The sequence below is a fragment of the Ammospiza nelsoni genome, chromosome W, assembly GCF_027579445.1.
Source record: "Ammospiza nelsoni isolate bAmmNel1 chromosome W, bAmmNel1.pri, whole genome shotgun sequence".
Taxonomy (NCBI): domain Eukaryota; kingdom Metazoa; phylum Chordata; class Aves; order Passeriformes; family Passerellidae; genus Ammospiza; species Ammospiza nelsoni.
Window position 1 is genome coordinate 4,422,075 of NC_080668.1, and position 71,922 is coordinate 4,493,996.

Here is a 71,922-nt window from a genome sequence, read left to right on the forward strand (position 1 = left end):
CTTGATCAGCAGGACCCTGACCAAAGGTCTTTGGAGTCTGGGGAGGTCTCTGCTGACTAGAAGCTAGCCAGCATTATTCCAATTTACAAAAAGGGCTTGAGGGAAGACCCAGGAAACTACAGACCTATTAAGCTAACCCCAGTACCTGGAAAAATGATGGAAAATATCATACTGGGTGCTATTGAAAGACATGTAAAGGACAATGCAGTGATCAGGCACAGTTAACATGGGTTCACAAAAGGAAAACCCTGTCTATCTAATATCCTTCTACAATAAAGTCACCTGCCTAGTAGAATGAAGGGAAGGTGGTAGATGCAGTTTTTCTGACTTTTGGAAGGATTTGGATACTGACCCTTGCAGCATCTTTCTGGAGAAGTTGTCCAACTGTGGTATGAGCAGGTACACACAGCACTGAGTGAACAACTGACTGAAGGGCGGGGCTCAAATGGCTGTAATGAATGGGGCTACATATGGCTGGTGACTGGCCACCAGCAGCATTCCTCAGAGCTCAATTCTAAGCTCAGTTCTGTTCAATATATTTATCAATTATCTGGATGCAGGAGTTAGTTGAATGCACCATTATCAAGTGTACTAGTGCCTCTTACCAGGGATCAGAGGCCTTGCAGGGGGATCTAGATAGACTGGAGCATTGGGCAATCATCAGTGGCATGAAATTTAACGAGAACAAATGCCGGCTTCTGCACCTGGGACAGAGAAACACCAGGCACAAGTATAGATTGGGAGACGAATGGCTGGAGAGCAGCCCTGCAGAAAGGGATCTGGGAGTGCTGATTGACAGCAGGCCCAGTTGGAGTCAGCAGTGAGCCCTGGTAGCCAAGTGGGTAAACCATGTTCTGTGGTGCATTAAATGCAGTATAACCAGCTGGTCAAATGAGGTGATTATTGCCTCTGTAACTAGCAGTGCTTTGGCCCATCCTTGAGTACTGTGTGCAGTTCTGGGATGTATAATTTTAAAAGGATGTGAAGGTGCTTGAATACATCCAGAGGAGGGCAACAAAGCTGGTGAAAGGGCTGAAAGGAATGTCCTATGAAGAGGTGCTGAGGGCTCTGGGTTTGTCTAGTTTTGAGAAAAGGAGGCTGAGGGATGACCTCACGGCTCTCTGCAGCTTCCTGAAGAGAAGCAGAGACAGGTGCTGAGCTCTGCTGTCCAGTATCCAGTGACAAAGATGTGTATGAATGGTTCAAACTGCACCTGGTTCAGATGACATTAAAAAGCCTTTATTTGCCAAGAGGGTTGTCAAGCACCAGAACAGGCTTCCCAGAGAGGTGGTCAATGCCCCATGTGTGTCAGTGTTTAAGAGGCATTTGGACAAAGCCCTTAAGAACATGCTTTAACTTTTTGACAGTCCTGAAGTGGTCAGGCAGTTGGACTCGAGGACTGTTGTAGGTTCCTTCTAACTGAACTATTCTACTCTATAGCTAATAACTGAAGAATAATAAACCTTGCTGGATGTCCAGCCAAATGGAAGCAAGTCTAAGGAAATGAAACCTCTCACCAGACAAAAGAGTTTTCTGTTACAGTTCTAAATCATGCACAGATTAACACCCTCTGTGGTGGGTTGGCCTTCACTGACAGCCAGGTGCTCACCAAGCTACTCTCTCACTTTCCTTCCTCTGCTGGATGGGGAGAAAATAAGATGGTGAAACCTCTGGGTTGAGATAAAGGCAGTTTAATGAAGATAAACAAAGGCTGCATGCCAAAGTAAAGGAAACAAAAGGATTTATTCTCTACTTCCCATGAGCAGGTGATGTCCAGCCACTTCCTTGGAAGTAGGGTTTTACTATGCATAGCGAAATAAACAGAGCCAGGAGACTTCTTCTCCTTTTTAATGCTTTTATTAAAAGTGATCAGCTCAGGATTGGGTAGCTCGGCAGGTCTGCAGCTTCCCGTCGTCTCTCTCAAGGCGACTCAGAGGAGGAGGATATGCACAGCTTTGTCCACAAGGGGCAGAGCTGGGGAATCAAGTCCTCGTGGGAGCCTTTAGGGCCTGCTGATCCCTTTCCTGTTGTTAGTTTGGTCTGAGTCTCGCTCCCCTTCCAGACCTGGCCCGGGGGATCTCGAAGACAGGGTGAGGAACGATGAAGGTTTCTAGCATCTCTTGCAGACCCAGCACTCTGCTCCTCACATCCAGACATCAGTCTCTCAACTCTCACTTGGCTCATTGTTTTTGGGGTCTTCTCATTACAGTGGGGGACCCATGCTGCATTGTGGTCTTGGAGTCACTTTGCATAACCCCCCCCACCTTCTCAGGTGTCTTCACTATGAGAAAGGTACAACTTAGCCTCGGGCAAGGCTCTGCTGATACAAAAGGAGCGATTAGCCTCAACGACCCGTGATTACAATAACAAAACACACAGAACTTGGGCAGGGCCAGTGATCTGGCTGCCTTTTTGAAACTTTTTCTCATAAAAAAAACATTAACCAAATTTTTGTTCATAACACATAGCAGTTACTTCAGAAGACAAACACCTTAAAAATGCCCCTCTCCCTTCCTTTTAACTTTTAATTCTGGTCAATACATCATCTGGTATGGAAGATCCCTTTGGTCTTTCTGGGTCAGCTGGCCTGACTCTGTCCCCTCCTAATCTCTTCCCCAGCCTATCAGCCTTTGGGGGCAGGGCAAGGTTGGAGAGACAGCCCTGATGGTGTGTGAGCACTGCTTAGCAGTAGCCAAAACATGCCTGAGTCATGGATACCATTCTCCCTACAAACAGAAAGCACAGCATCCTGAGGAAAGTTAACTCCATCCCAGCCAGACCCAATACAGCCTCTCAGAAAATAATCCAAAGATGCCTTGCACAGTTGTGGAGAGCCTGGTTCAGTTCCCAGGCTTGATTTTGTAAATAACTAGGTTCTCAAAAACCTTTTCTATAAACAGCAGGATTCTCAGACAGTCTTCTCATAACAGTCCTTGGCTGCTCTGGGAACAGATATGAAGGTTTTGAGAACTTTTCATATCACAGTGAGAACACTAATCTTGGTTTCAATAAACAACCACGGGTATTGTAAACAAAAGGAGGGGTTAGAGTTTTCTCTGTAACCTATTGTGAGCTCGGATTTTGCAATATGCATGAAGTTAATTAACACTTTTATATAAAGTGTTATGAACAAAAATTCGGTTAATATTTTTTTTGTGAGAAAAACTTACCACTACTGCTGGGCTGCTGCCTGTGTTATGGTAATTACGGGTCGTTGTCGTTAATGGTTGTTTTTGTATTAGTAAAAGCCCTGGCTGGGGTGAGTTAATGGCCCTTCTCCTGAGACTGTAACGGGTGGGGACCTTCCCGAGGCTAAGTTGTACCTTTCCCAGAATAGTGAAGACACCTGAGAGGGTGGGGGGGGGGTTATGCAAAGTGACTCCCAAGACCAAAATGCTTTGTGGGACCCCCGACTCCATACCCACGGAGAAACCCCAAAAACAACGAGCCACCTAAGAGTTGAGAGACTGGAGTGATGTCTGGACGTGAGGAGCCGAGTGCTGAGCCTGCAGAGATGCGGAACACCTTCAGACCCTCTCGCCCTGGCCATGGGAGTTGACCCCGGCGGTGAGACCAGGCCGACTGAGTGGGAGGGGCACCATCTGACGGGGACAACACGCCCTAAAGGCTCCCACGAGGACCGGATTCCCCCAGCTCTGCCCCTGGTGGACAGAGCTGTGCATATCCTCCTCCTCTGAGTCGCCCTGGGAGAGACGACGGACGCTGCAGACCCGTCGAGCCGCCCAATCCTGAGCTGATCACTTTTAATAAAGGCATTAAAAAGGAGAAGAAGTCTCCTGGCCTTGTTTATTTCAGCTGGGGCCTCGTCCGGGATAGCCACGCCGCAAGAGGACTCAGGACTGGCCATCTTGGATCTTCAGAGGACAGCTGGCTACCAGGACCAAGAGGGACCGGCTCAGGACAGCGACGCAGAGGAGCACCGGAGCACTGGACTGGTGAGAAATCCGGTGGCGGGAGTGGGAGACGTGCGCATGTGTGTGTGAGTGACACGAGGGCCGGCAGCCGGACCTTCGAAGTGAGAGGGACCCCTCAGTACTGCGGTTCCGGCTTTTCGCGAGAAAACTGGCCAGGAAAAGGGGGAAGCAAGTGGAATTAGCGTGAGTGAAGTCTTCTCCCAAGGGGGAATAAAGGGCCCCCCCACTCCGGGCGTGCGGAGTGAATTACTGTGTATGAATGGCACGCACCTAAAGTAAGTCCTGACAGAGGGAGGTCAGGCACTTTTTAAGTCTCGAGAAGGATTCGAGTAAGATTTGTCAGTCCCGAGAAGGATTCGGGTGTTTCACAAGCCCTGCAGGCAAAGTAAGTCCTGAGGAGGGAGTCAGGCACAAACCTCAGCGAAGGAGGCTGTGGTTTGCTTTTAAGTCCTGACACGGTGAAGCCTAAAAATTGGCAGGTTAGGCAAACTAAAAATCAGGCAGTTGTTTTTCCTGACTGACGGAGTCAGGCACGACCCGGATTCTTGGCCGAGGCTTCGTGTGTTCAAGTCCCGATAGATGTAAGACCTGACGTTTGGAAGTTGGGCAATCAAGACATTGGGCAGTTGTTTCAGTATAAAGTCCTGAGCATCAGGCAGAAATTTGAAGTTCAGTGGAGGAGGCTGAAGCTCCTCAAACAAGGTTTTTTCTGAAACTCCCGGTCAGTAGAGGCACCTTTGGGACTTTTTTATTGAAACCTGAAAAATGGGATGTTGTAGTAGTAAAAAGACTGGCAAGAGACTGAGGTATATACATCCCAATAGTCCCTTAGGAGAACTGTTAGAAAAATGGGATTCTATAGAGGCCACAGAGGGATTAGATAAAGTGAAAATGATCCATTATTGTATGGAAGTGTGGCCAGAATTAGAGTTGCAAGGAGGATGGCCTTGGTGTGGGACAAAGGATAAGTGGATGTGCCAACAATTAAATAATTATCTGACAGCTCGAGGCGATACTGATCCTGAGCAATTACTGTATGTATCTTGCTGGGTAAAGAGTGCTGTTGAGGATGAAGGGGTGCGAATTTGTAAGGTACAGAGGAAGAAAGAGGGGAATGAAGGAGGGGATGATAGGACTAGTAAAAGATGGGACCCCCTGGATTATTTGCCTCCTTCTGCCCCTCCACCTTATAATCCTCTTCTTCAAGCACCTCAAATGGCAGGTCCGGTTCCTCCCCCGGCTGCCATCTCATTAACACCTGCTCAGACTCCTCCTTCTACCTCTTCAGTTTCCGCTATGATGAACCCAGTATCTCCTCCAGTTCCTTCTGCATCACCACAAGTGCCTACTCCACCTGCTGCATTCTCCACCCTTTCTCCAGCTCCGCTTAATATTTACTCAGGCCCTTCTCCCCCTCCTATTGCTGTCCCTTTACCTCCTCCTAGTTGGGACACAAATGCCTCCTCGCCCGATAAACAGCTATCAGCACATACACCTGCTGATGGGCGGAACATTCAGGGTAACCCAGATATCCCTCAAAGTAGTTTGGCACCTGAAGATGGGCCATACTGTAGCACCAGATCCAAGACCTCCAAGGAAGAGAGACTCTTTCCCCTCAGAGAGGTTCCTATGGGAGGAGTGGCGGGAGGTGTTGGCTTTGTGAATGCTCCCCTAACTGCTTCTGAGGTGAGAGGATTCAAGAAAGAGTTTGGGCATTTGGTTGAGGACCCAGTGGACATAGCCAACCAAGTGGATCAATTTCTAGGTCCAAATATCTACACTTGGGGGGAGATGAATTCCATCCTGAGTATATTATTTTCCCCAGAGGAGGTTCAGATGATAAGGGCGGCTGGCATAAAAATTTGGGAGAAAGATAACAGTCCAGGACCCCAGGTGCCAACAGGTGAACAGAAGTTGCCACTAACAGAGCCCAACTGGAACCCTAATCAGGAGGAGGGGAGGAAGGCCATGAGGGAATATAGGTCTTTGATAATACGGGGGATCAAAGAGTCAGTTCCCAAAGGAACTAATACCCAATTGGCATTTGAGGGTACAAAGGAGAAAGATGAAGCTTCTGCTGCCTGGCTTAATCGCCTAAGGCGGAATTTCCAGTTGTACTCTAGAATAGACCCAGACACCTCAGAAGGTCAAATGCTGCTAAAAGTCCAATTTGTTACCAAATCTTGGCCTGATATAAGGAGAAAACTGGAAAAGATGGAAGACTGGCAAGAGAAGGACATTAATGAGTTATTAAAGGAGGCATTGAAGGTGTATTTAAGGAGGGAGGAAGAAAAAGTAAAGGCCAAGGCTAAGATCATGGTTGCTGTAGCTAGAGAAAGTGCAGGGTGGGCGGGTCCACCACCAGGAGGAGGCAGAGGAAGGCCAGTACTGACCGGTGCACGAAGGACGGAGAGACCTCAAGAAGTTCCTTTGAGAGGACGACAGTGTTATTACTGTGGGGAGGCAGGACACATCAGGAGGTTTTGTAAAAAGCTCAGTCTCGATGAGGCAATAGCCAAGGAACAGGACAATTTAGGAAGGATTCTTAAGGGGGAGGACTAGGGGTGTCAAGGGCTTTTTACTATAGGGGACCCGATGAAACATCTAGAAGAGCCCTTGGTAAACTTTGAAGTGGGACCCCTAAATGAGGAATTTGAATTTTTGGTTGATACAGGGGCAGATAAGTCCTGTCTCAACAAAATACCACAAGGTATGGAAATTGGGAGACAATTTTGTGAAGTATTGGGTGCAGAGGGGAGACCATTTAGAGCATCGGTGATTGAAGAAGTGAAAATAATTGGAAACTCAAGGCAATGTAAAGCTAATTTTCTTTATCTGCCTAACTTAGAAAAAAGTTTCTTAGGAAGGGATCTGCAAGTCCATTTGGGGGTTGGGATTGTTCCAAGGGAAGGGAAAATGGTAGTACAAGTGATGAAGCTGTCTCAAGGAGATGTTGCAGAAATAAATCCTGAGGTATGGGCTGAGGGGGGAAAGAGAGGCTTATTAGACATTCCACCGATAACAATAAAAATGCAGGATGATACCTCACCCATACGGGTTAAACAGTATCCAATTTCCCTAGAAGGAAAGAAGGGGCTTGCTATAGTCATTGAGCAACTGTTGCAGGAGGGAATTTTAGAACCCTGCATGTCACCACATAATACCCCTATACTGGCAGTTAAAAAGGCTGAAGGGAAATATAGGCTGGTACAAGATTTGAGGGAAGTCAACAAAAGAACCATTGCCAGACATCCAGTTGTGCCCAACCCATATAGTCTCCTAAGCAGAATTCCAAGAGAACATGCTTGGTTCACTGTCATAGATTTGAAGGATGCTTTCTGGGCGTGTCCTCTGGCAACAGAATGTAGGGATTGGTTTGCCTTTGAATGGGAGGACCCGAGTACGAAAAGGAGGCAACAGCTAAGGTGGACCCGATTACCACAGGGGTTCACTGAATCCCCCAATCTCTTTGGACAAGCTTTAGAGAGTTTGTTGGAACAATTTGTCCCTGAACAAGAAGTGCAGATCTTGCAGTATGTTGATGACCTGATGGTATCAGGAAAGGAAAAAGATCAGGTCAGACAAACTAGTATTAAACTTTTGAATTTTCTGGGGGAGAAAGGACTAAAAGTTTCCCAAGGGAAACTACAATTTGTGCAATCAGAAGTAACATACTTGGGGCACATAATAGGGGGAGGGTATAAGAAACTGAGCCCTGACAGAATTTCAGGTATTTTAGCTCTCCCGGCCCCAAAAACGAAAAGAGATGTGAGAAAACTCCTGGGCTTGTTTGGGTATTGTAAGTTATGGTTGGATCAATACACACAGAGTGTGAAATTTCTGTACAATAAACTAGTGGATCCAGAACCCCTAATTTGGACAGCTGAAGATGATCAACAATTGGAAAACTTAAAAAACAAATTGTCCTCTGCCCCGGTCCTAAGCTTACCAGATCTCAGAAAGGGCTTTGACCTGTTTGTGAGTGCAGAAGGAGGTAGAGCCTATGGAGTATTAACTCAAGAGTGGGGAGGGTGCAGGAAACCCGTGGCACACATCTCCAAATTGTTAGATCCAGTGGCTAGAGGCTGGCCAGTTTGTATACAGCAGTAGCAGCAACCGCAATCCTGATAGAGGAGACTCAAAAATGGACCTTACTGGGAAAAATTAAAGTGCATACTCCTCATGATCTTAAGGCAGTACTGAGACAGAGAGCTCCGCAGTGGTTAACTGATGCTAGAATATTAAAATATGAGATAATACTAATGAATACAGAGGACTTAGAATTTATCACATCAAATGCCCTCAATCCAGCACAATTCCTAATGGGAGAGCCTATAGAGAATTTAGAACATGACTGTCTAGAATTGGTTTATCTCCAAACAAAAGTAAGAGAAGATTTGGAAGATCAGCCTCTAGCAACTGGAAGAAGCTTATTCATAGATGGCTCTTCGAGAGTAGTAAATGGAAAAAGAGCTTCAGGTTATGCCATTATAGATGGAGAAACATTACAAATTGCAGAAAAAGGGAAACTATCCCCAAGCTGGTCAGCCCAAAGTTGTGAAATATATGCCCTGAAAAGGGGACTGGACTTACTGGAGGGGGACCGGGGAACCATTTATACGGACTCCCAATATGCGTATGGGACAGTTCACACATTTGGGAAAATATGGGAGGAACGTGGGTATTTAAGTTCAAAGGGAAAGAGCTTAGCCCATGAGAACCTAGTCCGATCAGTACTAGAAGCCCTACAAAAACCTACAGAAATAGCAGTGGTCCATATAAAGGGGCACCAAAGAGGAGACAGTTTAGAAGTTAAAGGAAACCGACTGGCTGATCAGATAGCCAAAGAAGCAGCTCTAGAACCAGGGGATCCAGTAAAAATTTTGAAGACAAAAATGACACCTGAAAAAGGGGAAGAACCTATATTTAGTGAAGAAGAATTGGAAGCAATAAAAGATTTAAAGTTACATCAAGGACAACAGGGAGAGTGGTTAACCTCAGATGGACGGGTGTTTTTGAATAAAGCACTGGCTCGGACAGTGCTAACAGAACTACATAAATTAACTCACTGGGGAGTCCAAGGACTATGTGATCATTTCCTAAGAAATAACCTATGCATCGGTGTATATAGCCTGGCTAAAACTGTTACCAGAGGGTGTATCATTTGTCAAAAAGTGAACCAGAAAGTTATGAGAAAAGTAGCACCTGGAGGAAGGGAATTAGCCTTGAGACCCTTCCAAAGCATACAGATAGATTTCACTGAAATGCCCCCAGTGCAAGGATACAGATATTTACTGGTTATAGTTGATCATCTCACACACTGGGTAGAAGCCTTCCCGACCAGGAGGGAAACAGCTCAAGTCGTGGCAAAAGCAATCCTAGAGAATATTATCCCCAGATATGGTATTGTGAACACCATAGACTCAGACCGAGGTCCACATTTTGTGTCCCAAACATTACAAAATATAATTGAGGCTTTAGGAATGAAATGGAGGTTGCATACTCCGTGGCACCCCCAGAGTTCTGGGAGGGTGGAGCGAATGAACAAAACTCTCAAAAATGTATTAACTAAATTGATTGAGGAAACAAAGATGAATTGGCTGAAGTGTTTGCCCCTAGCGCTATTGCGCATCAGAACAAGACCTCGGGCTGACATAAGAATTTCACCTTATGAAATGATGTTTGGGCTGCCATTCTTGTTAACACCTTATAGCACAGGAGACTATCTGGAAGGGGAAGAAGCTACCAGAAAGTATTTAGAAATAATTGGAAGAACTCTGGAGGGACTTAGAAAGAAAGGATACCTTCCTCAAACTTCCCCTCTCGACACAAAAGTTCACAACATTAGTCCAGGAGATTGGGTTTTGATAAAATCATGGACTACGGGAACATTAATGCCTAAATTTGAAGGCCCCTTCCAGGTGCTCCTGATCACAAATTCAGCTGTGCAGACCAAAGAAAAAGGTTGGACTCATATCACAAGAATAAAAGGGCCAGTCTCACCCCCAGGTACGGGACCGGATCCAACATCAGCTTCCCCCTCTGGCATTGGACCAGAGTCCACACCACTCTCACCCCCCGGCGCTGGACAAGATTCATCTGCTTCACAAGCTAAATCACCTGAGTACACTGTGGTAAAATGACCAAAAGATTTAAAGTTGACTCTCAGAAGGAAGAGTCAAAAAGACTGAACTGTGTAGAAAAAATTGTTAAGAGTTCTAATATTGCTTAAAATGTTTTAAGACTGTTCTGTGTAAATTATGTTGGTAAAAAGTTTAAGACTGTAAATAAGTAATTCTGGTTAAGTTCCCCAGTTTATTTCTAAAGACTCCAGGTTAATCCTCTACAGAACACTCCCCTGGGAGGGGAAACCAAAATTGGCAGGGAGCAGACCAAGAGAGGTTTAACCAGAGAAACGGGTAGAAGGGACTCTAAAGAGCTTGGAAGCTTTTCCTCAGTAAAAATTCCCCAAGAGGCAAGGCCGGGTGGGCAGGCTGTGCAAGATGGCCCATACCGGACTCTTGGGAAGGGTAGTAATGATGGCTCTGATTGCTGGTGGTGCTCAGGGGAGCCCAGCTGAGCCATGCAATGAATGCTACCAACCCCTCTGTGAGGAGGAAGTGAGCTCCTTGTCGAGAGTCCACATCAGTTCTAACCCTGATTGTGTTAACCCCTCCCAATTGGTCCTTTATCAGAAAACTAAGAGAGTGTATTGGATAGCATACAATACTGCCACTTTTAGGCAGCCACTCCTAGGAGAGTGCCCTATAGGGGAAGCCTGGTTGTGCTTTGAATGGGATACTGCTGAAACAAGCTCAGCAGATCTAGTAAAAAGCAAAGAAATGGTGAAAATGGTAAGAAAAATTGTTTGTTACAAGTATTTATATGAGTGTACTGGAAAAGAGATAAACCCCTTTAGAACACATTTCAGGGGAGCTCAACCCCTAGGTTTGATCGTATCTGGCAGCTGCACCGCTAGAGTGATAAAACCAATTTTCTTATTACCCAAAGAAACTGGATCAAGTTTGGGAGTTCCTATATATAATGATTTGGGAGAAATTAAACAGAACAAGCAAAGTGGAATAGAAATTGAGAAAATCCAAGACTGTAAAAGCCGAATTCGGATCCCAATATCTATGTTAAACAAAGTTATCCGGCTCCAGGCAGTATTAAAAATAAAGAATTCAATTATTAGGAACATTTCAAACGAAATAAAAAGGTTAGCATGTGTAAATAATGAAGATCAAACACCTACACTTGATCCCAGTGGGTGGGAGAACCTGGAGATTTTCAAAAAGGATGTAGGGGAAAAAGTAGTTTTTCTCACTGTGTGTGTACTTGGAGGATTGCTTTTTTTACTATGTTTATTTATCTGTTTTAGTAGAATAGTACTTGCCGTGCAGACCAACCTGAAGAAACCAAGGAAAATAACAAGGTTAAGTAACCATGATTACCAAAGTGCACAAGAGATTTATAGTAGATTCAAAACAAAAAAAATTGTGAGTTGATGCGAGCTTAGAATTTAAGCTCGATCAAAGAAAAAGAGGGGGGACTGTTATGAACAAAAATTCGGTTAATATATTTTTTGTGAGAAAAAGTTACCACTACTGCTGGGCTGCTGCCTGTGTTATGGTAATTATGGGTCGTTGTCGTTAATGGTTGTTTTTGTATTAGTAAAAGCCCTGGCTGGGGCGAGTTAATGGCCCTTCTCCTGAGACTGTAACGGGTGGGGACCTTCCCGAGGCTAAGTTGTACCTTTCCCAGAATAGTGAAGACACCTGAGAGGGTGGGGGGGGGTTATGCAAAGTGACTCCCAAGACCAAAATGCTTTGTGGGACCCCCGACTCCATACCCACGGAGAAACCCCAAAAACAACGAGCCACCTAAGAGTTGAGAGACTGGAGTGATGTCTGGACGTGAGGAGCCGAGTGCTGAGCCTGCAGAGATGCGGAACACCTTCGGACCCTCTCGCCCTGGCCATGGGAGTTGACCCCGGCGGTGAGACCAGGCCGACTGAGTGGGAGGGGCACCATCTGACGGGGACAACACGCCCTAAAGGCTCCCACGAGGACCGGATTCCCCCAGCTCTGCCCCTGGTGGACAGAGCTGTGCATATCCTCCTCCTCTGAGTCGCCCTGGGAGAGACGACGGACGCTGCAGACCCGTCGAGCCGCCCAATCCTGAGCTGATCACTTTTAATAAAGGCATTAAAAAGGAGAAGAAGTCTCCTGGCCTTGTTTATTTCATAAAGTGGCTGATTTGATCAATAAATCGGAGTCGATGCTGATCAACAAAGATGGGTTGGCTCCCTTCGCTTTCAACACACAGTCATGGCTTGCTTGGGTTTTCTTTTGAGAAAGAAAAGGGAGGACAAGGTAAAAGACCAAGTGTGATATGTAATGTAGTTAATTCATGCTGTATAAACAGATATGTGTTGGTATAAAATATTGTAGAAATAATGTTTTAACCTCCCCAGCCAGGAACGGAGTTCTATTCCAATTGTAACTAATTCCTGGCAGCTCAAGATAGCATCAGGCCTGTTTAAAGTCTGAATGGGACCTCCCTAGACCATCAATGATCACTTCGATCACTTCATTGTCTCCTGCACCTGGGAGATAACATCGGGGCCTTCCTGGCCCATGATTAATTGCTGTGTCCCAAGAATTTCACTACATTTAGACTCGTCCTGATTGCATCTGGGTACTCAGGGACCGATACCAACATATTACATGTGAAAGCAAACCTCCCCTGTGTACCTAGACTTCTGTCTGCAGACTGGGACCCGTCTTTGTCTATTTCAACGTATGTATGGAAATGGATTTACATTCGAATAAGTGAATAGAAAGATGTGGTCATCTTTGCCTCAGGCAGAATAAACTGTATATAAACCGGACGCTGGAAACACAAACACTCGGTGTGAACCTTTGAGGGGAAGCGTCACTCTGTCGGACGAACAACCAGCACCTGTACCCGGGACTGATGCTGTCTTGATTGTGGTGGTTGCTTGAAATTCTATTTTTTTGTAATTGACCCAATAAATCGTTGTTAAATTTTTCATAAACTTGGCTATCGATTTGATCATTTATAACACCAAGGAATTAATAATTTATTACTTGTATGAAATAAACCCTTTAAAGACTCATGCTTTACAAAGTTTTCTCCTCTTCTACTTCCCTCCATTTTTCCCATGGTGTAACATATATTTTTTGGATGACGAAAAGGCTTCCAAAGATACAGTCCAATAAAAAAATAAAAAAAAAACCCCAAACTGAAATAAACAGGGCCAGGAGACTTCTTCTCCTTTTTAATGTCTTTATTAAAAGTGACCAGCTCAGGATTGGGCAGCTCGGCAGGGCTGCAGTCCCCGTCGTGTCTCCCAGGGCGACTCAGAGGAGGAGCACATGCACAGCTCTGTCCACTAGGGGCAGAGCTGGGGGATCCGGTCCTCGTAGGAGCCTTTAAGGCGTGGTGTCCCCCGTCAGATGTTACTCCTCCCGGCCCAGTCGGCTTGGTCTCACCGCCGGGGACAACTCCAATGGCCAGGGCGGGAGGCTCCGAAGGTGTTCAGCATCTCTGCAGGCTCAGCACTCGGCTCCTCACGTCCAGACCTCACTCCAGTCTCTCAACTCTTATTTGGCTCGTTGTTTTTGGGGTTTTCTCCATGCGTTTGGAGTCAGGGTCCCACAAAGCATTCTGGTCCTGGAGTCACTTTGCATAACCCCCCCCCCCCCAGGTCTCTTCTCCCTTCTGGGAAAAGTACACCTTAGCCTCGGGCAAGGCTCTGCTAATACAAAAGGAGCGATTAGCCACAACGACCCGTGATTACAATAACGAACCACGCAGAACTTTGGCAGGGACAGTGATCTGGCTGCCTTTTGGTAACTTTTTCTCACAAAAAAAATATTAACCGAATTTTTGTTCATAACACAAACCACCTCCTCTTCTAACTACCAATTTTACATTCTTTGAAAAAAAAAATCAAGGAAGGGAAAAAAGGAAAGAACAAAACCCAAGCAAACCATTTCTGATACTCTGTGGTAGTCTGTTATTTTACAGTTTGTTCTTCTGTAGTAGGTTTTAAATATTCCTTGTTATAAGTTTGTAATGGTTCATTCCATGTACCCCATTTGGCTTCCCTAATGGTTCAGTCCTGAGTTGTTTACCGCAAGATTTTCCCACCAAGTGTATGTCAATCCCCCTGTCTATCAAAGATAGCACAGCTGTTGGAGAATTTTGCTCAGAAATGGCTTATAGAGTTTTGTTCAGACATGCCATAATCATATACAGCTGATGGAAAAGTAAAAGGCAGCTGTGAGGAGCAAATTCTCACAGCCTGTTTCTGTAAACAGCTAAGTTCTCAAGCCTGTCTTCAATAACAAGTAAATATTCTGTCCTTGGCTGGTTTGGGAAAGCAAAAGTTGACAAACATGGAGGCCTTGAGAACTTTCATAACAGGGTGAGAAAATAAATCTTGGATTCAATAACAAACCACAGGTATTGAAAACAAAAGGAGGGGTTAATGTGTAATCTGTGACTTATGATGAGCTCAGATTTTGCAATATGCATGAGCTTAATTAACACCACTATAAAAGTGTGTAAGTGAGATCAATAAAGCGGAGTTCGATGCTGATCAACAAGGATGGGTCGTCTCCCTTCGCTTTCAACACACAGCCTTCTGTTCTGGAGTGTTCCCTGTCCTTCATCCCTTCCTCGAAGCAAGATTGGATTGCAAGGTTTGCTCCTTCTCCTTGTTGGCTTCTATTGGATAGCCCTTACCCTGCACTCCTGCCCTAATGCCTTCCTATTGGTTAAAAGTTGTGTCCTCCCCTCATTCCCTCCCTTCCTTAAAAAGCAGGTTTTTGCCCTCAGTTATTATCACTTATCCCTGACTCCTCTGGGGAAATAAACTTTCCTTAGAACTCAAACAAGTGATCCCTCTTGTTTCCTTCGCCTCGGTCCCTCGTATTGGGTTGTTGCTGTGTCACGTGCGCCACCGCCATCTGCTACAGGGAGCTGCGAGCCCCTGTAAGCACCTCCACCTGGGAAGGTCTCCGTAGAGATCTGGGGGCAGCCTCTCTTGTGACTGTCCATTGGTCTCAGGGAGTGAGCTGGCCGGAGAACATATTCCCTGTGACCGCAGCCCACAGTTACAATACTCTATACACAGTAAGGTGTAGATTATCCTTTGAAAATGACTAAAGAGCTTCCACCAAAATGTTTTCATTTATACTTTGTTAAGCTTGTTTTTTTTTTTTTTAAATACAATCTAAAAGCAGTAATTAAAAAAATTCAAAATTAAAGCCAGTGCAATTATTCATGTACATCATCCTTGGAACACAACAACTATTTGACTACGTTGTGAAAAGGTTAGACTAGTAAACATGAAGAGCAAATGAATAAGGATAGCTGTGGGTTCAAAATTATTAGTAATACTTAACATGCCAAAAAGTAGATCCCCTGTATGATACAATCATTCTTTTCTGATATTAAGTGATGTTAGAAACAGTTGGAGGGGTTAGGTTTGTTTTTTAAAATAAGTACATTGCTTTTAATTCCATTTATATATACACTTTTTTCCTCACATGAATATTTAGGAAATTTTAATTTCTCTACACTTCAGGTTCCTGGCATTATTGTAAGTGACTGCATCCAAACAGTTATTGTTTAAATGTACTCAACCATTTTAAGACAAGGCTGGTCATGTCCTATAGCTACCTCTTAAAAATCAGCTAAATAATCATCCTTGAAAAAAGTGTAAGAATTACCTGATTTGTTTTTTATTGTTTCCTGACAGTCCCTTAACCCATATCACCAGTCAAGAAGATAGAGGATTTTGCAGAATAAGAGTGATACATGAATATTTTAAATCAAGCCCAAAAAGTTCAAAAGTTTATTTCAATATTCTCACCATAAGAAACAAATTCCTAGCTGCTAAGACATCTCTCACTTTTCCACTAACATTTGAGAGAAAAAAGGCATACCACTTAACTTTAAAATTTAATTTTCAATAGTATTTCAGGGAAAATTTTGTCATAAATATTTCCCAATGCATAATCTACAAGTTTGTGCATGTTATTTATTCAAACAATTCTTCAATTGTTCTAGATGCCTTGCATCTGTATCCTGTAGAATTAATACAGTGGCTTTAGACTGAAAAAGGAATCAACTCTATAGTCATCAGAGACCTATCAGTCATCCTTGACATTTCTCTAAACCATGCTTAAGCTTTGGATGTGAAATGGTATCTTTTTCAACATATTTATTTCAGGCAGTGAAAATCCAATTAAACTTGTTCAAACATCATCAGCAAAATCTACTTTGAGATAAACTGAACCATCAGAAATTTTTGTATTTATACCCCTGGACTCATTGCTGTTTGTGAGGTTTCTATTAAGACCTAAAATAAAACATCTAGCTTTCAGAATTAGAAATTATTCTCTCTTTTCATTAGCACTGTGAAGAGCACAAGTGAGAAGCCTCATTTACAATATAAACAGGCTGGGGTCTGTATTTGTATCATAGAGGTGATTTTTACACTTTAACCACGTTAAAGCTTTGGAAGTGATAACAGAAGGCTAGCCAGATCTATCAATGTTATCTAGAGACCCAGTCCAGGATTTGGCTATAATAGCACCAAATTTTGGTGGTCATTGTCTCAAGAACATCAGTGGTTAATATGCTCTAAGTTCTTGATAGTTTTGGAAGCATCTATGCACATTTAAATTGTATAACTTCACTTGGAACCTACTTATCCCCTAAAGGGGGATGACCAAGGAACTCAACCTCCCTACAGAATTACACCAAAGAAAAAATATTATAAGAAAAGTAAAAAACCACAAAGTTTTTGTCTTCTGACATTATAACCCGCAGCTAATAAAAAAATACCCTGCCTTTAAGTTTGCCCCAAAACTCTACCACTTGGAAAAAACGGTATAGTTACTTACAGGAAATAACCCATTTGTTTACTCATTTCGATAAGTTTCTCATGTCGTCCATGCAGTCCTTAGCCTGTCACCAGCTTGGCGCTTCTACCCTGTGCCAAGACCCCCGGGGGCGGTAAGGCCAGCTGTCACCCCACATCCCGGCGGACACCGACTAGCTGCAGTGGATAGCGATGGATACTAAGACAAGGTGGCCCGCCCCATCAGTCACATTTAGGACGACATATGCCTCCCTACTCCTCAAACAGGCTGACCAGAACCCAAGCCCCTTTCCCCACACCCTACCCTCAGCCGAACCACCCCATACACTTATCTGAGGCAGGGGCGGTGCCGAACGAGCGGGCGGGCAGAACCAGCGGGGCAGCCTGCTTCCCCTCACCTGAGTTGTAGGTGGGAAGAAAGACGAAAAGACACCTGCCCTCTGTACACAACCCCAAAAACACCGCGCAACTCAACAGCCAATAGGAGGTGTGGCGCCACGCGCGGCTTTAAGTATCGCAAGAACACTGCCCCGCCTCCTCCAGTACTAAGGAACAAGCACAAGACGGACTTTTCACGGACGCCATTTTTTTCAAAAAAACCTCAGCGGTCGCTCTCCTTCGCTGCCTTCTATTGTCTCCACTGTTCTTGCCGCACTTCTCGTGGCCCCCGTCAAGCAGGTAAAACAAACAAACAACCCAGGCACACTGCAGCGGTGTAGGATGGATAGTGCTCTTCTTCTCGTGATTACTTAGGCCTTTCTGTCCGTGGTCCACACGGAGGGCGGGGCGAACTAGAGGCCATCCCTGCCCTGATGGGCAGCTGCCTTACCCAACGGGGCCGTAGTGGGTCTCCCACAGGGGGAGGAGACGAGGTGGTTGGGCCAGTCATTTGGCGGTGCTGGTGGATGTGTGTTGGTAGTAGGAGTTGTTCGCCTTTCTCTCCTGTACGTGGTGCGTGCAGGTAAGCGCGGTTCAGAGGGGGTGTTGCTTGCACTGGGGGTGGGGTAGGGGGGATGGGTTAAGCCGGCTTGAAGGAAACTAAGCTGTTGATCGAACCCCTCCCAACCCTGTTGTGTGACACAAAAACACGGGCAGCCTGTCGTCGCCGGGCCCCAGGATTTTCTTGGACTCTTGCAGAGACTGCGCTGGGCGGCGGAATTGAGTGGGTCTAGGAACTGCTGCGTGGAGAAGGAGGGGGCCGGGAGTATGACTCCTTAGCTAATGTGGAGTGGTTTTGTGTAACCTTCGGACACAAGGGTCTCCCTCTACCCTAAGGGAAGGGTGTAAAGGATGATTTGTGTCTCACCCGTCGCGCTTCGGTGGCCTTAGTGCGAGCACGGCGGCCTAACTGGTGCCGTTCCCGGAGTGGCGATGTGGTGGAGGCTGGTCGCACTAGCGGGTGCGTGCTAAGGCTGGGGGGGGGGCGGTCGCCGCCCTTTTCTGGCACCTACCTAGGGTAGCTGTGGATGGGGTGAGTTTTTGGTAATTATGGTGGGCAGAGAGGAAGATGAGGGCACTCTGCTGCGGCCTGTGCGGAAGCAGCCGTGTCGAAACGATTGGGGAGCGTTCTGCAGCAGAGCCTGCTTTTAGGGGCCATGCCAGAGTTCTCGTGGCAGGGCTGTTGCGCTCTGTCGGCCCTGCTTGAGCTGGGATGAGGGGTTCTGAGTGCCTCCTTTGTGTCTCTCTGGTCGGAGTGGGGGAAATCTTGTGACCGCGTGGTGGTGGTTTTTCGGCTCAGGGCTCCGCCTAGCAGTGGGTAGGCGCTATCACAGTGGCCGCCATTTCTGCTGGTCCCTGCCACCGCGGAGATGGGTCTCGGGCTGTGGGGTTATGTAACGGCGCCTTTTCCCCCTCCCACCTAGGGCGCGAGCTGGGATTTCGAGCGCTCGGCGGCTGGCTGGTTTTAAAAGCTGTGCGAGGGGTAAAGGTGAATGTCAGCCTGAGCAGATTGGCGCGTGGGCTGTGGAAAGGGAGGCGTCCGGGCGGGAAGGGCCCTTAGTCCCGGAGGGAGCGGGGCAGAGACACACCGGCATCTCCCAACCCTCTACTCATGTCCGTGACTGCTTTGTTCTTTAGATGTTTTTAAAAATTTTGCGTTAGCGAATTTAATCCTGCAAACTCGATTTGCACAAAAGAGCACAGCAACTAGTCGAGAGCATCTTGTCCTGAACAGTATATTACATTTCTTCCCCCGGCAGGTCTAAAATTTTTGGGAGGGTCGTAAATAGAATGGGGTCTGGAAGGGTTAACCATTTGAACCTGGTGAAATTTATCTTCCTGCCCCCATCCCTGCGTTCTAACGGCGTCTGTTTCGACACTTGGCTATTCTTTAGGCGGTGCTTTTTCTATTAGCTCAAATTAGGGGCCTGGAAATACTAGCATGTGCTGGGGAGGTGGTGTCTCAGCAGCGACTGTAAAAGAGTGCATACCTACCGGCAGTGCTTGCTGTTAGCCTGCAAAAATAGGGTAACTTACAAATTAACGGATAATAAAAAGGATGCTTTAAAAAATTAAACATACCTCACTTTTTCTTTGTAGATATGTATATCAACCATTTGTTCAGGCTGTGAAAGTTGACCAATAAAATCCAAAGGAAGGAAAATAACGTTCTTTGTTTGGCTGTATCTGTACAAATTAATTTTTTAATAAGGTGCAAAATTATTCTGCCTGACTTCTAATTTGTTTTACAAGTATCCTTAAGTCGTGGATTTAGCAAAACCAGATCTTGTAAGAGGTACCTGTTTCACAAAGTCAAAAAAATTTTTCTGCTTTTGAGATTCTTCATACATGTATGCAGAGGTTATACATGATAGTGTGCTATTTTTAACAGAATTTTTCAAGTGTGGCTTGTGTGTAATGTTTTGTTCATCTGTTATATTGATGGAAGGCATGCTAGTAAGTTGATAGAAAATGTCTAATCGCCAACATTTTTATAACTTTTGGTCTAAATTGTTGAGTCTAAATTTAGAACTAAACAATTAGTATATTGAAACATAGCATCTCCTAAAAAGGAAATTCAAGATATGGTATATAACATCCTAAAAGTAGGACCCAGATAATTATTCACTTTAAATATTTGAAAGTCATTGTCAATAAATGTGATTGCTTAAAACTAGCAAATGCTTGAAAATGAGCAAGGTTGAAATAATTCAGAGTGCAATTGTGTGTCTATAAACCTTTGTACTTGATTATTATTTCTCCTCTTAGTGATGTGTTTGGTCTTGTTTTTTCATTTATAAAGAAAACCTTTGCCACAAAATCTCAGGTCAAACCTCATTTTCAGTTGTAAAGCAGTAGGGTTTTGATCCTGCCCAGAACACTTGGGTTTGCTCTGCAAGTATATATAAACCTGGTAAACTCTAAAAGCAGGCATTTCTTCTTGCTTTTCCCATTAGTATGATGTACAATTAACCTTTTCCCCCACAAAATAATGTACTAGCTCTTTTTTTTTTATTCTGCAACAGATTTTATCTTCACTCCTAAGAATAAAAGGTAATGGAGACTGAACAACAGGAGGAAACCTTTACCAACACAGAGACAAATGGTAAATTTTTTTAAAGGGCTATTTTATTTTGGGAGGAGGGAAACTTTTTGAGTCTTGATGTTTCTAACTGTTTTGAAATGCTTTAACTGTATCAAATGCTTCATTTAATCTTTCAATTTTTAAATGTCCCATGTGGTTTTATGTAATTTTTGTATCATGAATATGTAATTTTTCTTTGGGAGTATTTTAGTCATGGTATAAGTAACTAAAAGTTATAAGGAAAGATTTGAAAATATTTGATAGCTAAATGCTCAGTATTTGTATGGACAACGTGATCACATAAAGATACTGTTAGGCATATCTGTTACTGTATTTAATTTATAGCAGTTGTTAGTTTGAGGGAATGTATATATATATATGTGAAATATCTCTAAATATTAGCTAAATGAAAAACCTTTTGGACATAATTAGTGAAGAAGAGTTAGAGCATTAGTATTGATTCAGGCCATTTTTTTAAAGTGACGATAAATACTGCTTTCCTACTGTTTCACCAGTATTTCAGTATTGGACAAGCTACTTTTAATCTTTTGTGCTTTAAGGTTTTCCTAGTTGTAAAAGAAATACTAAGTAGGTGATGCAGCACTGTTGCAAACAGTGTTATTTTTTCACAAAGTTTGAAAAATTTGCATTTCAGCTGTAGTTTATAGATTTGAATAAGTCTTCACTTATTAATTGATATGTAGACTGATGAAGTAAAAACCTGTTTCTGTCCTATAGGTGCTCAGGGTAGATGTCAGAAATTAGCATTGGGCTAATGGGAGGGAATGCTTCACTAGGAATACAGTGCACAGCTTGATATACAGTTTTATCATGACTTAGAAAGTTAAATATACATTTGTGCTTTCCCCCTATGGACCTGTCTACAGGCAAACGTCCTGCAGAAGATATGGAAGAAGAACAGGCCTTCAAAAGGTCTCGGAATACAGATGAAATGGTTGAATTGCGCATTTTGCTTCAAAGCAAAGTATGCTCTTAGTATTGCTATGTTCCTGCTTATACCATTGCTTAAGACAGTGGTGACAGTGTATGTTTAGAAAGAACTTGTGCTTTATTTAAAATTTATTTAGAAATACTTGTGTGCATGAATGACAGTAGAAGTGTATTGCGATCTTCAATAATTTGTTTCAAGGGTGAGTCTAACAATCTATGGGACTTCTTTGATTTTAAAAAAATGTACTTATTGAAAAAATAAAGACATAGAAATGATAAGCCGCTTCTCATGCTTGAATAGAACATAATTGTTTCCAAGGGAATGACTGTGTATTAGTCTTTAGAAAGCAAGCAGTTTAGAAAATGATCAGCTTTTAATTGTAAATTAAATATGAGACAAGATGAGAACTTCCTCAAGATTTTAGTAATTTCTCCAGATTTAATAAATCTATCAATATCAACAGTAGGAAATATAAGAGAGTAATGTTTCATGGCTTGCAATTGCTTCATTGACTAGTATAAATAGTAAAACTGCTATTTATGAATCTCCTTTAGTATTTCCAGTTGATGCAGATGTTTGTGCTGTCTGAAGTAATTCAGTCTTTTGTCTTAGGGTAGGGGAATGTTACCTTAACTCTACATGGCATTTCTAATGAATAGTCGAGTGCTGCAAAATATTTTTAGCACTGTTAGCATCATGTATGAACTGCATAGTAAAAGTAATAATTTTGCATGTAGTTCTTGAAATAGCCTGGTAAAAAATTAGTTTTACAATTTCCCCTCTTGAATATCTTGAGTTTATTCCTCTTGATTTTAGCAACTAGAGATTAGCAATTGTGTATATTGGTTTTACATTCTTCAGACTGTACCTACCTGAGTGATCAGTTTTACGTAGGCTTCAGTCAAAAGTAGCATTTGCTCAAATGTTTGGAGTGGGAAAGTGAAATTTGCAAACATTAAAAAAGTGATCAAATAAACTAGCAAAGCTGTTGACTTATATAACATGCATGGAAACCTGTAAGTTTTTTTTTTTCAGTCATATTCTAACTATGAGATGGTTGTACCCTGAGCAACCTGATCTAGCGAGTGGCATCCCTGTCCATGGGGGGGAGGGGGTTGGAACTAGATCATCTATCTTTAAGGTCCCTTCCAACCCAAATCATTCTGTGTTTAAACATGACAGATCCCAGGACAGACCTCCGTGGTACCCCACTTCTTACCAGCCTCAGGGTGCAATAAGATCCATTAACTATTACCAATCATCCAACCAGTTTTTTATTAATCTGCTTGTCCACCTATGATTCTATGAGAATATAAGCAGAATTGCCTAGAAACTTAAATTTAAAATTGAAAAAATATTACTGAGTATTTTTATTTCTGCATTGATCTTTTTTTACCTTTTTTTTCCTCATGATAAAATCACATCAGTGTTTTGATTTAATTTGAACCTTTCAAAAGGAAACAAGCCTCACCCCACCCTTAAATGCACCCCACAAGGTAATGCAGAAATAGATACGTTGTTCTTAGTCTTTGGTTCAAAAAAACAGTCTGTGCTGTTTTTAGCCTAATGTAAATTCTGAAAACTGTTTTCCAGAATGCTGGAGCAGTGATTGGAAAAGGTGGCAAAAATATTAAGGCACTTCGTACAGATGTGAGTATACATGAGTTTGAATTAATTTAACACAAATTCTTCCAGGGCACTGCATTGAAAACTTGATTGCATACATTTCTAGAATTTGAGAAATTCAAACCTAGACAACAGTAATCTAATAAGTCACTTGTAATGATTGTTGGAGAAGATAACTTTAGTTTTTCAATTTGTGTTTTAATTGAAGCCCAGCTCAAGTCATGTGGGAGAAGAGGTTTATGTTAAACCTCTTTGCTTTCAAACAGGGTTCCTCTAAATTACACCATTACATGAGTTAACATCTCTTATTAGAAATACTGGTAAAACTTAAAACCTGTAACTATACCATTTCCCATTTATGTGAATCCATTATAGTGCTATTGAAAACTATCTCTGGTGGCTGGCTCAAGCCAGCGATAAAAGAATTTTTGAACTTCCTTTAAAAAAAAAATCCCAAAACATAATGGTCCATCTGTTTTTGCTTTAACAGTGTGGACATAAAGCACAAAACCATTGATGTTAGGGTTGCATGATTTAGGTACAGGTATAGAACAGTAAAGAAGTATTTTATTTTACTTGCAAGAATTTTTAAATGGTCATAACTTACTTAGCTATTCGTATTTTATGTGGGTTGACTCTTGTGATTAGACACACATCCAGTGTAAATGTTATGTATTTATAAAACTTGGCAATGCTTCTTAAATTCCATTTGTTTACACTCCTCTACTTAGGATCAGCTACGGTTTTTTTCAAGCAAGACTGTGTTCAACACAATATTTGCTAATATATCATCACAGAATCAGTTCCATCTAAGTTCACAAACTATTGCAACTAGAATTGAGGATTAAGCTGAAATGGTCAGGAATCATGCCAACAAACTTTGGCAGCTAGTGGTTTTGTTTGTTTGTTTAAGTAAATAAACACATCCCTTTACTCCAGATAATTTAACTGGTCTGGAATACTAACTTTCCCAACTTGCTCAAGGTTTCAATAATATGCATCTCAACAGTTTTTGTGTCTACCTTCATGAGCCAGCCTGCTACTGAAACATCCTTGTTAAAAGTAAAATGTAGTTTAGTCAGATAACGTAACTTGTGAAGATCCATACTGTTAAGTCACATTTGATGTAGCAATCCATTATTGTGTTAGTCTTCAAAGCAACTTACGCTTGCTTCATTAACTGAAAGTAATAAGTATAGTTTGTATTAAATTAAAATTTATTGCTTTTCCCCCTTTTCCCTCTCCTTGTTTTTTTGGCCATATATCTCCGTTACCCATGTACTGGATCGACTTGCCCCTGCGTTGCCCACCATGACGTTGGCCCATCCGCCCCTGAACGCCCATGTGAAAACCCTGGTTGGCTATGCCCAAAAATGTGCTTGTTGCCAAACGGGTACCATACTTGACAACTACTGATTGAATGCCCATGCCCAATGCCAACATCCACGAACGCCAATGACCAATGCAGTACAATGCAAGTGTTTCAGTCCCAGACAGCAGTGGCCCTGAGCGGTATGTCCCAACAGTTTATGCCTCACTGCCTGATTAGAAAGAGAGAAATGTGTTTTATTACCTGCCTTTGATATAAATAGTATCCCCTTATAGACCGTGTATTGTTTTTTTTAAAGTTTGCTGTCTTATTTTCCCCATTAAGTCTTTTTGTCACTGAATTTTTACGTGAGTTGGCCACCCAAACAATCCACTAATTTTATTTCAATTGAAAGAGCACAGCTTCAAGTGTTGTATATTTACTGTATTATAAATCAAATTGTTTCAGGAGTCTCTTGCTCTGGTCTTTGTGGCCCACCTTTCTCTCCCCAGCATTGTCCATTCATAATTATTTCTGCTGAAATACTAACTCTAGTTCACTTTTCTTCACTTCTCATTTGTGTTATATTTTTGTTTGTTTGTGGGGTTGGTTTTTTGTTTTGGGGTTTTCCCCCTTGTATTTATGTTGCATTTTTTGCAGAGCCCATTAGTAATCTAATTTCTAACTGGTATGTCGACCTTACTCCAGATATAATGTTGACTACTTACATATCCTCACCTTTTCTATAAAAAGGTGTGCTAGTTTTACCAATGTAATGTTAAGCGTATACTAAATTAGTGGTGGCAGGGGAAATGAATATTCACTCATACTTTAGTTTTGCGTCAATTTCTTGCCTGGTTAATCTGTCTGAGCCCTTCCAAAAGCTCTCGTGAATTCTTTTGCTCTCTCTGCAAGGCCTGCCTAGCCTTAAATTCTTATATTCATCATGCATATGTATTGGACATAAACAAAGATGCATGTGTTGTAAATCCAGTGAACAGGTTTACTTTAAATGGAGAATATTAATTGTAAGGTCTTCTGTGTAGTCAGTCTTGTTAGAATTTTGTGTATGATTATGAATAATAAACTTATTTCTGCTACTGTCCACCTTCTCTATGTTTTCTGACACTATGGCCTCTTAACAGTATCTTGAGTATAAGTGCAGATACAGAGACGATTGGAGAAATCTTGAAGAAGATTATCCCTACTTTGGAAGAGGTATGTCTCTTAGGTTTCTTTTTCAGAGGTATAAATTTAGATTTTAAAACAAGATAATTCTAGATGATTGTGTCCTATTTTTAATATATTAAAATAGAAAGTAAAACCTAGCCTTTTTTTTGAAAGAAGACCTATAGCTCTCAATGTATGTGTTGGCGTTTTTTTAATAGGGGACAGAGAAAATTTCTTAAAAGAATAATATTTGGAACAGCCTCCTTCCCTTCAAACCACCTGTTTCCTGACTAGTTCCTGATTTAAAGTAGCTCTACTGTAATTTCCATTCTGCCTTTACATGGTAATCAAGTGTGTTGTGCTGTTGGATATATTAAAATTCTGTACAACAGCAATAATAATAAAATAAAGAAAGAAAGCTAATTTGACATCACCTTGTGTTGAGACAAATTACTTAAAAATGTGTTGTTTTTTTTTTCTAATAGTAAATAAAGTATTACAGTTCAGCAGTAAATTAAGTCATACCATGCTGTTTGGAGAAAAATCTTAAAAAAGAAAATCAAAATTAGTATTTGTATTTTTCAATTATTTTTTCCCCTTACTAATATTTTATTCTTGTATGCATCTTACAGTACCAGCACTACAAAGGTAGTGACTTTGACTGTGAATTAAGACTTCTAATTCACCAAAGTCTAGCAGGAGGAATTATTGGTGTCAAGGGTGCTAAAATCAAAGAACTCAGAGAGGTACTGTTTCCTATTCTTTTCAGATTCTGCTTTTATTCTATAAACAAATTGGTTTTTTGTGTTCATATGCTGTGAGTGTAAGCTTCATCTATGATCTATGAGATCCTTAAGAACATATTTCATACATGAAGTAGCGGTTGGTGATAGAGCCCAGAACTACTTATAAAGCTTTTAAGTGTATTAGCAGTAATCTTTATAAATAAAGGATACTTTTTAAAATTAAAATGCCATTCATCAGGAACTGCTAAATAGGTTATATCGATGGTGTTAGACAAGGAAAACTATTTAGTGTGAATAGATCTCCATAAGCTATTTAATGATAATTTAATAGATGTTTGAATATTGTTATTAAAACGTATGGTGGAGTTTTCTTAGGATTTTGTTTGTTTAGTTTTTGGATATTTTAACTTTCACTTCCTCAAAGGCCATTTTTTCCTTTATGAAGGAATGAGGTTTTGTCTTAAAAAGCTAGTGGTCTCTATCAGTCTAGAGTGTTCTTTTCTGTCCTTTCCTCACATTGCATCAAAGGCAATTCCAGGTCCGTTTAGGCATAACTTACTATTTGTGTGGAATGAGGGAAAGGCAAGATGAATAGACATGATCCTTGCAACATTGCTGTCTTGCATCCAAAGCATGTTTTTATGAGATATGAAGGCTTATATAACCTGTAAGGTTATAATGAATATGTGGCCCTTTTGCTTGTATTTGATTAAATAACCGTGTAGATGAGCCATAATTAAAAGACTTCAACAATCTAAATTTTTCACTAGCATTTCATACCAGCTGGCGCCATTGCGCGGGTATTAAAAATATAATATTTTAAGATTAAATTTGTTGTAAGAACTTGGAAGCCAAGCATTCACTTAAAGTGACTGGAAGTTAAATGATTTGTTTGACTGTTTCTTTTCAAATGTTTTAGTGTGTGTCTTACCCATTTTGTTTTCAATAAGTTCATAAAATTGTTTAAAATACTTCTGTTTGAAAAATTTGGGGGTTGCTTTTCTTCTATTCAACAGAATACTCAAACCACCATTAAGCTATTTCAAGAATGTTGTCCTCATTCCACTGATAGAGTGGTGCTTATTGGTGGAAAACCTGATAGAGTTGTGGAATGTATCAAGATTATCTTGGATCTTATCTCTGAGGTAATGTGTCTTAAACTTATTCTTTCATTGGTGTTTATGAAAGTCAGGATGATTTGGCTGGAAAATTATATCTTTCCATTTCTATTTTTAATTCATTGCCTGTTCTCCAGTAACAAAATAAGCATTGGACTGTTAGCACCCTTTGAAATTGTTCCTGCTTGCTAGAATTGGAGTGTACCTTATTGGGGAAGACATTTTTGGTACCAAGAGACTTAGTCATGCTTTACATATCCATAAAATAAGAAAATTTTAATTAGGGAGGAAGTGAGAGAAACGTATGTGCCACCCATCGATAACAGCAATTTCTCTATCATAGATAAGCTCTCAGGAAGTCTATCACTCCCCCTGCCTTGCTTATGAGTATTGTGAAATAAAGAACATATTCAGCATGTATAAATTCATATTTATATATTTATTATATTAATTTAATGAAATATAGTTGCATCAGTGCTAACTGGTGGGAGGGGTGTTATTTTTGTTTTTGTGTGTCTTAGTCTCCAATTAAAGGACGAGCCCAGCCTTATGATCCAAATTTCTATGATGAAACATATGACTATGGTGGCTTCACAATGATGTTTGATGATAGAAGGGGACGGCCAGTGGGCTTTCCCATGCGTGGAAGAGGAGGCTTTGATCGAATGCCTCCTGGTCGTGGGGGACGACCTATGCCTCCATCAAGAAGAGATTATGATGATATGAGCCCTCGCAGAGGACCTCCACCGCCTCCACCAGGCCGTGGTGGCAGAGGTGGCAGCAGAGCTCGTAATCTTCCTCTTCCTCCTCCACCACCTCCTCGTGGCGGGTAAGCTGTTGCATAAATGCATTGTACAAGTTGAGTAACATTTACTGAATTGTGTTCATGTTTCCAGGACTTGTTTCACACTCCGTGTTGCTAGTAGTTATTCAGAATTGAGTGTGTATTGCACCAGAAAATTTTGAAAGCATTTGAATTTAATTATTTCTACAGTATTACCAGGACTAGTAGTTCTGTAACTTTATGTCATTCAGAACTAGGCTAAAGCATTTAGAAATTCATAATTGTGTGCAAATTGTTAAAACTTGAATTAGAATATATAAACTAGTTCATAACATGAGTCATATGCTGCTGCTTTTTCTCATTTTAGAGATCTTATGTCTTATGACCGAAGAGGTAGACCTGGAGACCGTTACGATGGAATGGTAGGAGGCTAAAATTTATTTTGCTTAGTAAATACAGTTAGCACTTTGAGGAAACTTCTTGAATACATACATTTAAGTGTGGAACATGTGTGCCTCTGATAAACTTTGATATCTCCACAATCTTTTGGCTATACAAATGGTCTCCCCAAGAATACAACTGTTGGAGGTGTAAAGAGTATTTGGGATGTGATCTGCTGTGTGGTTTTAGTTTGTGGGATTTTGTTTGGTTGGTTGATTGTTTTTCCCTGCCTACCATCAATAATGGAATAGAAAGTTGGTAGAGCACAGTCCCTTCAGGATTTAATTACACAGACCTTCTTGTAGACTGTTACTTGTAAATCAGGATGACAGAAATAGAAATTGGTAGGCTGTTCAGATTAAGAAAGCATGTCAGAACAATGTTTTCCAACAAATGTTTACAAAATTTAAGAGAGCATGAATAATATCTTTAAAGGGATCTAGTTGGTCTGGCAGATAATTGCTTTTTCAGTTCAGTTCTTTATGCCAATTTATATCTGAAAAAAATCTACTATGATTTCAAATGCTTTGGAGCCAGGACCACTGATAAGATGAATTTTAAATGAAATTAGATACGTTTCAACCATGTTGGGTGGTGAGGAGAATTAAAAAATGAGTAAAGATATTCTTCCATGTTGTACTCTGAAATATGACTTCCTGGTAGTAATTTATTGTATCCCCTTTCCTGGGAAGAGAAATTCTAGGTATCTGGGAGGTAAACCTCTGGTTAACAATCTCTCTTTTTTTTTTTTTTTTTTTTTTTTCTTGTTTTTACCTCTTCTGGCTCTGTTTGGCACATTCTTTAAGATGACAGGTTAGATGAGATTATTTTAAATAAATGGAAGAGAAAGTAGAGGAACTATGAAATGGGCTACCTAAATGAGATTTACACATTGGTGCCTCCTGGGAGGAAGAGGCAATTACTTCCAGTAACACATACCGGAAGAACATATTGAAGCAATGTCACAATTGAGGCACTGGAAGCCTAGCAGAAATACTAAAATTAAAGACTTGCATTTGAAATTACTAAAACCAAACAAACCACCCCCACCCTCCCAAAAAAGAAGTAAACAAACCCACAACATTAAAAATAGCAAGTTGTTTATGCTACTGAGAATCTTAAGAAACTAGGAGTTATGAACTAGACCTCTAAGAGCACTTCTTTGTATTTTCATGTTTTCAAAGCTTGGGCTTTGTGTTTTCTTATTAGCATCTGGTAAAACCAATGTCAGGGCATATAAACAGAGCAATCTGCCCTTCCTTGGGTATGTGGTTGAGAACAGTCTTCAGCTTGGGGCAATAGTGTGTTCTAGTTCTGTTTCATTCCATTTAGAATAGAGAAATCTATTTGAACTCTAGTCTGACTTTGATCAGGTTGACCTTGGCTTTCTTGACACGAGTTTCTACAAATAAATAGGAGTCATCTCTGCTTGCTTGTTTTCCACGTTCTGAAAAGCAATTCTATTTCTTCCTCTTCACAGTGGAGCTGCTCGTGGCTTTGGCTGCTTTATGCATGAGTTTCATAGACAGCCTACAATGAGGACTGCTTTCTGACACAGATCTTATTTAATTTCTACTTTTGGCTAGCCATAGTCCCAGTATCCTTAATTGTATAAGCACATGAAAAATCTTTCCATGGATTGTGAGGCTAAAACTGAAAGTGTCATACCAGAAATATAAGGTCTTGAGCTACTATACATTTCACATAGAAACCATTCTGTAGTGAAACCTTTAGAGTAAACTAACATCCTTGTGATTTGTGAAGTAATGCATGGGAAAGGCTAATTTCAGAGAGCAGGACTGCCATTTTACATAAATACATTAAAAGGCAAGAATAGTCTTTTCAGACCAACATCTTGGAGATGTTGAATCTTCAGAAATCCTCATTTTCTGCCAGATCTCTTCTCTAAAAATGAGAAAGTTCAGACTTGTAAGATGGTGAACCAAGACTGGATGGTGAAACTTGACTTTTTTGAGATGTAACAAGACTGGCAGTCTTGTAAAGTTGAAGATGGGAGGAAAAAATAATTGTGTGTGTATATATATATATATCATTTATTCTGAACCATTTTACTGGAAAACATACATGCATTGTTTCTCTTATTTACAGTGGTATATATTTTCGGTTGTAAGTACTAAATGCCTATGGGCCATGACAGCTATTTTGATAGCTGAGAAAACACAAATGCATTTCTGCTATTTTTTTTTAACACCCCCATCCCCATGGGTGCTTTAGATAGACAAATGCACAAAAACATACCAGGGAAAAAAATAAGGTGGAGAAGTACATATAAAGCTGTTTAATCTTCCACTTCCCCTTTTTTTTTTTTTTGTTATAATGGCCTATGCCTAATGCTTTCAAAGTATTTTTAAATTGGAGTTGAACAAGAGCTAAATCAGTGTCTGTTGTAGTGTATGTTCAGACACCTCATCTGGTTTTTCTCATTCAAATGATTTCTACTGCTAAATCATTATATATATGTGTGTGTCTGTGTATATACATGTGTCTGTATTAGGACTTCAATAAAGGTACATACCCTAAAAAAATATTAAACATACTTTATGTTTTAAGAGACTTGATGTTAAGGAGCATGTCAAAGAAGAGAAAGGGAAGAAAATATGTTTGACACATCTACATAAATACTAAAATTACCAAAATTTCAATTTTCACTCTTCTGGGCCAAGGATTTTCCCATCAGTTAGTATTGCATGCATATTTTTCAATTGCATGCTAAAGGCAATAAATTCTTATTAATACTAATCATTTTGTCTAATCCAGTCAGTGTTGTATTTGGTTTTGATTTAATTTGCATTGGTTACCAGTAGTAACTAGCACAAATGAGTCTGTAGAGAAGAAAATTGTATGCGCCTAATATTTTAGGAACCATTTTTAAAGGAGCACTTATATTTTCATAGAATCACAGAATATCCTGAGTTAGAAGGGACTCACAATGATCATTGAGTCCAACTCCTGGCTCTGTACAGGAGACCCCAACAATCCCACCCTGTGCCTGAGAGCATTGTCCAAATGCTTCTTGAGCTCTGGCAGCCTTGGGGTTGTGACCAGTGCCCTGGCTTCTAGTGCCCAACCACCCTCTGGGTGAAGAACTTTTCCTGGTATCCTCCCCTGACACAGCTTCGTGCTGTCTTCTTGGGTCCTGTCACTGGTCACCCGAGAAGAGATCAGTGCTGCCCCTCCACTTCCCCTTTTAAAGAAGATGTAGACTGCAATGAGGTATCACCTCAGTCTTCCCTTCTCCCATGACCTCAGCTGTTCCTCATATGGCTTCCCCTCAAGACCCTTAGCCATCTTCATAGACTGCCTTTGGATGCTCTCTAATAGCTTAATATCTTTCTTCTAGTTTGGCACCCAAAACTGCACACAGGACTCAAGGTGAAGCCACCCCAGTGCAGAGCAGAGCAAGAGAATCACTTCCCTTGACTGGCTGGTGATGCTGGGCCACAATTGGCCCTCCTGGCTGCCAGGGCACTGCTGCCTCATGTTAAACTTGCCATCAAGCAGGACCCCCAGGTTCCTTTATGTGGTGTCGCTTTCCAACATCTTTTTCCCCAGTCTGTACATCCAGGGTTGTCCCATCCCAGGTTCAGAATCCAGCACTTTCCCTTGTTGTACTTGATATGGTTGGTGATGGCCTCTCATTTGTTGAGGTCTCTCTGCAGGGCCTCCCTGCCTTTAAAGGAGTCAATAGCTCTTCCCACTTTAGTGTTGTTGGCAAAATTACTTAGTATACCTTCAAATCTTGTGTCCAAGTCATTTATGAAGATGTTAAAGAGAGCTGGCCCTAAAATGGAGCCCTGCAGAACCCCACTAGTGACAGGTCAGTAGTCTGATGTCACCCCATTCACTATAACCCTTTGTGCCTGACCTATGAGCCAGTTGTCCACCCATTGCATGATGTCGTTATCCAGCTGGACATTTTGTCTAGAAGGATCCTGAGAGAGACAGTATTGAAAGCTTTACTGAAATCTAAAATGATCACATCAACTGGCTTCCCTTGATCAAGTGGGTGGGTTACCTTGTCAAAAAAGAAATCAAGTTTGTCAAGCAGGACCTTCACCTCATGAAGCTGTGCTAGCTGTGACCAAAGACTGTAACATAGTCATTATCTATCATGTCTTTTTCAGTAACTCCCAGAATAATCCTCCATAAGTTTACCAGGTACTGAAGTGAGACCGACAGGCCTGTAGTTACCATAGTCATCCTTCTTGCCCTTGAAAATTTGGACAACCATTGTCAACTGAGACTTCTCCAGATTCCCAAGATCATTCAAAAATCATTGAGGGAGGTCTCACAATGACATCAGCCAGCTCATTGGGTACTCTTGGATGAATCCTATCAGGCAGCATAGATTTATAGGGATGCACCTGGAGCAGCAGATCCTGCTGAACTACAGGGTTAACTGGGAGTTGATCATTCTTGCAGTCATGGTCCTCCAGCTCAGGGCGCTGGGACCTCCTTGGTTTGTCATCCGAGTTGAAGACAGGCAAAGAATGCATTAGAGACGTTTGCCTTGTCTCTGTGAGCTGGCCATCTTCATCCTGTAACAGGCCAATGTTATTTATGGTCTCCTTTTTGCTACTGATATATTTTTTAAAACTTTATTGTCCCCCACAGTTCCAGCAACTTCAATTCCAGTTGAGCTTTGGCTGCCCAGATTTTCTCCCTAGTGGGGCAAGCAGCATCTCTGTATTCTTCCCATATCTCCTGACCTTGCTTCCACTGGGCATACACCTTCCTCTTTTGCCTTAGCTCCAGAAAAAGATCCTTGCTCAACCAAGCTGGCCTTCTGACTTGCCTGCTTGACTTCTGACATTTGGGAATTGCCTGTGCCCTTAGGAGGTGGTGCTTAAAAAGTGATCAGCACTAATGGACCCCAGCACCTTCCAAAGCATTTTTTCGGGGGCCTTACTTGTTCCCTGGGCAGCTTGAAGTCTCCTCTCCTCATGTCCAGGGTTGAAGTTTTGCTGGCACTTTTTTTCCTCTCACCAGAGATTTTAAACTTGATTGTTTTGTAGTCACTGTGGCCAAGATGGCCACCAATCACCACTTCACTCTTGGGCTCCTCTCTGTTAACGAGCAACAACTCAAGGAAGGCCCCTTTCCTAGTTGGCTCCCCTAGTATCTGTACCATGATGTCATCCAGGTGTTTGTAGGAATTTTCTGGCCCTGGTTGTACCAGCTGTGTGGTGTTCCAGTTAACATCCAGCAAGATGAAGTCCCTCAAAATGTCAAGGGCAGTTGATTTGGAGATGTCCCTTAGTTCCTTAAAGAATAATTCATCAGTGATGTCATCCTTTTTTTGGTGTGTCATCCATGTTATGTTGCATGTTTTAACTCAGCAAAGGCCTTTGCCATAATAGTAATTTGAAGTGGATACTACAAATTGTATTTTTATAATTTTGTTGAATTTTTTTTTCCCAACATTTGTTAAGGAAGACTAAAGAAAAGATATGCTATATATCACACTTTAAAAAAAAAGTAATTGGATTTCCAATATAATTAGACAGTAGTAGATTATTAGTTTAGCTGTTGGCTGTATGAGGTATATGGAAAATAATAACATATGAGAAGCTGTCTCCTTCCTGCTTGACCTGTTGGTGACACAGATATATCAATGACAGTTACTTGTTTTATCAAATGCCTTTCCTGTTTTATTTTTATGCATAAGAGAAGTAGAAGATTTTGGTATCTGAGAATAACATCTTTTACTATATAGTGCAGTTCCAGTACTTAGAGGTAAAAAAACCAAGTAACCAACTGTTCAAGCTTTGCTCGGCCCTTAACTGTCTGAATCCTTTGTGTAAGAGGAAAATGTGTTTATGCCACAGAAACAAGGGAAAAAGGAAGTGTGACCAGTAACAGTTCCCTAGCAGTGAAAATAAAAGGGAGTAAATCATGTAACTGGTCTGTTATTTACTTTTGAGCCTTTGTAGTAGTTTTAAGTAGTGCAGAAAAATGTTTCTTTATATTGCTCTGTGTGTGTTTGCCAAGTTATCTGTAAGTCTCCATAACATGGACTTAATTTGGATTAATTTCCTCTTTTTCTTCTATTACATTGTCCCTGGAAGATGATGCAGTGTCATGTAGATGCCTGTGATGACATGCAGCCACCAGAGTTGGTGAGTGTGCTCATGCTTTTATTTGACTAGTTTAATAGTTTATTTTTGAGGAAAATAATTTGAATTGTTTAAGTGATAACTGGATTTTTTTGAGATTGAATGTAGTTAATGGCAGCTTGCATCTCTGAAAAGTCTCTAAAGCTGTCATTGTAACTCAAGTTATTAGCAGTTTATGTCATAAACAGTGAATCCTATACAGGCAGTTAATGTTCCTCAATGGAAGCATGCAGCAGCACAGCCAAGAGAAGCTTTTCTCTAGTACTCTTTTGTACCCTATTTTACTGTTTCTGTTGTAACTTTTGCTGTAACTCTTGCTTTGTCAGCACCCTGTAGATACATCTATTTAGGACTATGTTTTATTTTAACTTCATCATGTTGTGCTTTCCCCTGTTTCAAATGAGGAATGCTAAAAGTAATTCTTTACTTATCGTTCTGGATAAACTTGTGCATTATCTATCCATATATTTGAAATATTCCATTTGGTTTGTGTTTATCAAACTTCTTACTCTTAGAGGGTTTGGGGAGGAAAGTTCAAAGGGTATCAGCAAGTGTTTATGCTGTGTAGAAGATGTCAAAGTGCCACCAAATATTAAATGTTAGTTCCTAGCTTACATAAACATTGCAGTTAGAATTACTCATCTGCTGTCAAATTAATTTGCTGTCTTGTAGTCTGGGGAGGGGAAGCAGCAGAAAGGATGAAGAAAATGATTGTTCATTACAAGTTAGCCCAAAAAAGAGATTCCCTGGGCAAAATATCAGCAGAAATAGGTAGAAGAGTATGTGTGGAATATGCAGTTCTGATCAGTCTCTGAATTAAGTTCTACACAGTGTCCTTCATTGTTTTGTATTTTGCACTCCACTACAGGCTCTTTTTATATTTTATTATGGTCAGTATTGCTAAGCAATGTGATTGCACAACACAGGTTGCTGAGAAACAGATAAGTTTTTCTGAATAGCTTCCATTTTGATGTGGCTCTAAAAAGCTGACAGGTGTTTGGTTATTGTTTTGGAAAAAATTATTGCATTACAACTTCTGCAAACAAGTAGTTCACAGATTCCTGTATTTCAGTGTTATCAGTTGAGTTCTAGAGAAGTGTGCACATCTGTTTCTGCTTCTACAGGAAGATTAAAATGAATGTGTGTGCATACAAAAGGCATTAGATCAAATTAAGCACTTGATATCAAGTACCAGTCCTAAAAATAAAAACAGTCAGGAGTGCTGCAGTACAGTGATTTGGATTTGTTATATGATAGTTTTAGCAGAACAGTAGTAATAAGTGTCATGATTGTCCCTTCTAAGATGCAAAGGATTGTAGCATAGTCTAAATGGAGAGAGACAAGTTATAAAGTTATTAGAGTTGAATTGATTTTTCCTCAAGATGGAGTAGGAGGGTTGACAGTTACCAGGTAAATGTCTTGTCTCAAACTGAAACTTTAATTTCTCCTGAGCTGTATAGGTAGTAATAATAAGGCTGAACTCTGATCTTTGGATTTGAATACTAGTTTAGTTCAAGGGTCAGGAATAGATCAATATCAAGAGCTGTTTACCAACTGAATTGATAAGGTTGCTTGGTAAATTGGTATGGCTGGATCTTAATGACTTATTCTTAGAGATTTTAACAGAGCTAGCTAAAAGGTTCTTGTGAGATTCCTCCCTGCCCTCTTGTTCCCGGTCTGCCCTCTTCCCCACTTTGTCTTTAATGACACTTAGATTAAGGTTGTGGGTTAGGATTTTTGCATAAAATAGGCTCAAAGTTAACAGTATAATACTTGAGATGAAAACATGTTAATGAATCACTGCTGGTTTCACTAATTAAGGTTTTTCTTTCTCTTTTTCTTATAGTTTGAGGGTGGCTCTGGATATGGTAAGTTTTTATAGAGAACTTTGACATGCACTTCATTTAGTCAGTAAGAGGCTTGATGCATGTGTTTAAATCAGACTATTCTTACACAGGGGGCCGTGGTTCATATGGAGATCTTGGTGGACCCATCATCACAACACAAGTAACAATTCCCAAAGATGTAAGTGAAGCTGACTTGCTTTACAATTGTGTTTAAATAAATAAATAAAAAGTCACAGTCTTTTCTTAGGCTATGTAAGTAAATCAGAAGTATTTGGTATGCTTGATAAGTACTTTTAATATAAAGCAAGTGTTTCTAAATCATTGGAAGTTTATTCTTAAGGATGTTTGTTTTGTCTTGACTTTAGAGATTGCACCAAACTACTTTTTTAATTGTTAATATTCAATAATAAAGATGGTCTATATAACTTGGTTTTACAAACACTTGGTTCTTCCAACTTTATCCCACCTGTGTTTGCTAATATACATTACAGCGACTGCTTTGAGGCTGTAAAAGAGTAAGCTTCCATTGAAACTCATAAAACTAAATGGATGGAAGCTACTTGAACAGTACTGTGCAGAGAAAGTTATATCAAGAAATGAATGCTTTATTTTCTCCCCTAGTTGGCAGGTTCTATTATTGGGAAGGGAGGCCAGAGAATCAAACAAATACGTCATGAGTCAGGAGCTTCAATCAAAATCGATGAACCACTAGAAGGCTCAGAAGATCGGATAATAACTATTACAGGAACGCAGGACCAGATACAAAATGCTCAATATTTACTGCAGAACAGGCAAGTTGAAGCTTAATGCTGTCCTTACTATCATTTTTAAACTGACTTTCCTACTACTGCATTCTAAAGCTCTTCTCTGTAATATAGTTTTAAGAAGACAGGATTTAAGTAACTATAGAACCTAACTTCTCTAGTGGTAGGTCTGCCTTGATTCTCTTTTCTCTGTTCTAACAAAAATGAAAATTCCCTCAAAACTAATCTTGATGGAAGACACCTTGGCCAAACAGTCCTTTCATTTCTCTGGTGGAAATTGCTGCGAAAAATATTACTTGTAATTACTTATATAGAACCTGTAGAAAATATAGAAGATTTCAGTGGATGTTGGTCTAGTTCTGTGTGGAAGACTAGTGATTTTGTTGTTTTTAGATAACCGACAACAAATCACAGTCTGCCATATGGCACAGGCCATGCCTCTACAGGACAAGTTAAAATCAATTGGTGCTGTTATGCAGCATTTCACACCTTGCTGGCATTACTTTCTCTTCTTCTGAATATTAATAGTTTTGGACATAGTTTACCTAGTTTTGCTTTAATAACATGTTGGCTGTCATAGGATTTTTTAATGTTTACTTGAATGTTTGGCTTTAGATTGCTAATATTTAAATGTGCTTTTAAATAATTAAATGCCTATAATTATTAGTCATTACCCTTTCAAAATTATTTACTTTAAATAGTATTGGAAATTTGGAAATTGATAGTTTAAGAATGCCATTGTAAATATTGATGTAAGATGTATGGTCAATCATTCTAATACATGCTTTTTTCTTTTTCTTTTATAGTGTGAAGCAGTATGCAGATGTTGAAGGATTCTAATGCAAGATTATTTTTTCTTTTTTATAGTGTGAAGCAGTATTCTGGAAAGTTTTTCTAAGACTAGTGAAGAACTGAAGGAGTCCTGCACCTTTTTTTTTTTTTAATATCTGCTTCTGTTTAAATAGCCAACATTCCTCTGCTTCATAGGTGTTCTGCATTTGAGGTGTAGTGGAATCTGCTTTTCGCCAGATGTAATGTTTTAGTTCATTACAAATATTTGGGGTAGGAAAAGGTTGCACAAGACTAACACTGACATTTTGAAACAGCAGCAGAGTGGATTTTATTTTTGTTCAGTGGTAGTAAATTGTAATGTGGTTTTATTTTTCCTGTAGCAATTGTGAACACCCTGCTTTATGTACACTGTAATTTTTTAAATTTTGTTTTTGAAGGGGGGAAAGGACTGGTTGTTCACATGTCCCTGGCATCCTTTGAGGGCAGTGTGCAGAATGTAATGTTCTTTTTTAAGATGTATTTTACAATTTTTAAATAAATTTAGTGAACCTATTATTGGTGGACGTTTTTTAACATATGTAAGGTAATATCTAAAATGAATACACCCTTCCCCCACCCCCAAGAAAATGCGTAAATTAAAGTTGCTGTTAAGCTTACTCTTCTGCTTCTTTAATATAGATGGAGTTACATGTTTTTGGCAAATTAAAGAAACAGTGTGAAAACTGGCTTGGCTTTGCTATTTGGGGGAAAAAAGTAAAAAAATATTAAAGCTTACATTGTGTGAAATTTGACCTTTTTTCATATTTTTGGCCCTCTGCCTTGTATATATATCTATATATAGGTGACAAAAAATATTTTAAAACTGTGATGCCACTGAGTTAAGTGGGTTAAATACACCTGGTTCTACACAGATTACTTAATGCAAATATAGTTAAAAATAGCAGTTGATGAAATTAATGAGTGGTACTTTTCAGAGCTCATTTTTGTCAGATAAAACTTTTATGAATTGACAAATTGGCAGTATCTAACTTGATTTTCATTGTATACAGACTCAATTTCTTTGATTTCCCTGTTTCTTGAGTTCCATAGGAAATATTTGTGAGAAATTAAAAAATAATAAAGTACTCCTGGATATTTCATGTAATACCTTGGCATTTGTATTTATAGGTTACAAGTTTTATTTTCACTTCCTAAATAAAAGCAAAAGCAAGAAGTTCGAGAACTTTGTAAATCTCAGTGTGATTGATCCAGATTAAGTGGATTATTTCACTCTGGGGGGGTTGTGTCTTGAACTTTTTTTTTCTTATATTTTTAAACCATATGGGGTAATTCCTGTCATAAGGAGCTACACTTAAAATGTCATAGGAAAGAGCAAGGAGCTAAGAGATTACCTACTTAGCAGAGCTGTAATATATCCCTAGAAAACACCCAAAACCTGATTTTTACTAGGGTAAAGGAGTATGGCAGTTTTCTCAGTAAATAAACATACACATAGAATTGGTATTTCCTTAGGAATGGCTGAACATAAATGAAGGAATTAGCAACCTAGTAAAAAGGGTCAAACAAAACTGCAAAGTTAAAACAAAATGGGTGCAGGTTTTTTTTCTATGCACTTCTACACTGTGTCTATGGTTTGTGTTTTTAAAATATTTTAGCAGGGAAACAGCTGCACAAGTCAATATACAGAAGAATGTGTTTTGTTTTTTCTTGTTAATGATCTGCATCTTTTTAGAAGCTAGCCTATTCTTATAAACAAGTTAAGCACCGTCTCTAGCTTTAGTTGGATTTTCTTTAAGGTTTCCTTAAAACCAAGCACTTATGTTTTGAGATGAGCCTAAGGGATTCCTACTGTAAAAGGAACTGGGTTTGGGATTTGTCTTATGCCTCTGTCCCCACCCCTCTTTTACCTACTGAGTTAGGGCCAAAAAGATGCTTCTTTCTTGAGGAGGACTATGGTGGTGTTCACAGGGGTCCCAGGACAAGGGAAGAGACGAGAATCTTGACTCCATGTTTCAGAAGGCTGATTTATTATTTTATATGAAAAGAAAATTATATACTAAAAATACTAAAAGTATAGAAGAAAGGATTTCATCAGAAGGCTAGCAAGGAATAGAAAAGAATGGAATGATAATAAAATCTTTTGACTGACCAGAGAGTCCAAGACAGCTGGACTGTGATTGGCCATTAATTAGAAACATCCATATGAGATCAAAGATGCACCTGTTGCATTCCACAGCAGCAGATAATTATTTTTTTTCTTTTTCTCTAAAGCCTCTCAGCTTCTCAGGAGAAAAAATCCTAGCAAAAGGATTTTTCATAAATTATGTCCATGACAGAGGACTGCTGGGGTTTTCTGTTGGGAAAGGGATGTAGGGGAATACTGATAGCACGATAGTCCTTATACTTCTACTTCAAAAATAGTTTAGTAATACTGATTGTAGAAACTGAAACAATTTATTCTTTATGGAGGCCTTTTTTAAAGGCTGACTGTTATGTACAGAAACTGCTGGATTTGAAATGTAGCCCTTAAGGCATGGGTTCTATAGCAGCATTCAGGTCCATGTTTCTGTAGATTGTGTCTGAAATTCACTTGAAATATCTATGTGTAGAAAAATCACACTATGAAAAGCCAGTGTCCATAAAGGAGACAGAGGAGTCCAGCAACTTTATTAGAATAAAGAGAGTCCTCTGGGGCACACGTCTGCGGGGTTTTCTCTCTCAAGGGTTTGGAGGGCTCAGCCTCCTTTTACCCTAAACTTCTGGCTACATGTTGCTCTCTTCCTTTTCCCGCTGGCTGCGGTACTAGGAAGGTACAGCCTTCCTGAACTGCCTACCACATATTCCCACCTTAAACATGTCATTTTATCCCAAAGTTCAGAAACTCAGTGTCCTTAGTTTGATAAGGAAGTGAGTTTTTTGGGAGGTTGTGGTCCAACCAATCAGTGCTCAGATTTTAATATTGCCATCTGGTGTGGCCACTGAAGACATGGATACGCCTCTGAGAACACAGGGGGTTAAAAAGCAGAGAACTCCCAGGGGAACTTTCTCTTGGTTCTGGTCCCTGAAAGAGGTCAGATCTCTCCTGCGATCTGCGGGCTGGGTGGGGGAGGAGAAGCCATGCAGTGGGGGCTGAGGTAGGCCAGAGCCTTGGACAGAGAAGGCCCCTGCAGGATGGAAGGGTGGAGGAACACTGAGGGGCATCAGGCAGTCCATCTGTCTCCCCTGTCTCTGCCCCCCCGCCGCCCCCGCCGGGAGGGAGAGCGAGTGAGAGCCTGTGCCTGTGCCACCTTGAAATTTGATATCTTGTGCTGGCAGCACGGCCCTGCCGAGAAGGGGAAGGGCGGGGGGGGGGGGGCAGCAAGAGCAAGAAGGTGCCCGGCAGCCATAGGAGTTCTGGGCAGGCAGAGCCTGAGATTTTAATCTGTTTCTTGGACAATGAAAACTTTGTGAAACATTAAAACCTCCTAGAAGAGAGACAAACATAAAATAGAAGGAAATGGGCAACTGTGGTGAAGGTTTCAGCAAGTGAAAGATGCCACAAGAGTTGAGAAGAATCCTAGGTGGGAGGAGATGATGGAGTGGCCTTCAGCTGGACTTTTCTTGTATAGCCATGGACAGAACCTTTTTTTTTTCTGTAACATGGGGACTGCATTTGAGGCAAGGCAATGGCTTGGAGCCAAGAGAGTGTGGTGATGTTAAGTGAAGGAGTGACATGAACAGAGATGACAGATGAAGAGGGTGGTGCCCTCTGTCTTCAGTGAAGAAGAAAATCTCTGTTCTCTAGACCTCTCGGCCCCAGGGGGTGCATTTGGGGGGGAGTGGTGTCCCGAAAGTGAGAGACTGTTGCTTTTTTGGAACTGGGCAAAGCATCCTTACAAAGGGAACCCTAGAAGCAGCTCTGGTCCATGCGCAGTGGTGAGAGTGAAATAAACAGGGCAGGAGACTTTTTCTCCTTCTAATGCCTTCATTAAAAGTGATCAGCTCAAGATTGGGAAGCCCAATGGGTCTACAGTCTCTGTCGTCTCTCCCAGGGTGACTTGGAGGAGAAGGATATGTGCATTTTTCTCCACTAGGGGCAGAGCTGGGGGTCCAGTCTGTTATGAACAAAAATTCTGTTGATTTTTTTCTGTGAGAAAAAGGTTACCACTACTGCTGGGGTGCTGCTTGTGTTATGGGAATTACGGGTCGTTGTTGTTAATAGTTGTTTTTGTATCAGTAAAAGCCCTGGCTGGGGCGAGTTAATGGCCGTTCTCCGAGACAGTGAAGGGTGGGGACCTCCCCGAACAGTGAGGAGAAGACACTTTGGAGGGGAGGGATATGCAAAATACTCCAAGGACCAGCATGCTGTGTGGGACCCCTACTCCAAATGCATGGAGAAACCCCAAAAACAAGGAGCAATCTAAGAGTTGAGAGACTGGAGTGATGTCTGGACGTGAGGAGCCGAGTGCTGAGCCTGCAGAGATGCGGAACACCTTTGGAGTCCCTCTCGCCCTGACCATGGGAGTTGTCCCCGGCGCCGAGAGCGGGTGGGAAGGGGCCGGGAAAAGTAACATCGGACAGGATCACCACGCCCTAAAGGGCTCCCACGAGGACCTGATCCCCAGCTCTGCCCCTAGTGGACAAAGCTGCGCATATCCTCCTCCTCTGAGTCGCCCTGGGAGAGATGACAGGAGACTGCAGCCCCGCCGAGCTGCCCAATCCTGAGCTGATCACTTGTAATAAAGGCTGTAAAAAGGAGAAGAAGTCTCCTTGCCCTGTTTATTTCAGCTGGGGCGCTCGTCCGGAATAGCCACGCTGAGGGAGGACATCAGGACTGGCCATCTTGGACCTCCAGGACAGCTGGCTACCAGGACCAGAGGGATCAGCTCAGGAGCAGCGATGCAGAGGAGCACCGGAGCACCGGACTGATGAGAAATCCAGTGGCGGGAGTGGGAGACGTGTGCATGTGTGTGTGAGTGAGACGAGGGCCGGTAGCTGGACCTTCGGAGCGAGAGCGGGCCCCTTAGTACCGTGTTTCCAAACTTTCGCGAGAAAGCTGGCCGGGAACAGGGGAAAGCGAGTGGAATTAGTGTGAGTGAGTCATCTCCTAAGGGGGAAAAAAAGGCCCCCCCCTCCGGGCATGCGGAGGGAATAGTTGTATGAATGGCACGCACCCAAAGGAAGTCCTGACAGAGGGAAGTCAGGCAGATTTGTAAGTCCCGAGAAGGATTCGGGTAGCTCACAAGCCCTGCAGGCAAAGTAAGTCCTGACAAAGGAGTCAGGCACAAACCCCAGCGAAGGAGGCTGCGGTTTGCTTTTAAGTCCTGATACGGTGAAGCCTAAAAATTGGCAGGTTAGGCAAACTAAAAATCAGGCAGTTGTTTTTCCTGACTGAGGGAGTCAGGCATGACCCGGATTCTTAGGCCGAGGCTTCGTGTGTTCAAGTCCCGATAGATGTAAGACCTGACGTTGGGAAAGTTGGGCAATCAAGAGATTGGGCAGTTGTTTCAGTATAAAGTCCTGAGCATTAGGCAGAAATTTGAAGTTCAGTGGAGGAGGCTGAAGCTCCTCAAACAAGGTTTTCTTGAAATTACCGGTCAGTAGAGGCACCTTTGGGATTTTTTTTACTGTTGAGACATGTAAAATGGGAGGGTGTAATAGTAAAAAGACCGGCAAGAGACTGAGGGATATACCTCCCAGTAGTCCCTTAGGAGAACTGTTAGAGAAATGGGATTCTATAGAGGCCACGGAGGGATTAGATAAAGTGAAAATGATCCATTATTGTGTAGAAGTCTGGCCAGAATTAGAGGTGCAAGGAGGATGGCCTTGGTATGGGACAAAGGATAAGTGGATGTGCCAACAATTAAATAATTATCTGACAGCTCGAGGAGGTACTCATCCTGAGCAATTATTGTATGTATCTTGCTGGGTAAAGAGCGCTGTTGGGGATGAAGGGGTGCGAATTTGTGAGGTACAGAGGAAGAAAGAGGGAAATGAAGGAGGGGATGATAGGACTAGTAAAAGATGGGACCCCCGGGATTATTTGCCTCCTTCTGCCCCTCCACCTTATAATCCTCTTCTTCAAGCACCTCAAATGGCAGGTCCGGTTCTTCCCCCGGCTGCTATCTCATTACCACCTGCTCAAATTCCTCCTTCTACCTCTTCAGCTTCCCCTATGATAAACCCAGTATCTCCTCCAGTAACCACTCCCTCACCACCTTCAGCTCCTCCAGTTCCTTCTGCATCACCACAAGTGCCTACTCCACCTGCTGCATTCTCCACCCCTTCTCCAGCTCCACTTAATATCCACTCAGGCCCTTCGCCCCCCTCCTATTGCTGTCCCTTTACCTCCTCCTAGTTGGGACAAATATGCCTCCTTGCCCAGTAAACAACTATCAGCAAATACACCTGCTGATGTGCAGAAAGTTCAGGGTAACCCAGATATCCCTCAAAGTAGTTTGGCATCTGAAGATGGGCCGTACTGTAGTACGAGATCCAAGACCTCCAAGGCAGAGAAACTCTTTCCCCTCAGAGAGGTTCCTATGAGAGGAGTAGCGGGAGGTGTTGGCTTTGTGAATGCTCCCCTAACTGCTTCTGAGGTGAGAGGATTCAAGAAAGAGTTGGGGCCTTTATTTGAGGACCCAGTGGGCATAGCCAACCAAGTGGATCAATTTCTAGGTCCAAATATCTTCAGTTGGGGGGAGATTAATTCCATCCTGAGTATATTATTTTCCCCAGAAGAGGTCCAGATGATTAGGGCGGCTGGCATAAGAATATGGGAGAAAGATAACCATCCAGGACCCCAGGTGCCATCAGGTGAACAGAAATTGCCATTAACAGATCCCAGCTGGAACCCTAACCAGGAGGAGGGGAGGAAGGCCATGATGGAATATAGGTCTTTGATCATACAGGGGATCAAAGAGTCAGTTCCCAAAGGAACTAACACCCAATTGGCATTTGAGGGTGCACAAGAGAAGGATGAAGCTCCTGCTGCCTGGCTTAACCGCCTAAAGCGGAACTTCCAGTTGTACTCTAGAATAGACCCAGACACCCTAGAAGGTCAAATGCTACTAAAAGTCCAATTTGTTACCAAATCTTGGCCTGATATAAGGAGAAAACTGGAAAAAATTGAAGATTGGCAAGAGAAGGACATAAATGAGTTATTAAGAGAGGCATTTAAGGTGTATTTAAGGAGGGACGAAGATAAAGCAAAGGCCAAGGCTAAGATCATGGTTGCTGTAGGTAAAGTGCCGGGTGGGCAGGTCCACCACCAGGAGGAGGCAAGGATAGGCCTCTTGTACTGTCTGGTGCAAGAGGGATGGAGAGACTTCAAGTCCCTTTGAGAGAACGATATTGCTATTATTATGGAGAGGCTGGACACGTCAGGAGGTTTTGTAGAAAGCTCAGTCTCGATGAGGTAATAGCCAGGGAACAAGATAATTTAGGGAAGATCCTTAAAGGTGGCGATTAGAGGGTCAGGGGCTTTACACTTTAGGGTACCCGATGCAACATCTAGAAGAGCCCTTGGTAAACTTTGAGGTGGGACCCCTAAATGAAGAATTTGAATTTTTGAGTAGATACAGGAGCGGTTAAGTCCTGTCTCAACAAAGTATTAAAGAAGTATAGTATAGTGAAAAAACATCTGAATTTAGACAAAAACAGCTAGGTAGAAAGGATATCCAATAGCACCAAAACTGGCCAGTAACACTAGACTTGTAATAAGTGATGTGAAAATAAAAGGTACCTTATTGTTGTCTTGTTGTGTGTGTGAGAGTGAGTCACAAAATCAGCCTCAACTTCCTGGGCAGGTGGGAAGGGGGCAGTGGAAGTGTGTGTGTGACCTGCAAAAACCAGGATACTGTTCCCCGGGCAGGCAGGGACTGCGTCCAAAGTGTGTGTGTGTGTGACCTGCAAACCACACTAGTGCTCCCCAGATGTGTGAGGGAGCTGTAGCTGTAAGAGCGTGAGTGACACGCAGACAGCCTCACAGGTGAATGTGCACCAGAGGCAACCAGTCAGGGCCCTTCCAAGAGGCCCAGAGATGCTGAGACCTGTGGGCCAACCCCAAGGTAACGGCAGCCACAGGGACCCGTGATTTACTAGCAATGCTGATCCAGTTTGTGTCTTGAGGGTGTGAAGGAATGTGTGAGAGTGAATATAGACGAATTAGAATAGAGGTAATGTAGATTTTGCATTATAAGTTTTACCACATCTCCTTAGAGGGAAGTGTTTTGTGTAGAAGAAGAGTGTGAGAAAAAGTGTAAGGGGTTGAAAGAAAAGTAGTATTTAAGCTGTAAGTGAAAGTAAGAAACAGAAGCAAGAGGTAAATAGATAAGATCTTGAAAAATAGAACAGAAAACCAGTTAATTAAATACACAGAAATATAAGAGAATAAAAGTACTTTGGGAGTTAAGTCAGCTGACAAAAATACAACTCCTTGCAAAATACAGAGTATGTAGAAGTTGATGAGAGAAATATGCAAGCTATGGAAAAAGAGAAATTACCAATAACATTAAACAGAGAAACTGAGTTTTGATAAAATCATAAAATAGCAGACCATTAATGCCTGTGTTTGAAAGCCCGTTTCAGGTACTCTTCATTACTAATTCAACTGTGCAGACCAAAAGAAAAAGGTTGGACCCACATCACTCTCACCCCCTGGCATTGGACCAGGATTCAACATCACTTTTTTTCCCCCTGGCATTCTGGCATTGGACCGGACTCCACCCCATTCTCCTTCTGGCATTGGGCCAGAATCCCAGTTTTTCCCTCTGGCATTGGCCCAGAGTCCACACCACTCTCACCTCCGGGCACTGGATAAGGATTCATCCACATCACAAGTTAATTCACCTGAGTATACTGTGATTTAAAGTTGACTCTCAGAAGGAAGAGTCAAAAGGACTGAACTGTATGGGAAAAATTGGTATCAGAGTTCTAACATTGCTTAAAATGTTTCAAGACAGTTCTGTGTAAACTATATTGGTAAAAAGTTTAAGACTGTAAATAAGTAATTCTGGTTAAGTTCCCCAATTTAATTCTAAAGACTCCAGGTTAATCCTCTGCAGAGCACTGCCCTGGGGGAAGGGAAACCAAAATTGGTAGGGAACAGACCAAGAGAGGTTTAACCAGAGAAGCGGGTAGAAGGGACTCTAAAGAGCTTGGAAGCTTCTTCTCAGTAAAATTCCCCAAGAGGTAAGGCCGGGTGGGCAGGCTCTGCAAGATGACCCATACCGGACTCTTGGGAAGGGTAGTAATGATGGCTCTGATTGCTGGTGGTGCTCTGGGGAGCCCAGGAGAGCCATGCAGTGAGTGCTACCAACCCCGCTATGAGGAGAAAGAAGTGAGCTCCTTGTCTAGAGTCCACATCAGTTCTAACCCTGATTGTGTTAACCTCTCCCAATTGGTCCTTTATCAGAAAAATAAGAGAGTGTATTGGATAGCCCACAATACTGCCACTTTTAGGCAGCCACTCCTAGGAGAGTGTCCTATAGGGGAAGCCTGGTTGTGCTTTGAATGTGATGCTGCAGAAAAAAGCTCAGTAGATCTAGTAAAAAAGAAAAAAAAAAAGAAATGGTAAAAATGGTAAGAAAAATGGTTTGTAACAAATATTTAGCAGTAAAGTACTCAGCTACGTGGTGGATCCCAAGAGATCCAAACAAATTAGAGTCTGTTGAAAAAAAAGAAAGAGACAAGTGTACTCACCATGAAGTTTATGACTGTTATGAGTGTACTGAAAAAGAGATAAACCCCTTTTTGAAAATGAAAGAACTATGTAAATGTTGGGAATGCCCAACAGAAGCTGAAAACACATTTCAGGGGAGCTCTAAACCCCTAGGTTTGATCTCTAATACCACAGCACACACCAAATTGTCAGGAGACTGGTCTGGTAGCTGCACCGCTAGAATGATAAAACCAATTTTCTTCTTGTTGCCCAAAGAAACTGGATCAAGTTTAGGAGTTCCTATATATAATTATTTGGGAGAAATTAAACAGAACAAGCAAAGTGAAATAGAAATTGAGGAAATTCAAAATTGTAAAGTACAAGTTCAGACCCCAATATCTATGTTAAATAATGTCATCAGGCTCCAGGCAGTATTAAAAATAAAGAATGCAATTATTAGGAACATTTCAAACGAAATAAAAAGATTAGCATGTGTAAATAATCAAGAACAAACTCCTACACTTGATTCCAGTTGGTGGGAGAACCTGGAGATTTTCAAAAAGGATGTATGGGAAAGAGTAGCTTTTCTCACTGTGTCTATACTTGGAGGATTGCTCTTTTTACTATGCTTATTTATCTGTTTCAGTAAAATAGTGTTTGCCGTGCAGACCAACCTAAAGAAACCAAGGAAAGTAACAAAGTTAAGTAACCGTGATTACCAAAGTGCACAAGAAATTTATAGTCAATTCAAAAAATTAAATATGAAACCCATGAATCAAAAAATTGTAAGTTGATGCGGGCCTAAAATTTAAGCTTGATCAAAGAAAAAGAGGGGGGACTTTTATGAACAAAAAATTCTGCAAATTTTTTCTGTGAGTAAAAGGTTACCACTGTTGCTGTTGGGCTGCTGCTTGTGTTATGGTAATTACGGATCTCAGTAAAAGCCCTGGCTGGGGCGAGTTAATAGCCCTTCTCTGAGCCAGTGAAGGGTGGGGTACTTCCCGAACAGCGAGGAGAAGAGACTTTGGAGGGGAGGGATATGCAAATAACTCCAAGGACCAGCATGCTGTGTGGGACCCCTACTCCAAATGTGCAGGAAGAACCCCAAAAACAACGAGCCACCTAAGAGTTGAGAGATTGGAGTGATGTCTGGACAACAGGAGCGGAGTGCTGAGCCTGCAGAGATGCGGAACACCTTCGGAGTTCCTCTCACCCTGGCCATGGGAGTCGTCCCCGGCGCCGAGGGCCGGCTAAGACAGCCAGCAGAAAGTAATATCAGATGGGATCACCACGCCCTAAAGGGCTCCCACGAGGACCTGATCCCCAGCTCTCCCCCTAGTGGACAAATCTGCGCATATCCTCCTCCTCTGAGTCCTCCTGGGAGAGACGATGGGAAGCTGCAGCCCCGTCGAGCTGCCCAATCCTGAGCTGATCACTTATAATAAAGGCTGTAAAAAGGAGAAGAAGTCTCCTTGCCCTGTTTATTTCAGAGTGGCGTAGGTTTGGAGATAAGTTATGGGAGGCGGTGCTAGATGATTGTAAAACTGCCAAGAAGTTGTCAAAAACTTGGCAGATAGTTGTGAATGCACTAAAACAACATCAGGCCGAGCTGAAGGTTGCTCAGGCAGCCTCCGCTCGACTGAGAATGCCTGTTTCTGGTGGGGATAGCAGGGCTTCAGCGTCCACATCTCCTTATCCTCTCCCCCCAGCAAGTAACATGGTGTATCTGCCTGCGGGGACGGCCTCAATGGCAGCCGCACCCCCCACTCACTCTGTGCCACCACTGGCCGCGGGAGATTGCTCTGCCTCTGCTCCTCCTGTACCTCCGCTGGCCGCAGGGGATTGGCCCCCCCCCCTTCGGCTGAAGGGGACGGCAGGAAAAGAACAAAGGGAATGCCTGACCCAGAAGCGGTGTGAATTGCGAATGAAAGGCGTAAGGTTTGGCAAGCCATTACAGCAGGGGCGATAGCCGCAGGCGACACAGTGGCTGCTGAAGCTTTACTTGAGGTGGCTTTCCCCATAGTTTTTGCACCAGATCCTGCTGGAGGTTTTCAAGCAACAATAACTGCCTTAGATTGGAAGTGGCTGGCGCAACTCCGTGCCACTGTAAGTGAGTGTGGTATCCACGGAGAGCCCACTCACCAGATGCTGAATTATTTATGGGGAGGAAACATACTGTTGCCATCAGATATTAAAAGCCTCATGAGACTAGTGCTTACCCAGCATCAACAGTTGTTGTTCAATGGTCACTGGCAGGCTGTGTGCCAAGAGTCTGCGGCCACCCAGAGACAGCCGGGAGACCTGCTGTATGGAGTCACTGTAGAGGAGCTTATGGGGATAGGGGCATACCTAAGGATGGAGGTGCAAGTGTTAATCGGACCCGAGAAGCTGAGGGAGGCTATGCAGTTGGCCCGGGTGGGGCTCAATAGGGTGAAATCCCCAGGGGGTATTCCCTCATACATGGGAATTAAACAAGGGAGAGATGAGCCATTTGGGTTGTTTATTGACAGAGTGGCGAATGCTATTCAGACAGCAGGGGTCCCTGACTATATGCACGGAGCACTATTAAAGCAATGTGCACTGCAAAATTGCAATTCTGCTACTCAGAATATACTTGTAACACTCCCTGGTACCTGGACTGTTGAGGAGGCTTTAGAACTAATGGCTCAGGTACCGGTGGGGCCGCAGGCTATGTTGGTGGAGGCAGTAAGGGACTTAGGAAGTAGTTTAAAAGAACAGGCGCAGGCAACACAGATTCAGGTGTTAGCTGCTCTTGCCCCCTTGCAAACGTTGGTAATTGGGCCTCAGGGAAAAGGACCATCACGACCCCGATGCTTCCGCTGCGGAGGTTTTGGCCATGTGCAACGGAATTGCACAGTGAGAACTGTCTGGTGCTGGCGCTGCAAATCCAACTCACACCATGAATCAGCCTGTCATCGCATGTCGGGAAACAGGAAGGCCAGTGGGAGGGGCCACCCCGCTCTGACAAAAGTGGCTGCCCAGAACCCGAGCGCCTTCCCAGCACAAGTGCCTCCTCCCTCCGCCCCGCAACCAGCGGAAGCCTCGGCTTGGACCTGGCAACCTCAATAGACTGTACCTTAATAGACTGCAAACCACAGCGTATCCCAACGGGGATTAAGGGCCCTGTTACAGCAGACGGACAACCAGTGGGGGCTTTATTGATTGGACGCTCGTCTGCCAGCGTGGTGGGACTTACTATTATTACTGGATTAATTGATGCTGATTATACAGGAGAAATACAAATAATGGCACAAACGCTATTCCCACCGTTGTTCAATCCGGCTGGATCACGAATTGCTCAATTGGTTCCCTTATCTCAATTAATCAGAGGAACTTTGCCACTTGGTTAGCAGCAATGTGGTGAGGGTGGTTTTGGCTCAACAGGAACAATGGCATTGTTAACAGTGGACTTAAAGCATCGTCCTAAAAAGCATATTGACGTTCAGTACCAAGGTCACACCATCACTCTGGTTGCGCTCCTAGACACCAGCGCAGATGTCAGCATCATAGGGAAGCAGAAATGGCCACCTCAGTGGCCCACCCATGCGGCAAATGCTACAGTGGCAGGAGTAGGAGGACTCACACTTGCACGGAAATCCCCTCTGCTGAAAATTCTTATAGAGGGAAAGACTGTCACTTGTGCAGTTTCTGTAATACCACTCCCTGAGGGTGTCCACGCCTTGCTGGGCCGTGACGTGTTGGCGCAGTTGGGAATGGTCCTTACCACAGATCTCCCTTTATAGGGACGGCCATTGCATGGACTTTCCCAATCCCACTACGATGGAAAACAGAAGAACCGGTGTGGGTTGAGCAATGGCCTTTAAAAGGGGAAAGTCTCATTCAGGCACATAAACTGGTACAGGAGCAGTTTGCCCAAGGACATCTCCGGCTATCTGTTAGTCCTTGGAATACTCCTGTTTTTGTGATCAAAAAGAAATCTGGCAAATATCGGCTCCTGCGTGATTTACGTGCCGTCAATGATCAGATGCATAGTATGGGAGCCCTGCAGCCCGGACTGCCTAATCCTGCAATGCTCCCTGAAGGATGGTCCCTCCTCATTATTGATAGAAAGGACTGCTTCTTCACCATCGCCTTGCATGAAGCAGATACGCAACGCTTTGCCTTTACTCTGCCTGCTTTGAATCAGGAAGGACCTGCCCAGAGATATGAGTGGACGGTACTCCCACAGGGAATGCGTTGTTTGCCTACCCTTTGTCAGTTGTATGTTGATGCAGCCTTGCAGCCAATTCGAAAGGCATAGCCCGGAGTTATAATTTACCATTATACGGATGACATTCTTCTTGCTCAATCATCACCGTTCTCTCCAGAGCAAAAGCAACAATTGGCTCAACAGCTCCAACAGCAAGGCCTGGAAATTGCTGCAGAAAAGGTGCAGGAAACGAGCCCTTGGAAATACCTAGGATGGAAGATCACTGACCAGCATATTCAGCCTCAAAAACTCACTACTATGATTGATCTTCAAACACTCCATGATGCTCAGCGACTATTAGTAGATCTGCAATGGCTTCGCCCAGTGACTGGCATTCCTAACGAATATCTTGAGGAGCTGCGACCTCTTCTGAAGGGTACAGACCCTGCAGCTAAAGTATCCTTAACTCCACGACAAAGAAGAGTACTGCAGGACATTGCCTCCATGGTTGCCCATCACGTCACTTGTTGCCGCCAGGAAGGCCTTCCATTAAATCCTACCATCCTGGCAGGAGATAGGCACCTATTAGGGGCCATCATGCAGCACAAAAAGAAAACAGGGGAGAAGCAGGCAGCCGAACAGATTGTGTTAGAGTGGATTGCCCCTCCCCTACAGCCTCGAAGAATGGTGCAGGAAAAAGTACGGACATTGGTGGAGCTTATTAAGAGGGGAAGACTCCGAATTCTGCAAATTACAGGAGAGTGACTGGGTGAAATTCATGTTCCTATCCAGGAAGAAGATCTAAAGTGGTATTTGCTCAACTCCACAGCCCTCCAGACTGCATTGCTGGAAGATGGAGCTGCAATTCATATTGAGCCTTTAAAATCACCTGTGTTAGCATGGATGGCAAATCAAGGCTGGATAAAAATTCCGAAACGGGCTGATTAACCACTGCCGAATGCTGTCACGGTTTTTATGGACGCTGGGAGGTGGTCTCGAACAGCTGCCGCCACTTGGAGAGACGTTGATGGGTGGCATCATCAAATCCTGCAGGCAGAGCAAAGTGATTCCCTGCAGACTCTTGGGCTGTTGGCAGTAGTATGGGCCCTGTCACACTGGTTGCACAAACCCTTGAACATTGTCACACATTCACTATATGTGGCAGGTGTAGCAAGTCGCATTGAGGATGCCAGTATTAGGGACGTGACCAATAAATGGTTAGGAGAGCTCCTGATGCAGCTCCAGCAGGCTACGCGGCAAAGGACTGCCGGCTATGCTGTTTTGCGTGTTTGCAGTCATCAGTGGGAACAAGGGCTCGGAGAGGGCAATGCGAGGGCAGATTGTCTAGTGACTCTGACGAAAGAAGCCCCATTGTTGCCTCATTGCTGAGCTAGAGAGGCTCATGCAATATTCCACCAGAACGCTCGGGGTCTCCACCGAGCATATGGTCTCTCCTTGGAAGAGGCTAGGGCCATTGTGAAGGCCTGTCCCACATGCAGCCATCATAATCAGGGTTTGGAGCTTGGGGCAGGAGTAAATCCAAGGGGGTTGAAGGCCAATGAAGTGTGGCAGATGGATGTCATGCATGTGCCTGCATTAGGTCGGTTAAAATACCTGCATGTTACCATTGACACTTACAGCCACATGATTTGGGCCACCCCTCAGCCTGGTGAAAAGTCAAGGGATGTACATCGGCACCTTACAAGTTGCTTTGCAGTTATGCGATGCCTCAGTGTATTAAAACTGACAATGGGCCTGCCTATAAAAGCAAGACAGTTGTGCAATTCATACAAACATGGAATAACAAGCACGTAACGGGCATAGCTCATTCCTCTACAGGTCAGGCAATAGTGGAACGAGCTTAATGGAACTGTGAAGTATCTTGAGAAATTTCGGAGCATGGTGGACCGATGTGAAAGGGTTAATAAGAGCCTGTTTGTAATGAATCATTTATGTGTGTTTGGTGACCACCAAGAGCCTCCTGTAATTATGCATCATGTCAGCCATACAGAGAAGCAAAAACAGCCATCTATGTGGGTCTCTTACAGAGACCCCAAGACAGGGCAGTGGAATGGGCCTGCAGAAGTGGTCTTTGTAGGCAGGGGTTATCTTTGTGTGCTTACCCCAACAGGCAACATCTGGGTCCCGAGCCAGTGGACCAAACCTGCAGTCGGCCATCCTGGATTCAGCAGCCAACGAGGAGGAAAGGCGGTTGCTCCGGCTCCACCTGGCAATCGACTCACTTCTCCGACCAGTGAGACAGCAGATTGACCCTCGATTACTCAACTGGAGGACTCTTGACCAGCTGGCACAGCTGTTAGCTACCTTGCCTAATATAGGACCTAGTGGCCTTGCGTGCACTCTTTGTAGAATCTGTAGGGACACGCGTTGTTGCCGCTGGATCAAGATTTTCTGTGGGGGTTGTGAAAGAGATTTCTGGGTGCGGCAGAGTGTGTTGACAGGATTGTGGTGTGTTGAGTGTAATCGTGTGTGGAGAAGGAAAACAACACTTGCTGCATTACAGGAGGAAACCGGATTACATGGGATCCAGGGGTTATCCCTATATGACAGTTGGGAGCAAAGGAAGATTGCTAGGTTAAAGTGGGAAGTACGGCAGCAAGTCAGCAGAATTAAGAGCCAAGCAAAGACAAGAGTCCTGCAGGAAATTTGTGGTAAACATGTTGACCTGCCAGGGCAGTGGATGGTTCAACTAATGCAGATGGAAGAGCTATGTCATCGCCTTAGTATTCTCCCTCCTCCTAGTAGAGACAATGAGCCATGTAGAAGGCACAATAGGAGGAGGAGGGGTAGGAATTCCCCGCATGGCCCCAACTCAACCTAAGACCAATATTTGGGTCACTCTAGCAAAATTAACCAACCAAGAGGCCATTTGTTTGTGATTGTCTTCTCCAGGTAACCCATTTACAACCTGCTTGGTCGGGCTACCAGCGGATCATTGGCCATGCCCCTCAAGTATACCCACCTGCCGGAACAACAATGCTAGGGCAAGTGTAGATCACTGCGACCAATGGGTTTCCCATTTTCCCATAGCACTGCAGGAATCCCAAGAATTAGAACTGTTAGGCTCAGTGATGGCAGATGCATGCCTTAATTTTCACCATATAAGCCGGCTGCCAGTCAAAAATCATTCCACTATTGTAACTTCCAGCATGGCTGTCTACCGTAATGCAACCGCCTGGTGCAATTATACTACAAAGAAAGTGTCAATCTCGTCAAATGACCCTATTCAATTGCTGGCCGGTTACTTCTTAATATGTGGAGACCGTGACTGGCCTGGTATCCCATCTATGCTGTGAGGGGGGCCATGTACAATTGGACGGCTGTCTCTACTTACACCCAACACTTCCATGATACTAAATATGAGCCGCCGCCATCATCGAAGTAAAACAATGGCCCATGCATTTACTGCTGATTGGAAGGATGATGTAAAATTTTCATCCCCAGGGGCCATAATTGCGGCATCCTTTCTGGCTCCAGGGGTGACAGCAGCAGGTGCCCATGCCACCCTAAATAAATTGGGATGCTGGCTTGCGAAGCAAACCAATGCCACTTCTCTGGGACTTTCTAACCTTTTACTTGATGTTGATTCTATTCGCCATGCAATGCTTCAAAATAGAGCTGCCATTGATTTTCTTTTGCTTGCACAAGGCCATGGCTGTGAAGAATTTGAAGGCATGTGTTGCATGAACCTTTCCGACCATTCGCAGTCCGTCCACTCCCAGCTCTCTGAGTTGCGGAGGTTAACTGGAAACTTACAGGTAGAATCGGGCCTTGGTATTGATGGATGGCTCAAATCCTTAGGCCTGGGATCATGGCTACGCTCTATTGTTAAGGCTGGTATTATAGTAGGTATTATAGCTTTGTTAGTAGTGTTAGTGTTGCCTTGCTTTTGTATATGCTTGCAAAATATGGTGCAGAGGATGATATCTGCTGCATTTAATCAAACCTTGCTTGTGCAAAAAGAAACCAGGGGAATTGTGGAGGAATGGCTACATGACAGAGGTCATGTAGACATTCGCTTGTTAGCTGACCAAAGGCTGGGAAAGTACCGAGCTCAGCTAGTCTGAGTTCTTGCACCTGCAAGATATCGTGTCCTTGGGCATAGCTGGGTATGATAACAAGTAGACAGAGAGACGTGGGAAAAGGGAATGTGGGCCCGAAAGAATGAGGAAGAATTGATGGTATAGCATAACCAATAGATCGCTTGGCTTGCAGAATATTCATGAGCTTATTACTTGTTGTGTATAAAAGTTTGATGCTCTTTGCAATAAATGAAGCTTATTGATCTCATATTGAGCGTCCAAGTTTTCCCTCACCGCGACAGATAGCTCTTCTCACAGTAAAAGGAGGGGACAGGAAGGGGAGACATCAGAGGACATGCAAATTAACCTCGGAACCAGCATGCCATGGGAATGTCACCCCATCAAACTTCTCGAAAGACCCCGAAAACAATGAGCCAACACAGAATTAAGAGATCCAAGTGATGCCTGGACGTGAGGAACAAAGTACCGAGCCTGCAGAGATGCTGAGAACCTTTGTTGCCCCTCACCCTGAGCAAAGACCTCAGCTGGAGCCAAGACCCCAAGACGGCAAACCCAAAAAGTTGTAACAAGGGGCATATCCCCACTGCTCTCGTGAGGACGGGACCCCCAGCTCTGCCCCCTAGGAGACAAAGCTGCACATTCCTCCTCCTCCAAATCACCCTGGGAGCGATGATGGAGAGGCCGCGGACCCGTCAAGCCTCCCAACCTTGAGCTGATCACTTTTAATAAAGGCATTAAAAAGGAGAAAAAGTCTCCTGCCCTGTTCATTTCAATTGTAGTACACATTACTAGTCTCCCTGAAATAGTATATAAGCATTTGTATTCCACAGTAAAATCGGATTCTGATCACCGAGTCAGTCTCCCCGTCTCTCTCCATCGTCGACAATTGGAGCCTCCTTGTGAGGAAATGAACTGGCCTGACTGGTGGCAGTCAGTGAGCCCCTGGAACTGAGCGTGACGGTGAGAGAACCGTGTTTGGGCCCGCAATCTCTGTTTGCAGCTGACAGGTGAGCCAGGGGACCTAAAGGAATGGGAAAGAAAATGCCCAAGGAGAGAGACATCTATGAAACCATGCTTGCTGGTAAGCATGACTCCCCCATCCTGAAGGAGGACCTTAAGTCACTTTTACTCCCATCCTGGAGAATACCTTTTAAAGACATTGAAAAAGCGAGAGCGGCTGGATGGTGCCGGTCCCCTACCCCGCTCTGTCTCTCTTCACTTTCACTCTCCCTGCGCGCTTGAAGCTGGCGCCTCTGTTACTGAAGAGGGGCCGCAGCCATCAACCTCGCCCCTGCCCAGACAAAGGAGGGGGAAGCATCCTTTCTCACGGTCATTAGCAGTTTATATCGCTGACCACGGCTCTAGCAGGTAGGAGGGAGAGCCCTTTGATCCAGGGCCGATAGACTCAGATCATGAGACTGATCCATTCCCTACTGACCCTCGTGAAAAATGAATGCAACTAAAGAAAAAAGCCCTCAAGAAGGGGGACCCCCAAACTTGCAGGAAATCTCGGCATTTGAAAAAGGACTGTTTTGAAAAGGGGGAGGCCAGATCCAAAGCTCCCGGTATTTGCCCTCGGTGCCATAATCAATGTCGGTCCAAGTATGATTTTGAAGGTTGTCCGATATTGAGAAACGGGAGCGGAAGCACAGAGCGGCATCATGTGAGACACAGATGCCCCAGCCGATGCCTCAGAGAGACCACCGCAAGCCTCAGCCCAGTCTCCCCAAGCAGCCTTCGCCGGACCACAGGCAGCCCTGGCCGGACCGTCACCGACCAGCCACCCCAGTGCAGGGATGGACCTGGCAACCTCCAACACAGTAACGTTGCTTGATTCATCTGTTCATTTGATTCCCACAGGAGTCTTCACACCACCTAGACAGTGTATAAATACTTTGTTAGTTTTCCCTGGAGCTATTGACTCCGACTCATGGCATGGACCCCCCAGTCACCCTGTGTAGTCCAGGCCGCGAGCCATATATCCTAACTCATACTTTTTCCAGCAGCACCCCTATCTGCATCCCTGATAATTGAACAGAGGGAGGGGGATTTTTGGTACCACAGGAGTCCCGCAGATTTTATGGACCCAACATATTATATCTGAGCGTCCAACATGCCAGTGCAAAGTGACTCTGAAAGGCAGAGACACTCCTAACAGGACTCATTGATACAAGAGCCGATGTGACTGTTATCTCAAGGAGCCAATAGCCCAATGAGTAGCCATTAACGACTCAGGAACTCTCTGGCATAAGTGGAAGGAGTGAAAGCCTGCAAAGCCAACACTCAGTGCAAATAACAGAGCCTGATAGGCAGATCGCCACAGTTAAACTTTTTGTGCTGTCTGTCCACCTGGTTTTGTGGGAGAAAGCTTTGTTAACACAGTGGAGGATTTTTATGCATTCAGATTTTGTACAAGAGTCATTTGGGACACTCGACACCCCCACAATGGTCCCTGGCTGAAGCACCCCAAGCACTTTCAAGCATTGGAAGGAACAGCCCAGCTATCAAAAGCCACAGTTCATACAGATCTAAAGCCCTGAAGGACACCTAGCCTGAAATAAACAGGGCAGGAGACTTTTTCTCCTTTTAATGCCTTTATTAAAAGTGATCAGCTCAGGATTGGGCAGCTCGGACGGGTCTGCAGTCTCCCGTCGTTTCTCCCAAGGCGAGGAGGTGGATATGCGCAGCTTTGCCCACTAGGGGCAGAGCTGGGGGTCCGGTCCTCGTGGGAGCCTTTAGGGCATGGTGACCCCTTCGGATGTTGAATTGGTCCCAATCTCGCTCCCTTCGAGACCCGGCCCGGGGGCTCTCACACGCAGGGTGAGGAACAACGAAGGTTTTCAGAGTCACTGCAGGCCCAGCACTCCGCTCCCCACGTCCAGACATCACTCTAACTTCTCAACTCTGCATTGGCTCGTTGTTTTGGGGTTTTTCTCAGTACATTTGGAGCAGTAGTCCCCCACAGCATGCTGGCCCTCGAGTCACTTTGCATAGCCCCCCCCAGGTCTCTTCACTATTTTGGGGAAAAGTACAACTTAGCCTCGGGCAAGGCTCTGCTAATACAAAAGGAGCAATTAGCCACAACGATCCGTGATTACAATAACAAAACAAGCAGAACTTCGGCAGCAACAGTGATCTGGCTGATTTTTGTAACCTTTTCTCACAAAAAAAAATTAGCAGAATTTTTGTTCATAACATAGCCCTGGTCAAATTTCCAGTTGCTTGTCTTTTTTTTTTTAACAACATATTTATTGTGAATTTTTTGGTACAGCTATTTAGTACTATATAACTAAATACTAAGCCAAACTTAAATCTATCCTACAAGCAATCTTTAAAGCTGCTGCAGGGGGTGCACCCCCCTCCCTGCCTGGCACCAGCCAGTGTTGGGAGTTACCTTCTAACTTGTGATTTGTGATTTTTAACAAGATTGTTACTAGAAAAATTCAAAGGTGTTAGTATAGAGGTAGTGTCTTTTTACATATTAGTAACATAGCAAAACTACATCATTCACTAAGAGGAATTAGATAAGTTTTAAATTCAAGATTATTTAGCTCACATTCAACACAAACCTTGAACTTTCTCTGTACTGATTTTTTGAGACTTAATTCCACTGTCAGCTTTGTTAAGTTCTTGCTTTTTACTCCATAGTTCTAACAAGGTAATTTTATGGTGAAGATTTCAGTACAGTTGTTTATTTGCATGTTGTTTATTTTAATGTTTAACTGTTATATGACAAATTTTCAGTAACCGTTATTACAAATAGAGTTTAAATAAGTTAATTCTTGTTAAGATTGATTTTTGTTTAATCTCAGTGATGTTAACTTTAAGTTCTTTTAGAGATACTTTATTAAGGTTAAATTTTAGTGAAGTTGATTTTAAGTTTTGTTGAAATACACCTGTTTGAGTTATAATTCCTTTGCTGTACAAGTGAATGATATAAAGTCTGAATGAATTTTTGTCAAAATTTGCTCATTTAAATTACAAGATAACACTATTTTACTATAGAAATAAGAACAGTTTTTTGCTATTTTATTTTTTATAAGTAATACTGACAAATGAGAAACAATTCCATATTATGACTCTATTTAGGTATGAGTTATTTAATGCTTTCTTTTACTTTTTTCCTTTAATGTCATATATGTCTGGGGAAATATGACCTCAATTTCTTAAGACAATTTCTACTGATATATTAAGTAACCCTGATTATACTGTTAATTTTATGATGTGAATTCACTGACTTTTTATAACAAGCATTACTTTATTCATTTGCTATTTGTCTATGGTACCATTGACTAACTAACGATAAATGAGAAAGCCAGCTACTTTGCAAACCTTCCCTTATTGTTGTATAACTATTTATAAGACATATATTATTTTTCTAACTACTATTGCTAAGAGGATTCTAAAATATATTAAAAAGACTCTTCCAGTTAGAAGCCTGGACCCTGGACAAGTCCTGGCCTTAACTAGCTGAGAAAATTTTCTGCACCAAAATTATATTCAAGTAAGTTTGACTTACCAAATTTGGACCTATAACAACTAAACCTCCTTTTAAGGTGAACTTAGAAATCTTACCTGGGAATGATTTTCCAAACCCTAACTTTAAAAAATAAAGCTTGCCAATTCCTACAGACTCTAAGTAATAGTACAATATTAAAGAAATTGATAAGGTATTGTTTTAAATCACCATTCTGTTTTTTACATGCTACTAATTGTATCTATTATCTGATTTATTTTTACTTAGTATAAGTTCATTGTTATGTTACATATTGTTTGCTTTGATACCTTCATGTTCATAATGACAAACACACGTTATTAAAAAACAAAAAAATAGGGGGGAATATAGCTCCTCCAGAACTTTACACTATTTTTTTTTTTGAAAGCCGATCAAATCACATTAAATTGGATCCCTTACCCTCCTGAAACACCATTGGTGGAACCCCAAGAATTAGAATTCCTGGGTTCTGTGAAATTGGATTTTTTGTGTTAATTTTAAATACATGGGAAGGAATCAGTCTAAAAATGTTTCTCCCTATCACCCTGTGTATAAGAATCAAAACTTTTGGTACAATTACACTTCTAGCAGCCTTTCTAAATCGAGTAATGTGGCTGCCATCAGGAATGTTTTTAGTTTATAAAGATCAAGCCTGAGCCTTGTAGTGGCTGGAGTTTTTAACTAAAAGATTCTCTTTAGAATAGGTACGTATGTAGTAATTTTAATAATAATTGTATTAATCATGATAACTTTCAATGTGTGCAGAGATTAATTAATAAGGCCATTTAGTCAAAAGGAAAGGGGGAGATGTTGGAATGTTGGGGGACACAAGACAGATGATGGACTTTGGACCTGGTTAACATAAGAGATTTGATAACAGGATGCCTTGGCAAAAGCAAACGGAACTTTGAAAATTAGACCTAAATAGCAAGAAGATGAAATCAAACGGGTTTACCGGAAAAAGAAAATCCCATTAAACTCTGCAAGCAAGAGATGTTGTTATATGCATAAGTTTGTGTATGTGATTCTAACCTAATAATTGTAGTACACATTACTAGTCTCCCTGAAATCGTATATAAGCGTTTGTATCCCACAGCAAAATCGGATTCTGATCACCGAGTCAGTCTCCCCGTCTCTCTCCATCGCCAACAGGGGTCCACATTATATTTCAAAAATTGTGCAGCAAATTAGACACCATTTAAGCATAGGCTGGGAACTTCATATTCCATATCATCCTCAGTCAAGTGGCCAAGTAGAGAAAATGAATCACTTGATTAAAACTGGGACAAGAGGTGAAGTTACCTTGGCCTTAGGCTCTTCCATTAGCATTATTATGAATTCGGACCAAACCAAGAGTAAAAGAAAAACTGAGTCCCTTTGAATTCAAGAAGGGACAACACCCACTCAAATAGGGAAGAAACCCTACACAGATATATGGTGGCCCTCAACAAACAGCTCAAAGAAATTGAGAAACATGTGGCTGGGGCTCGAAGCAGAGAATTAGATGGATCAGTACATGATGTACAACCTGGGGATTATGTATATATTAAGTCTTTTACAGAAAATGCTCTGGAACTGCAGTGAGGAGGAACCATTCCAAGTGCTCCTCACCACCTTTACTGCAATCAACATTAAGGAACAAGGAGCCTGGATCCATCACTTGTCGGGAGTTTAGTTCAGGCATGGCTTGAGGAAAAAGGCCACGAAGCCATGCAGCTGAGAGAAAAGTAACAGGTAGCTGTGAAGCAGTTTCAAAGCAGTTTCCAGCCTGACTTCTATAAACAATTAGTCTCTCTCAGGCATCCTTGCATAAACAATAAAGTTCTCAGGCAGTCTTCCCATAACAAAGGTAACATCCTCTCTGGGAAAAGATGGCACCCTGGGAACAGTTATGGAAGTTTTGGGAACCGTTCGTATCACAGTGAGAACACTGATTTTGTTTGATGTAAACAATCAACGGTATTGTAAAACAAAAGGAGTGGTTAGAGTTTTCTCTGTTAGCCTATCGTAAACCTGGATTTTGGAATATGCATGAAGTTAATTAACACTGTTATTTAAAGTGACTGATCGATCAATAAATTTGGAGTTCGATGCATTATAGGATGGTCGTTCTCCCCCTCACTTCAACAATCACTCCCGAGTAAAGGAGGCTCCTGAGGGACTTTGGAAAGTTATACCAGGTGACAACAAACTGAAATTAAAACTTTCTCGGGAAAATAAATAGTGTGTAGGTGAAATTATAAGCATAGTGTAACAATCCCCCAAAGAATAGAAAGTCTTGTAGTTGTTATGAATAATCAAGAAGGTGTAGCTTGGAGAGTTGTGACATTTATCATTATTGCTACAGCCACAGCTAATGCAGCACCACTTGCATATAATGTGACTGGTATATATAAGTGCCAAGGGAAAGCCTATGATTTTGACTCCTGTAGGTCTCTGGGTCAGATGCTAAAAGTTACAAATGCAGCTGTGTGGGAAAGAAGAAATGTCTGGGGATGTGAATATGTGTTTGTCCAGGACTGATTTAATTAATTAATCTTAAATACTGTGACAAATGCTTAACTAACTGCTCTGATTTTAGGCTCTGGATACAGAGCAAAGCACATGTCACTTTGAAATGCATCCCATTAACCAGACAACCTTACTTCTGTATGCAGGACAAGATTGTGTCTGTCTTAGGACAGCATGCCCCACTATCATGGTAGATGAGATCACTGTGAATGAAACTCAATTTAACCTGTGCATTTGTAACTTTGCTAAAATTGAAGGATGTGACTTCTCTTGGGCACCTGTTGTATTGTACCAACATACAAAGGCAAATTTGACTAAATATCACCTGTACCTATAGGGATGAACTTAATTTTAGTTGCCCAGTTGTTGAAACATAATGAACTAAAGAAAATTCTTAGGGAAATTAAAGATGAAGGAAAGAGAACTTTGATTACAATACACCATGACACAGAGACTATACAGAGAGTGTTTAAAAGATTAGAGGAAGGCCCATCCCATCACTGGTGGGAAGCACTTTTTGGGTGGTCACCAACAGCAACCAGCTTGCTCAATACCTTGGTTCATCCAATTATTGTTTTGCTTATTTTAGTTGGTATAAGTTTGATTTTGTCTATTATAATACTTGTTTGGAATTGGAGACTTGCAGAGAGCAGCATCTTTAACTTCAGTATTGTCCTGGGTTGACTATATGATGCTTTTATCCCCAATTGTCTCATTTTGTTTATGCTGAATAATAAGCTTTGCACCTTTAAGACTTGTTCCAGAGAGTGAAGGGGGAAGAGAAGAAGCGCACAGTTTTTTTTCAGACACTGTACTCACTCCTCCACATTCCTGCTCCTGGACTGTTGTTGTCTGCAGATGGACAGACAGCGGGACAGAGCTCTCTTTTGCTTTTAGTTAGTTTAGCTAGCTGAGGCAAAGAAGTTCCCTGGACTGTGGGGTTTTTTCCCTTTTCTTTGGACCTGTTTAAACCTGCTCTGGACTGAACACCCAGAAGAGCACCGGCAGCTCACACCTGTGGCCCACCGGGCCTGGCCTGGCCTGCTACATTTCCAGCACTGGAGGGACTGATAAGAGACTGAGTGAGCTGAGCCGCAACCCAGGGAGGGGACTTTCTGTTTGTCATCTCTTTTGGAGCGGCAAGGGGTTTTATTGTTTGATATTGTTTAGGTTTTATTGTTTAATAAACAGGTTTTTTCCACCTTTTGCCAAGGAGGTATTTTCTCCCGGACCGGTTGGGGGGAGTGGCCGATTGAATTTGCTTTCCTACTGGAGCCTGAGACAGAGTGAAAAATCCCCCCAGAGTAAAATTCCATTTTGAATTAGGTGAAATGTCTAGGAAGGGTGAAAAGTCTGTAAGGCCAAAGCTGAAGGGAAAACTGCAGGACAGAGATAGTGAGGGGACAGAGAAAAAAAAAAACAAACAGAAACGATTCAAGGGCAGGCCGCCCTGACCCAGGAATTCTTTTTGATAAAGAGGAACTGGCGATAGATGTCACACGGAGTCCATAAGAATGAATATGTATGAACCTATGGTGAAACTATAGGCATATGTATTTGAGAGAGAGATAAAAAGAGATCTGAAGTTCTCAGAAGTACGCGTGCCTTTTTTTTGAGAGCAATCTCTGCATGTGTCCAGCACTGCAATAAGCATACCAGCTTTAAACTTTTACAAAGTTGTGGGGTTTTCTTCTTTTCTCGGCAAAACATTATGGCAAGCCAGCCAGGAGATCTGTGTCCCCACAGGGGCAGGGGGGATAGATGGACCTCCAAGGCGCACCCTGGGATTTTTTTTCCTGGTGGGGCTCCGCTCGTCTCGACTTGCCTCCTGCGAGGACAGACAAGGACCTGCTGGCTGCGGAGGAGGATATGGTATGTACTGAGGGGCCTCCGGGGCAAAAGAGAGCTAGGGAGCAAATCACTCAGAGACGTCTGGGTGTAGCTGATGGAGCAGCTATATTAGAGACGGGGGTTCATTGTTCTGATAGGGCAGACCGCTAGCGACCCTGGGGGTGGGGGTGGGTCGAGTGGACCTCTATGTGTGTGTGTGTGTGGTGTCCAGACACTGTATTGGGGGTTCATTGCCTGATAGAGCAGCTGCTAGTGACCCTGGGGGTGGGTCGGGTGAACCTGTGTATGTTTGTGTGCGTGTGTGTGTGTGTGTGTTTGTGTGTTTGTGTGTGTGTGTGTGTGGTGTCCGGACACTGTGTCGCTGTATGGTTAATGCATTGTGTGGTCATTGCACTGTGTTTCTAATCGTGCAAGTGTATAAGTTTATGGTGTATAAAAGAGAGTAGATCTACAGTGCTCTACAGTGCAGGGGGGTGGGTACTACACATGTTTGAAGCAGCCAAGTGAGGCCTGAGGCGCCGGCTGCAGCAGGCTGTGAGGGCAGGGAGAGAAGTGCCCTGTGGAGAAGCGGAACGTCAGTGACGGTATTTATTGTGTTTAAATGTAATGATTTGTGTAGATTTGGTACATTTTAACGGTGAGTACGAGCTCAGAGAGTTCCTTTGCCCTGGATGTTTGGACTTGATCTCTGGATTGTGTGTTGTTATTTTTGTTATTTTGATTGTGTCCAGGGAAAACTGATGTAAGTAAATGCTGAATTATGGTATGCTGTGTTGTGTTGAGAAGAGTGGGCACTTTGAGAGATATGCCCTTTCCCAGTAATTTTGTGTGGTGATTTTCTTCCACTGCATTGTGGTAATTTGATTCTCGGATTGTATAGTGGTGTTTGTGGAGATTTTAAGATGTTGTTTGCAACAAGAGTAGCATTTTACATAGAAGAACTATGGTATGGTGATTTATGCTTAACTATGATAAAGCGAAATAAAGGAATTCCAAGAATTGTCCCCCCCCACAGCAATTCAAGCCTTGGCTCTAGTGAATTTGAGATAAAGTGGTGGTGGTGGGGGGGTGTGTGTGTCTGTGTCTGTGGGCATATCAGAGTTTCTGCTGTGACAACCACAGCCTTTTTGCAAGGCAGTAAAACAAGTGTAAGTAGACACAGTGCTTAATTAGATTGTGCAAGAAGAGAACTAGAAAAGACTGTTTTTTTGTAAAACGCAGTTTAGATAGAAGAGATGAATGAGTTTATGAGACTTCAGCTGGTACTATAGTAAGTCTGGACTGGGAACAGCCTGCTGTCGCAGACATTTTTTCATAGAAATCCTTTCTTTGGGATTTGTTAATCTTCTGGGAAGCTGAGGCCCCAGAAGAAGAATGTAAACAATTGTTATCGGCTGGTGTGGAATGCAACAGGTGCAGCAGTGATTGGTCTTCTGTGAGTGTTTGGATTTGCTGACCACTCACAGGAGAGTTTGTCCTTGCTTTCTGCTGGACACAGAACTTTGTTATTCATTCTTTCCTATTCTATTCTTAGCTTAGCAGCCTCTGCAACTTCTCTCTTTATTCCTTTTAGTATAGTTATAATGTATTATATATCATATATCAATAAATCCAGCCTTCTGATCATGAACCAAGATTCTCATCCACTTCTCTCACCCTGAAGACCTCATCAGGTCGCTGTAATATTTGGTGACCCCTCGTGTCAGAGCAAAAATTATTTTGATAAGACCAGAAGAGCTAATTGCTGCACTGGGTAAAATCCTGTATGTGTAGCATGTGACGGTTGCTTTGAAGTGACCACAGAAGTGGATTCAAGCCAGGAGCTGAAGAACTGAAGATCCTGATTTGGACAGAGTTCACAGCCAAGGCTGACCACAAGTGAACCTTCTTCTGAAAAACCTTCAGGAAAGATGTTAGGAAAGAGCAGCAGAACCGTGGAGCGAGCCAGAGCATGCTGGACTCTTTCAAAAGGTAATGTTGGCTTTTCCCTTCCTGATGAACCAGCCCTCAGAAGTTTGTGGCTGTTCGTATGGGGGACACATGCCTTGGAGGAAGAGGTTCAGTTCTCTCCTTCAGAGGAGAATATTATTGCCCTCTGGCAAAAAATGGTGTAGAGAAGATGGATTTTTCTTGTCAAAAACAGATCTCTATGAGTTCTTTCGATGGGCAAAGCTTTTTGGATTCTTTACTGATGTGCTATACGCGTTGGATGTTTTCGTCTGGGAATGCATGGACTCCATTTTCCAATTTGTTTGGGGTCAGGGGTGCGATTTCCCTCCTGTCTACCCAGCATTTAGAAAGCTCTTCCCAGTTTTGAAACGGAGAGCAGCTGTTTTTCCATGGATTTATGGCTGCTATGGGTTGGCTCCGTTTCCACTGTCCCCAGCGGGAGAAGACCCGGTGGGGGATGAGATTCTGCTTCCCAGTCCCCACTGCTTCCCGGTGGCGAGTGAAATTTCTCCGTGCAAAGAAGTTTTTTTACTCTTTCTCCGGAGCCTGCGCACATGGAACCTTCTCTTCCCCACCCTTCTCCCTCACAGGGGAGATGGGAGTGGGCAGGCCTACCTCCCCAGCTGGTCTCTTGGGCCCCGCCCCGCTCAGAGATGGGGGTGGTACCGGTCCCTGAGGCCGCCCCGCCCCTGTCAGCCCCGCGGCCACCTCCAAGACCCGCCCCGCCCCTGCCAGCGCTGCGGCCGCCTCTCCGGGTGATCCCGTCTCCACCTCTCCAGGCGGTCCCGCCCGTGGCTTCACCGGCTTCCCCGCCTGCATCTGAGAATGCAGAAACAGCTCTTCCTGTGCTTGTCGAGTCACTGTTGCTAGGCGACGACAAAGCGTCTCCAGCTTCCGGCTCAGCGGAGGAGGGGTTCTCTCCAGCCCCTCTGGCCCCCCCACCACTTCCACCAGCCTTCCCTCCGCCTCAAGCCGAGACAGTCCCTGTTCAGGATGGTGTTGAAGACGGCGCCGAACCCGCGGGACTCTCGGAGCAACCCGCAGCTGCTCCTACACCCAGCGTGACCCCCCGCCGAGTGTTTTGGGTTGTCCTGGGACTGCCCCTGCAGCGGCCCCAGCAGCTGGTCTCCCCTTCCGTGGAGCGGGGGGTGCGCGACAGCTGGGGGCAGGGGCAGTGCGTCTGCCTGCGTTCAAGATCAGCATTCTCGGCGGGTTGGGGAGTGTTTTTTCGGGGATTGTCCCATGGAGGCTGCCATCTCTGCCGCCTCTCTTGCGCCCTAGTGGCGGGGGGCAGGTGCATCCCGAAAGCTCTGCCTTTGGTCCCCAGCCCGGAGGGGGTGGGGATGAAGCCATGGGGCAGATGAGAGACAAACCCGATGCATTTGCATTGCAGGGGAAGAGGGCACAGATGGAGGAGACCATAGCTGGTTTGTTGTGGGGAACAAACATCTCCAGACCCCAGCTGGGATTTCTGGGGAAGGCTTCTATTTCCCTGTTGCTGGCATGACTCAGTGGTTTTGGGAAAAGGAAGCGTGTCACCACCCGTGCTGCCATTGTACTGGCAGCAGGGTGCAGGCCTGTGGGAATGCAGAGCCTGTTTCATGGGTTTGGGCCAGGGCCATCACTTGGCCTCCTGATGTTTCTGGGAGTTGTGATTTCTCCTACCGGTCCTGGCCCCCCCTTTTGTGGTCCAGTTTTGGGGTTCCTGGTCCATCATGGGCCAGGGCCCCCAGGGCCTTTCCTTCTCTGGCACTGCTCTGCTCTGCTGTTGCTCTTTTCGATTAAAAAAACAAAAAAAATTAAAATTAAATAAAAAAGATTGAAAATAGCGGGCAGCAGCTCTGAAGCACTGAAGCATTGAAGGGCCAGAAAAGGACATTCCAAAAATTATTCAAATTGTTTGAAATTGTTTGAAATTGTGTTATGACTGTCAATGGTTTGTGATAACTATTGATGGGACTTTTGCCGCAAGTTGGTTTCAGGACCAAAAAGGACTCTCAGATTTGTCCAAGAGAAACAACTTCAGCTCATGGACTGTTCCTGAAACTCATCTGCTTGGACTTGAATTTTCTTTGCATTGTTTTTTGCATTTTCTTAGATTGTAGGATTGTTTTAGTGATTTGTTAGTATTGTATATTTTACAGGTGAAGAAATTTCCTGTTCATTTCACATCAGCATTTTTCTTTTTAATTTATACAATTTAGAAAGGTGAGATGTCGAAGACATTTTTTCATAGAAATCCTTTCTTTGGGATTTGTTAATCTTCTGGGAAGCTGAGGCCCCAGAAGAAGAATGTAAACAATTGTTATCGGCTGGTGTGGAATGCAACAGGTGCAGCAGTGATTGGTCTTCTGTGAGTGTTTGGATTTGCTGACCACTCACAGGAGAGTTTGTCCTTGCTTTCTGCTGGACACAGAACTTTGTTATTCATTCTTTCCTATTCTATTCTTAGCTTAGCAGCCTCTGCAACTTCTCTCTTTATTCCTTTTAGTATAGTTATAATGTATTATATATCATATATCAATAAATCCAGCCTTCTGATCATGAACCAAGATTCTCGTCCACTTCTCTCACCCTGAAGACCCTCATCAGGTCGCTGTAATAGCCTGCTGTAGGGATTTAGAGTTCTCTGTAATAAACGGAATAGCCTGCCTTTGCGGGCAGTTTCGGGGAGCCTTTGGTGCATCAAGAGGCTGGCACGCTGCGTGGGTATTATTGCAGTGCAGAGTTTGTGGGACACGTTGGTATGGCTGTTCTAATAAGCGTCAGGGCACATGCCGCAAGTGTAAATAAAGTTTTCTGATCAAGCTGATTCAGAACCTAAGATCTTAAAGCTCATGTGTGGGAAATCACATCTGATACCTGCCACCTGGAGCTGTGTGTGTGTGTGGGAGGAAGACTGTGAAACTACTGTGAAGCTTTGTAAAGAGAAGTTTGGGTGGAAGCGAGATAGGGCAAGGAGAGAGAGATAATGAGAACTGACCAGAGTAAAGAGGTTCCTAAATTAGCCCCTTTTAGGAGGGGCTCATTAAGAGAAGGCTGCCAGTAGGAGGAGCTCAGAAAATAAAAATATTTATAATACTTCATTGCAGTTAGTACTGTTTTGAAATAGGAAGGTGAATAGGAAGGGGTTTTCTATGCTGATATGTCTTCTTGTTTTAAGAAATCACCCAGAATGGCAAAGAGACTGTGAGATCAGACCGCCCTCTGGTCTTGGCCCTTGAGAAGGAAAACAAGGCAAAGAGAAAGCAAATCAAACGTGTTGTTCAGCATGCAGCATAAGATAGCAACGTATGAAGTCAAATAAAGATTATCATGCTGAAATGCAAAGCGATTACAGTTCGCAAAATGAGTACATATGATTTGTTAAAGGCTCCTCCTAAGGTAAGGGAGGAAGGATAAAGATGACCTCCCCAAAAGGGAAGAAGACTTAGGCCCCAAAAGTATACCCACTCGAACCCATCCCCCTCCTGGCAGTTCAATTTCATCCAGAACTAGGATGTAACAGACCCCTCTGCGAGAGGCAGTGAGATCGGAAGAAAGAAAAGGGTAGAATTTTAGTCGACACAAGGGCCATATATTCAGTTTTAAATAAAGCTTTAGTACCTGTGGAGAATATTTATGTTGTAGTGTGGGGAACAACTGAACAACTTGCCAGTCTGAGAAGGCATACTTTTGCAAACCTTTAAAGTAATGTGTACTATGTGTACTTAGAAGCTTTTGTACAATTCGCTCAATTTGCTAAACATTCTCAAATGAGAAAGGTTACTCTGGAGGCAAATGATATAAAGATGTTAGGCTTAACATTAACAGCCATTGAAATTAAGAAAGACATTAATAAGGAGATATTAGAATAAGTAAATAAGTGTTTTCGAAGGTATGGGCCTCTGCTGTACCAGGGAGGGTGAAAATTGTCCCCGCATAGTAATCAAGCTTAAGCAAAGAACACAACCAGTGAGAATTGAGCAGTACCCTCAAAAGGAAGATAAGGAAGAAATCAGCCCAATAATTGATACTACAGAATTGAGGGCTGTCAATAAGATGACACAGAATGTATACCCTGTGGTAGCAAATCCATATACTTTACTAACTTGTTTAACACCTGAGCTAATCTGGTTCACTGTTTTAGGCCTAAGAGATGCCTTCTTTTACCTCCCTATCCATGAAGCCAGCCAGAAAATTTTTGCATTCAAACACAGCTCACATAGTCCATTTGCCTGAAGGCTTCAAAATTCCCCACTCCGACTGGAGAACAGCTTGCAAAGACCCAGAGTCCCGGGAAGCTCCACAAGAGGAAAGGCGGCTGTTGCAGTATGTGGATGATCTTCTAGTAGCCACTCAGACGAGGGAAGCCTGGACGGTAAGCCTTTTGAATTTCCTAGGACTCCAAGGATACAGAGTCTCAATGAAAAAGGCACAGGTAGTGAAACAGAAGGTAATCTACCTGGGGTAAGAAGTGAGTGCTGAGCAGCAGACTTTAAGGCAGGGAAGCCATATGCCAAACCCCGAAACCCCAGACAACGAAAGAACTCCGAACCTTCTTAGGCATGGCAGGGTAGTGCCGGCTGTGGGTTTATAATTATGGACTGCTCGTCAGACCCCTCTATGCTCTTATTGCTAATGGAAACAGAGATCTCCAGTGGACAAAAGATGCCACACGGGCCTTTCACCAGTTAGAGAGTGCCCTCATTTCAGCTCCAGCTTTGAGACTTCCAGATGTAAGTAAACCATTCTTTCTATTTTTCCATGCAAGGAATTTCCCTGGGAATATTGGCTCAGGACTTGGGCCCATACTGAAGGGCAGTTGCTTACTTCTCTAAGCAACTCGATGCAACAGCCAAAGGATGGCCAGGTTGTCTCAGAGGTGTAGCAGCAGTTGTGCTGAATATTCAAGAGGCACGCAAGTCTACTCTAGGACAAAAATGACTGTGCTAGTGTCCCACACAGTGTCCACAGTACTGGAAGTAAAGGGTGGCCACTGGCTTTCACCACAGAGGTTGCTGAAATACCAAGCCATCATGGTAGAGCAAGATGATGTAGAGATAGAGATGACTAATATTGTCAACCCAGCTTCTTTTCTCAGTGGAATCAAGGAGAAGCAGTACACCATGATTGCCTAGAAACCATTGAAGCTACCTACTCCAGCCGCCCAGACTTAAAGGACACTCCTTTGG

The 71,922-nt window shown here is 42.9% G+C and overlaps 1 protein-coding gene across 11 annotated transcripts; it reads left to right on the plus strand.

The window, feature by feature from the left end:
* The first annotated feature begins 17,402 nt into the window (after positions 1–17,402).
* LOC132086125 (heterogeneous nuclear ribonucleoprotein K) lies at positions 17,403–39,210 on the plus strand. Of its 11 annotated transcripts, none has more exons than XM_059491590.1 (15): positions 17,403–17,535; positions 20,322–20,401; positions 21,268–21,365; positions 22,926–22,982; positions 24,427–24,470; positions 25,413–25,485; positions 26,070–26,183; positions 27,200–27,328; positions 27,823–28,130; positions 28,453–28,507; positions 34,616–34,666; positions 36,510–36,531; positions 36,606–36,688; positions 37,132–37,301; positions 38,081–39,210. In XM_059491590.1, exons 2-15 carry the CDS (start codon positions 20,353–20,355, stop codon positions 38,112–38,114), a joined length of 1,287 nt encoding a protein of 428 aa, XP_059347573.1. In that variant the 5' UTR covers positions 17,403–17,535; positions 20,322–20,352; the 3' UTR covers positions 38,115–39,210. The 11 variants fall into 11 exon arrangements, with proteins under 11 accessions (XP_059347573.1, XP_059347569.1, XP_059347578.1 ...); XM_059491586.1 differs by having other exon boundaries at positions 17,412–17,535; positions 20,322–20,400; positions 21,255–21,365; XM_059491589.1 differs by lacking the exon at positions 17,403–17,535 and adding an exon at positions 17,681–17,818.
* The last annotated feature ends 32,712 nt before the right edge of the window (positions 39,211–71,922 follow it).

Coding starts and splice junctions, on each gene's coding strand:
- LOC132086125 (XM_059491586.1), top strand. CDS start 20,353: ATGGAGACTGAACAACAGGAGGAAACCTTTACCAACACAGAGACAAAT. Junction 27,329..27,822: donor TCTTGGATCTTATCTCTGAG/GTAATGTGTCTT, acceptor TGTGTGTCTTAG/TCTCCAATTAAAGGACGAGC. Junction 28,508..34,615: donor GAGACCGTTACGATGGAATG/GTAGGAGGCTAA, acceptor TGTCCCTGGAAG/ATGATGCAGTGTCATGTAGA.